Source organism: Lactuca virosa, chromosome 6 (genome assembly GCF_052849685.1).
Source record: "Lactuca virosa cultivar CGN04683 chromosome 6, Lactuca_virosa_CGN04683_v6, whole genome shotgun sequence".
Taxonomy (NCBI): domain Eukaryota; kingdom Viridiplantae; phylum Streptophyta; class Magnoliopsida; order Asterales; family Asteraceae; genus Lactuca; species Lactuca virosa.
The window spans coordinates 39,370,477-39,442,565 of NC_136431.1; the positions used below are offsets into that span (position 1 = coordinate 39,370,477).

The 72,089-nt window shown below is 35.6% G+C and overlaps 1 protein-coding gene, 1 long non-coding RNA gene and 1 pseudogene across 3 annotated transcripts; all 3 read left to right on the top strand.

Moving 5' to 3' along the window:
* The first annotated feature begins 11,001 nt into the window (after positions 1-11,001).
* Positions 11,002-11,806, top strand: LOC145119531 (uncharacterized). The gene is made up of 4 exons (XR_013713885.1): positions 11,002-11,032; positions 11,124-11,173; positions 11,261-11,320; positions 11,448-11,806. It is a non-coding gene; the product is annotated as an uncharacterized LOC145119531 (long non-coding RNA).
* Positions 11,807-32,391: 20,585 nt separating this feature from the next.
* On the top strand, positions 32,392-35,245 carry LOC145119526 (G-type lectin S-receptor-like serine/threonine-protein kinase SD2-5 pseudogene; annotated as a pseudogene).
* Positions 35,246-37,542: 2,297 nt separating this feature from the next.
* On the top strand, positions 37,543-41,316 carry APX6 (ascorbate peroxidase 6). Of its 2 annotated transcripts, none has more exons than XR_013714750.1 (9): positions 37,543-37,750; positions 38,147-38,264; positions 38,340-38,455; positions 38,535-38,605; positions 38,682-38,833; positions 38,924-39,007; positions 39,087-39,252; positions 40,905-40,971; positions 41,055-41,225. XR_013714750.1 is itself a non-coding variant. In XM_079058386.1 (9 exons), exons 1-9 carry the CDS (start codon positions 37,576-37,578, stop codon positions 41,161-41,163), a joined length of 1,014 nt encoding a protein of 337 aa, XP_078914512.1. In that variant the 5' UTR covers positions 37,543-37,575; the 3' UTR covers positions 41,164-41,316. The 2 variants fall into 2 exon arrangements, 1 of the variants encoding a protein (XP_078914512.1); XM_079058386.1 differs by having other exon boundaries at positions 39,087-39,208; positions 41,055-41,316.
* The last annotated feature ends 30,773 nt before the right edge of the window (positions 41,317-72,089 follow it).

A 72,089-nucleotide genomic window follows, 5' to 3' on the forward strand; every position in this document is an offset into this window, starting at 1 on the left:
AAATCTCATATAATATTCTCAAAATCTCATGTATCAATGTCATCACAATAAAACATATCCCAGAATCTCAACACAGAATCTTCTGCTAGTGTGTACAATTCATGTCGGCGCCTTCCCGCGACCCTCGCTGATACCTGAAACACATATCACATAACACGGTAAGCATAAATGCTTAGTGAGTTCCTCAAAATACCACATACAACACATACGCCACTCGAGGCTACAGTACGACCCTCTGGTCGATGTGTCTCAGCGGGAACCTCCAGTCCCGTAGCTCGTTGGACCATCTGGTCCGGTCATAGCTCGTTGGACCCTTCGGTCCGGTCTGTATCGTTGGACCCTCCGGTCCGGTCCATACAACACATTGCATACATATATCACAATGCACATAATCTCATACATACAGATAGCACACAAGACCCTTCGGTCTACACATAGATACCACTCTAGGTAATGTATAGTGAGAAGACTCACCTCGGCTAGCAGGTGAGCAAATAACCTCGCGCTCGGATCTCGAACTAGTCTCCTCCTAACACAAAGGATGAATATCTCTTATTATTACTCTTCTCACAACTCAGATAATCGAAGGCGGGTCTTTCTCTTTCTAACTCATTAAAGTGGGTAAAAGACCATTTTACCCCCTCCAAGGTCTCCATCACATATGTTGACCAAAACCCCATGGTCAACAGAAGTCAAACTCGAGTCAACAGCCCAAGTTTGACCCGACTCGTCGAGTGCACTCCTGCGACTCGTCGAGTCCCCTCGTATCCTCAGAAGTCTCAAAAGTCCAGCTCAACTCGTCGAGTTGACCCCCAACTCGTCGAGTTATCGCACAATCAATCCATCGGGACAAACCCTGTCGACTCGTCGAGTCAGGTCATGGACTCGGCGAGTCCCTTTGATCTGATTTCTCATTCAGACGATTTCAACCAGATCTATCACTCTAAACTATAGATCTATCATCCTAAGGCTCAATAATTACGTAAAGCTTCGATCTTTACGTTCATACATGATGCTATTGCTTCAAAACGCCAATACATGCTCTTCATGAAGGTTTTTGCTCATCAACCCTCATTTGGACCACTAAAGCTGAGACATCTAGACTCTAAGGACCTTAGGAGGTCCAGATCTGAGGTTTCCAACCGCAACCATGTCTCATTCGACTCATAGATTCAAAAGAATGGAAGCAAAGCCCTAAAACTCCCAAAATGAGATCTAGTACAAGGAATGAACAAGATGAGAACTTTGTACCTTCTCTTAGCAGCTGAAACACTCAATACCACAGATCCACTGCCTTCCTTTGTTCCCCATCAAGAAGCTCTTCATCCTTCTCCATAGAAATGCACCAAGAACCACAATATGAGCTTCTCTCTCACTCTCTAGCTACAATAGCAAATAGGGTTTGCTCTCAGGGGAAGGTAGCCGCAATTGAGGCTATAAATGCCTTTAAATAGGTCCCAAACCCGGGAAATTAGGGTTTCTCTGCCCAACACCTACTCGACGAGTCCCTCCTCTGACTCGTCGAGTCCATTCATTAAATCCACGCGACAATCTCGACTCGACTCGGCGAGTTGGACCCTCAACTCGTCGAGTCCCTCCTTAAATCTCAAGATTAACATACACAATAATGTCCCTGAAAATCCGGATGTTACAATTCTCCCCCACTTGAATTAGATTTCGCCCTCGAAATCGCTTCTCAACAACATATAGATCTAATCCAATAATCGAACAGCACCATCCAAAGGATCTCATACCACACAGCTATCTTTCTCTCTGGGCACCTGAATCCAACAGGAACTCCTCCCTGGAAAAGGACAGACTCACTGCCACTACGCTTCCCCTCCTGACTCTCAAGAGTCTGTAAACTCTAGTATCTCGATACACAGCCAGACCGCTCTCTTCAGGTGTCACCTCGTTATTCGCTCCTCGAATAATAAACCCCGATAGCTCACTGCACCTCTGATTCTCTGGTGGGGACCGATAAAAACAAGTCCATGCCCAAAACTGGCTACCGATCACTCGTCCCAGACATGATAAACAACCCAGATCATATACCAAGGAATGGAAGGATCACATCACACCAGGGACTCATCCACTGTACTGCAATCAAATCCATCTGAACAACGAATCCTCAACACCCTGACCTCAAGCACAGATAATGATCATGCTTGTTCTGAAGCGTCCTCCGACATCTAACAAACATAAACCTCAGCTCCCCTCTCAAAACTGAGCACCGGGTCCTCACCCGACCCAGCAGCTGAACCTCTAAAGGTTACCCCTTGCATGTCCCAAAACGTCTCGTCTACTTCCTTTCCACAACAACTATCTCGGCCCAGTGTGACACACACCAGTCATGGAGTTCGCTGTACCTCAAGCGAATACTGAATTCGACTCACTCTCGATCTCTGTCGTCCACTACTCATTAGTTCCATGCGTTTCACGGTTTTCTCATACCAACGAATTGACCCACTCCGGTCCAAGACACCATATGGAACAATACCCCCTTCCAAATGAAATGCATCTCTGAATCTGGAATCTCATTCTGTCTACTCGATACACTACTAGAATCGAACTCAACTCGAGAGTCTGATCCGGCATAGAATTGGAACCACTCGTCCCAACAAACCACTCAACTCATGACTCATGACCCGCAACTCATGCGTTCTTCACTTATCCACTTCCCTTTGGTTGCGACAATCATTACTCAATTCAGAATATAACAACTCCCGACAATTATGGAGATCCCAGTCTCACCCCTGATTCGACCACCAGGCTCCCACAAAACTCAAATATTAGGGCTACCCAAGCCCAAAACTCCTCTGTCTCACGCTCTGATCAGAGAGTACTTCGTCGCAACATTCTCTTGCTGACTAGTGGGTACTACAGCTCCCCGCAGTATCACAACAACCTCTCACTGAATAGTGAGTACTATGGCTCCCCGCAGCATCACAATAACCTCTCACTGAATAGTGAGTACTACGGCTCCCCGCAGCATCACCACAACCTCTCACTGAATAGTGAGTACTACGGCTCCCCGCAGCATCACCACAACCTCTCACTGAATAGTGAGTACTACGGCTCCCCGCAGCATCACCACAACCTCTCACTGAATAGTGAGTACTACGGCTCCCCGCAGCATCACCACAACCTCTCACTGAATAGTGAGTACTACAGCTCCCCGTAGCATCACCACAACCTCTCACTGAATAGTGAGTACTACGGCTCCCCGCAGCATCACCACAACCTCTCACTGAATAGTGAGTACTACAGCTCCCCGTAGCATCACCACAACCTCTCACTGAATAGTGAGTACTACGGCTCCCTGTAGCATTACCACCCTTGCTCTTACCACTTCACAATCTCATCCTCAGGTCGACACCACACTGCGATCATTAACTCATGCCCTGCGGACCAACCATAGGTGTACATACTTACCCAAATTATGCATTACTATTTCTGACGACATCTGCCATAACAAAACACCTTTCCCTGCTGCAATCCACATTCTCGAATAATCCCGTTTGATGTCAATTAGCTGAAAGGGCTCCCACTGGAACCGTAGACACATGATACACCACTCGTCATCCCATAACTCAAGTCTCAAAATAGTCCGAAATTTAGAACATCATACTCGGATACCTCGGTACACCATCACAGAACCTCATGATGTCCTGTCTCAACCACTGATCTCCTACTTACCGCATCATACACAGATACAACAATGCGTTCCTTCAGGATTCACCACTAATCTTCATGCCACACATGGTCTTCGATCGAAAGCCACCTGCCGTGGAGACACTCATCCTTTCCTTAACACATACCACATGCACTATCTCGCTCTGCACTTCGCCTTGACCACCAATAACCCTGGTCTCAGGAATCCGCACCGCAGGTCTCTATATCCAGTTCTCCAACCACTCTTGAACAACCTCTAATCTCCTCAAAGGTACCCGATTCTCCCCCACTCAGGGTTCGAACCATCACCAATTGGTTCACAAATAATCTATCCCACAGACTGTTTTTACCAGTAACATCGCACCTACCCTTGGAAGGTGATACACAATGCTCGATGATCTCCCCGATGGAGATCAAACAACTCCAACTACCCCGAATCTCAGATAAAATCCTCATAAACTTCTCATCATGACTGCCTCTAGTCATTCAGAATCTTGTAGCATCCCACTATCGGACATCTCAACTGTCCAGTAGTAATACTGACCCTCAGTCTGAAAATAATGAACTAACATGATCCTCATCCTCGACTCCTCAACTGACGTCCCATCACGTGAATTATCATAAGAGCAGAGACCTCATTTCCACACTCGATACCCATCATAGACAGTAAGAGCCACCGCTCCGATATACTCCTCTTGACCGTCCGTTGCTGCAGCTAACACATGCCCTACTATGCTCAAATAGGGTGTATCCTGGTCCTTGACCATATCAGTCCCCACTGACAACCTACTCATGCTATATCCTTACCTCGCGTCAGACATACTGCCCAGATACTCTGATGAAAGATCGTAACCAAAACTACCCCACAGGGCTCACCCCCAACCTCGGAAACCGAAAATCTCAATATCTCTCCTGTTTCCCACTGGAACAGAAATAGCAGCGCTCAGGTCACAGAAAATGACATCTCCACTATCGTCCGGTCGCTCAGCCCAGACCGTATTCTCCAATAACGCACCATCCCTACTCATCCCTGAGTCTTGCGACTCCAACTGGCATCTCACCAAAAATCCCTCGGAGCTAACTCGATTCCCCTTTCAAGGGATGCTCTACTAAAACTCGTTCATCATGGCCCTCTGGCCCCATACTCTTTCACATCTGATCTCAGTCTAGACAATCACCACAGAATAACTGGTAAACCAGAAGCACTAATCGCCACAAGTCAGGGTACTCGAACCATGTGGCCACCTCTTGATCTGCTATGAATCATGGTACCCGAACCACGTTGTCTCTTCTCAATCCGTTACGAATCATGGTACTCGAACCATGTTCTCCCTTCTCAATCCGCTACGAATCATGATACTCGAACCATGAAATCACCTCTCGTTCTGCTACAAATCATTGTACTCGAACCACGAAATCACCTCTCGTTCTGCTACAAATCATGGTACTCGAACCATGAATTCACCTCTCGATCTGCTACTTAGATCCTCCGGAATGTTCCCTGCATCGAGTATGGGTCCTCTGCTTTCAGTAGTACGGGTCCATACTACCTGCCACATCTACCCATACTTTCTGCACGGACTATCCCCGAGTTCCTAAGTAGCTGCTCAACCTTCTCGATCACCAATCCTGTCACGTGTGTTCGCTCCTCTGCGAAATGCTCTACTCTTGTCAGCGTACTCATCTGACTAGGGTCACCCTTTCCTAGGCTCTTCCTAGGTTCTCACACTTCTCCGCCATCAGCTGCTGAAGAACTCCTTATGATGCCAGCCATCTACCTCCTGAATATCGTCATATTCACTTAGTAGGTGACTCCCATCATCAAGAGTTCCACAAGGCACGAAGCAAGCAGCATTCAGGCATCGAATAATTTCTACCAACATGTAAAACCACTCTAGGTTATTACCCACTTACTCTCCTCATACTCAAAGGATATCACCGAACTCAAGCAACTTTACCCCACGCGGACATCTGACTACTCTCTCAGTAGACTCCTCAAATGCTCATCTAGGTATCTCTCCTAGATTACTCCTCTACTCAGATCCCTCTCTAAAAGGATTCCTGCTGGATACTCATACTCAGCACATACTCGAAGGCACATCACATATAACAGCAACTCCTAGGCTAAGGCATCACAAATCAGGCCACTCTAGTCCTAAAATATGAATACCTAGCCTATCTCTAGCATGCATAGCATATCACATAATATCTCATAACACATAATGTAAGGGTATTTTGGGAAATCACCGTTCGGGCGCTGGCTGATCGTACACACTGCTCCGTTATAATTTTCTCAAAAATCTTTTACTCTTTTTAGAAAAATTGTTTCTTTTATGAAATTTCCCTTAAATCCTCAGTTTGAGTTCAGATACGCCCGAAGGTGCATCCGAATCCCTCAAACCAAGACTCTAATACCAACTTGTAACGACGTAAATTTTAAAACAATTTTTCATTTTTCAAACATAATAAATCTCATATAATATTCTCAAAATCTCATGTATCAATGTCATCACAATAAAACATATCCCAGAATCTCAACACAGAATCTTCTGCCAGTGTGTACAATTCATGCCGGCGCCTTCCCGCGACCCTCGCTGATACCTGAAACACATATCACATAACACGGTAAGCATAAATGCTTAGTGAGTTCCTCAAAATACCACATACAACACATACGCCACTCGAGGCTACAGTACGACCCTCCGGTCGATGTGTCTCAGCGGGAACCTCCGGTCCCGTAGCTCGTTGGACCCTCTGGTCCGGTCATAGCTCGTTGGACCCTTCGGTCCGGTCTGTATTGTTGGACCCTTCGGTCCGGTCTATATCGTTGGACCCTCCGGTCCGGTCTATACAACACATTGCATACATATATCACAATGCACATAATCTCATACATACACATAGCACACAAGACCCTTCGGTCTACACATAGATACCACTCTAGGTAATGTATAGTGAGAAGACTCACCTCGACTAGCAGGTGAGCAAATAACCTCGCGCTCGGATCTCGAACTAGTCTCCTCCTAACACAAAGGATGAATATCTCTTATTATTACTCTTCTCACAACTCAGATAATCGAAGGCGGGTCTTTCTCTTTCTAACTCATTAAAGTGGGCAAAAGACCATTTTACCCCCTCCAAGGTCTCCATCACATATGTTGACCAAAACCCCATGGTCAACAGAAGTCAAACTCGAGTCAACAGTCCAAGTTTGACCCGACTCGTCGAATGCACTCCTGCGACTCGTCGAGTCCCCTCGTATCCTCAGAAGTCTCAAAAGTCCAGCTCAACTCGTCGAGTTGACCCCCAACTCGCCGAGTTATCGCACAATCAATCCATCGGGACAAACCCTGCCGACTCGTCGAGTCAGGTCATGGACTCGACGAGTCCCTTTGATCTGATTTCTCATTCAGACGATTTCAACAAGATCTATCACTCTAAACTATAGATCTATCATCCCAAGGCTCAATAATTACGTAAAGCTTCGATCTTTACGTTCATACATGATGTTATTGCTTCAAAACGCCAATACATACTCTTCATGAAGGTTTTTGCTCATCAACCCTCATTTGGACCACTAAAGCTGAGACATCTAGACTCTAAGGACCTTAGGAGGTCCAGATTTGAGGTTTCCAACCACAACCAGGTCTCATTCGACTCATAGATTCAAAAGAATGGAAGCAAAGCCCTAAAACTCCCAAAATGAGATCTAGTACAAGGAATGAACAAGATGAGAACTTTGTACCTTCTCTTAGCAGCTGAAACACTCAATACCATAGATCCACTGCCTTCCTTTGTTCCCCGTCAAGAAGCTCTTCATCCTTCTCCATAGAAATGCACCAAGAACCACAATATGAGTTTCTCTCTCACTCTCTAGCTACAATAGCAAATAGGGTTTGCTCTCAGGGGAAGGTAGCCGCAATTGAGGCTATAAATGCCTTTAAATAGGTCCCAAACCCGGGAAATTAGGGTTTCTCTGCCCAGCACCTACTCGACGAGTCCCTCCTCTGACTCGTCGAGTCCATTCATTAAATCCACGCGGCAATCTCTACTCGACTCGGCGAGTTGGTCCCTCAACTCGTCGAGTCCCTCCTTAAATCTCAAGATTAACATACACAATAATGTCCCTGAAAATCCGGATGTTACAATTCCCCAAAAAACACTTAATCGGAATCTGGTATCTACCCTTTAAGGTAAAATGACTATTTTACCCCAGACCAAGTCTAAGTCAAAGTCAAAGTCAAAGTCAACGTCAAAGTCAACTTTCATTTGACCCGACTCGCCGAGTTGGGTCGTCAACTCATCGAGTCCCTATCTCTTCAACTGTCCTCCTCCGTGTCCCTACTCGTCGAGTTTAGCAACGATTCGACGAGTTCTCCTTACAACCTCAGATGAACCTTCGTCCGACTCGCCGAGCGGTATGAACACTCGTCGAGTCCATCTTCATCCTAAGAATACGTCCTGTCCTTGACTCGCCGAGTTGTATGAACAACTCGTCGAATTCATCTTCAAGGGTTGGGAGATTGCCTTGGACTCGCCGAGTCTGTTCTAGCACTCGTCGAGTCCTATGAATTCCAGGTCTAAAACTAAGTCCAACGCGTTGGGTCACCCTCCTTGTCCTGCTACAAACCTTCTAACACCCAACTGAGTTCTTTTGACCCTCAACGGGTATGAGACTCAAAGCCTTGGACTCGTCGAGTCCCAAGAACGGACTCGCCGAGTCGGTAACGTCCATACTCAAAATCCTCGATTTCTGATGTACAACTCATGACCAAAAGATAGATCTAGGCTCCTACAATCGTTCTAGCACGTAAAGTTACAAACTTTACGTGCATGCATGGGACTTTGAGTCCAAAAGGTCCTAAAACAAGCTCTTGGGTTGCATGGAGTCTTCCTTGGGTGGAAAAGCACCCACTTTCTGCCTTGTGACCCCTCAAAGGACCTAGATCCGAAGCCTTGTCCCCAACCATGCTTGCATTCATGGTTGGCTACCTAAAATGGCTTATAAAAGCCCTAAATCTCCACAAAATGGGATCTAGCAAATGAACAAGCAAGTTAGCAACTTTATACCTTCTGAGGACTGAAAATGAAGCACAAACTCGAACCCCTCTGGTCTCCTCTTGTTTCCTCAAGCTCTTCTCCTTCCTTCTTAAGACCACCAACACCAAAATCCACCAAAATGACTTAGATTGCTTCAACAACGGCTAGGGTTTTCTATAGAGGGTTTCTGGGAGCATAAAGGGACGATGGAGGCTGTATAAGGTTGTTTAAATAGGGTGCAAACCCTCAGTTTAGGGTTTTGTCCAGACATAGTCTACTCGTCGAGTCCGGGACTCGACTCGACGAGTCCATCACTTAAATCTCGCGTCTCATCCCGCTTCTACTCGGCGAGTTGGGCCTTCAACTCGCCGAGTCCCAGGCCAAAAATGCAAAATTACTAAAATAAAATACATACCAGGAAGCGGGTGCTACAAATTTGGAGTTTGGTATCTGTGTATGTGGAGGCAGTAAGGTGTGGATAGAAGCTGATAATGTTGAAATACGTATTGTGCAGACTATAGAGCAGCATGGGATTAAGTGGCTTGTCATGGGAGCTGCAGCTGAGAAGCTATATTCAAAGTATATTAATATGTGAATAGTTTTCATAAAGATGAATTGATAATTATGGTATCTATAACTAGTGAAATTGCCTATTAACCTTTCATTTTTATGATCAAATGTAATGATTTGTATGCTTTCAATTTTATCTCTCTACAGGAATACATCTAAAGGCACAGTCAAGTTTGTTTGGATCATGATATGTTGGTTTTGGATTCTTGATTTCCGGTGTGTTTTCTTTTCTTTATCCCTAATTTATTAGTGGTTATTATTGCATGTTAGTGTGTGAATTCAAACTTCATATCTATAGATTGTTGATTGGAAATAAAAACCCATATGCTGCAGTGAAACGGAATGAATATAGGGTGTTAGAATTGGTACATTTTTAGATTATACTTCTACTGTTTTTTTGAGATGGCATGAAATGGAAATGGAAGTAATCATACAAGCTACAAAACATGTAATAAAAATATTTGATACTCCTGACACTTCGATTTTTTGATGAATGTTGCTTATCAGGTGTTCGACGAAATGCCTACCCTGTAAGTTGTACTTTCTCGTTGTTTCATTGTTTTGGTCTCCTCTGTCAATACACAACCAACACAACTTCTGTTGAATTTTTTTTTCTGTCAGCAGGGGAGCATGATTGATGGTAGTAAGAAAGATGTCATTCACAGGTATGCACTACACTTAGCTCTTTTCATCACTTAAGTGCTAACCAATTGTTTATACACTCGATTTTGGCACCTTAAATGGTTCTTCCCAATATTTTAGAACCGGAACCGGAACCGGCACTTCCAATTCCGGTTCCGGGTATCCACTTCAAAAAAAACGGTTCCAAAAACAAATCAATGGTTGGTTCTGGCTGTAGATACCCACTTTGTATTTAATATGATGATTTTAGCCTTGCTTAAGATTTCAATGCTTAATGTCTGGAACCACCGGTTCCGATGTGGTCTAGTTCCGAAAGATTCATGAAAAATGTAGGAGTTGGAGCAAATTGTATGTATTGATTATGCCTATTGCAAAATATATTAATGTTCTACCTGTATCATTTTGTCCCTATTATGTGCAACCATTATTAAATTATTATTTTTTCATTTCTTTTCTATTTTGTAGCTATCCTCTGGATTATGCTGCATAAACCATTAATGACATAGGACCATCTATTCGAAAAGTCATATGGAATCAAAATGATACATGTGGAACAAATGGAATCTACATCTCTCAATTGATTCACAGTTTTTTTTCTTCATTGTTGGAAAGAAATGGTTACTTTGTTTCGGTGATGAATTATAACTTCAATTTACCAACATCTTTATCTTTTATTCTCCATTTCTATCAGGTAATGGGTATGGAGGTTCATGCCAATGAAGGAGGAGTAACACAGACACGTGGTGGTGTATATTGGTCAATCCTACCTGCTGGATGTATTACATTCCTCTTCAAATTCTTTATTAAATTCCATTTATTTGTTAATCTTTAGCAAATAAATCTTTTTTTTTAAAGATCTTGGTTCATCTTTCTGGGGTATGCTTCTAATCTTGGCATCAACTGGCCTTCTTACTTCAAGAATCGCAGCCGGATGTTTAGGAGTTGCTCTTCTTATTGTCCTCTTTGTTGCCAAAAATGTAAGAATACTTTTATTTTTCAACAATTATTTAACTTTTTAAATTTTGTAATTTGAATATATCGAATTTGAAATCATCCATTTGCTTTGTTTTATTGAAACAATGGACGCTTCGAGGACTTTGCATTGGTCTTTATTCTTTAACTTCAAATCTTTTATAACTTTTTAATATTTATTTACCAAAAAATTAAATAATTTTAAAAATTACATTTTTCCACAGGATTTATTATCTTTCTTGCTGTCATTTGGATCCTACAAGAAAAAACCACAGTCCGCATCCTTCGTTATGTCATTTTGTTCATTGGTATGATTTATAAATATGATCTTATATTACTCTTCCCATTTTGTCTTTTTTAGGAAATGACAATTTTGCCGTTTTATTCACAAGTGTCATGAACAGTTTGTTTTCGGTTTATGGTAAGTAGACATTCTTTACTCATCAAAACTGACAATTTAACAAATTATATCATTATCATTATATGTAATTATGTAAGTTTAGTATTATTATTATATATATTGAATAAAATAATTTTTTTATTGGCAGATATTTATGATGATTTAATTTCAAGGAGAGTTAATTCTAGTGATGCTGAGAAGTTTGCAGAAATTTGCCCTAGCCCATGTAATGGTGTTGCATGGGGAGTCTCATATATTATGAATATAATACATTGTATTATGGGAAAAAGCTTACTACTTTGTTTCAAACTTTTTTTCAAGTCCATTTTGTAGAAATGGATCTATTAGGTCATTTTTTTTAATTTTTTATTTATGAAATACGAGTAGATGAAAAATGCATTTTCTTGGTGTACATTTGAAAATTTGTCCTCTCAATTACTTTTCCAGACAAGAATTTCCTACAGTACTGAACTTTGGTCCCATTTCTTGAAAACTTAAATTAATGATTGTTGTCTTATCTGTTGCAATCTTACATATGGTTCAGCTGCCATAGAATTGCTATGAAGGTACTATAAAATGTTTATAATGGTATTTCCATATATACCCTTCTAAGAAAGTGAAATTCATATCCTTATTATGTTATCAGAGTCTACTGTTTTTTTTCGTTTATGCGTACAACAATTACTGTTTGTATACAATTTGATTTTAGTCAATGCTTTCAATGGATCTGATTCATTGTAGGCATGTTCAGGTGCTGTTTATTGTCAGCTAATGAATATCGCTCATCCTGGAACTGTTCTGATGCATAAACTCAATTTCAATGTCAAAATTGAATACCACATGATTCAAAATTACAAGGTTCTTGGAGATGTTTTCAACAAACTGAAGATCAATAAGGTTATCTTACTATCTCCTACTTTCATTATTGCAGTCTGATTACAATCGGAGTTCCTACTCGATACATTATAGTTGTGTGTTTTTTCAATTTGAATACGATCAGATTTCAATTTGTTGTCGATTGTAATTGCTAAATTTCAAAAGCAGTGGTCATCGATTTTCAACTGTTACTATTATTTTCATGATTTTTAGCAAGTGATCGTTGATTTTGAAAGAAAATACACATCTGATTGATACAATTACTCATTCATTTAATCTTATATGTTTAATTACAGCACATCGAGGTAAACAAAGTGGTGAAAGGAAGGCGAATGGATAACCTCAAATTCATGCAGTGGATGAAACGATACTGTGATTCAGTCAGCGGAGGCGCTAATCAAAGGTAACCTCTGTCCTCTCTCCCAACCTCACATATGTAGCTGTAGTAGTGTTTAATTATTTTCTTATTTATAGTAAATATTATAGGTGAATGTAATTTTCAAATTACAATGTTATAATAACTAAAAAAAATAGGATGTTGTAATAAAACAATAAATGAGGTATCTTGCTATTCGTATGAAGACCCCTTCTGTATATGTAATATGTTTTGATTAATATTATACTATTGAAAGAAAATCAGACTTTATATAACATGGATTCGGGTTTACTGCAGGATTAGACATGCATTGCATTTACAACTGACACAAAGAACGTGATTGATTACATTGGAGAAGATAGGTCATTAGTGGTTTTAGATCCTTTAAAACCTCATAAAGATGGAAAAAAGTCGCTTCAATTCAACCGCGTTTTTGGTCCAACTGGTAGTCAAGGTAATAATAAAATTTAAACATTTTTCCACAATTCTAGAACCTTCTGTTGACTAATGTTTTGACTTTTTTCAGAGGAGGTTTTTGCTGACAAGAGAAAAAAACTAACACAGCGCCAACGGCGCGTATGATTCCCCTCTAGTTATTTATAAAAGGAAACAATATACGAAGAAAAAAATGAACTTTATAACAATATAAAATAAGGGATTTAACACTAGAAATACGCCATGTCTTATTTCCGATCGAAAACTTTTATCTAACTACGTAAATAAAAATGATATGGTCTTAACGGTATATCCGAATTTAGATCGAGTATTACATTATACATAAAACAATTAAACTTAATTTAAAATTATATAAATGAAAAATATATATTTTAACAATATAACGAAAAACGAATGCTCACATTCAAAATATGTCATATCTACTGAAGGTCGGACTGAAACAAATTTATATTATTATGCAAATAAAAATAAAACGATATCTAGGGGCAAGAATCGGTAAACAAATTTATATTATTATGCATATAAAAATGAAACGATATCTAGGGCAAGAATCAGTTCGGTTCATGGTTTCTTTAGTTTGAATTTTTTTTGAGCCCTAACCAAAAACCAAATTTCAATCCAATTTAATCCAGTTTGAAAGCCAAGGAAACCAATTTTAAGGTTAAAAATAAAAGCTAAAGTTAAAAATTTTCAAATATAAATATCTGAAGTTTCAAATCTCAAATACAAAAGTTCTAAACTACACGAAATATAAAAATAATGTCTTAAAGGAGGGAACTTTGACGATTTTGGATCGAGAAGTCGATGTGTCCGAAGTTATAAAATACTGTAATATTTTATATTTTTTCTATTTAATTTTTAAACTATAAAGAAATGTAACATTTAATTAATAAAAATTTAACTATTTAAATTTGGTAATCCGTTGATCCGATCTCCACTAGACCATAACTCAAACCATAAACAAATTCATAATTCGGTTTGGTACGAAACCTAACCGAACTGAATTTTAAATTTGGTTTGGTCTGAATTCGATTTCGATTTCGATTTCTTGAGTTCCAAACCAAATAATGCCTACCCTTAATGGTGAGAATTTTATATTCAAATTTTTACCGAGTATTACATAATAAAAGTTATGATAAAAAATCAGACTAAAGAACTAACTATAAATAAAAAATAATAAGAATATATTAAAAATGGATAATGTTACGATCATCAATCCAAAATTGTTAGTAATATACTTTTATAATTGAAGGGTAAAAAACTAAATGAGTTGGCTAAAAAGACATCCCATATTGCAATATGGACACCCTAATTAATTTTTTAAATATTTTTATTGGCTGAAATTGTATTGTTTTCCGAAAAAGCTGATAATACGCAGTTAATTATTGGTTGACTTTTTATAAAAGTGTCAATAGGGTGTCTTATTAGCAACACCTAAACTAAATTGTGTGAGATATTCTTTAAGAAATAATTAGAGCCTAAATTGTTTGGGATCACAAAAGTTGTCGGGGGTAGTCCTGAATTGCTTGGGATCACAAAAGTTGTTATGGATAATCGAGTTAAAGGTGTCTACATGGTAAAATCAGGTGTTTTTTTAGCGAACCCTCAATTGAATAACAACTTAGTTTTGGTGAAATGGGAAGTTCAATTGACTAAATTCGTATAAGGATTCTTTGTCAAAAGTTCGAAAACGTAAGAGAGGCGAAGCCCTTTAACTATATATATATATATATATATATATATATATATATATATATATATATATATATATATATATATATATATATATATAAAAGATGTTTTCCCGCACAAAGCGGCGGCGATAAATAGTTTTTTTGGCCAATTGTTTTTTTTATGAGAAAATAATTATTAGATTTTATTATTAGTTATTATGTAATAAAAAATTTATCCCTTTTTAAAAAAAATATTTATGTTTAGAACTTATATTTATATTGCATGTTTATACATTTTATGTAAAGTAATTATTATCCATGTTTAGTTTAAAAAATTTAAATTAATTTATATAGATTAATTTAATATTTTAAAATTGACATTGCTCAAAATTTTATTTATTAATAACCTTCTTTAATATAAGTCTTCAAATTTTTGGCAAATATTAATGATTTATTTATACATAATTGATTTGTACAAAAAGCTTTGTACCTTATATCTTTTATAATTCAAGATATGACTAATATGTTTTATAATATTGTATTATATATATATATATATATATATATATATATATATATATATATATATATATATATAGACACACACACACGTTCTATCCCAATAGATAAACGCAAATGGTGATTATGCAGTGGTTAATAGAAGTTTTGGATGATGACGGTTAACGTTGGAGAACTGCGTTCGGTAGTAGCCATCTTAAGACCATGGTTTAAGGATTTCGATTTTAGCACCTCCGCATGCAATCGACCAAATCATTTATGTTTTTAGGTGTTGTCGTGAACCCCATAAAGGGTGAGATTTCCAGTAGTTGTGTGTGGGGTTTATCTAGCTTATGCAAGTGTGCACTTAACGGGCGTGTTTGGCACGAAACTTTTGCAAGCGTTTGGGAGCTTCTAGCTTTTAGCTTTTGACAAAACGCTCTAGTTTAAACAAAAAACTTCGTTTGGCAGTACGAACGTTTAGCTTTTTGTTTAAACAAAACGCTCAAATTCTAAAAGCTACTTCATGTAGCGTTTAATAAAATGCTACTGAGCTTTTGAAATCAATTTCCATAATTACCCTTAAAAATATATTTATATATTTATTTATTTTTAATCAATTGTCCTTTTATGTAATTTTATATATTTCAAAAGCTTCCAGCTACTTTTGTCAAACATTCATATAACAAATAAAAGCTACAGCTTCCCGCTACACGCTACACGCTACCAGCTAACAACTACTTTTGTCAAACACGCCCAACACCTTTTCAACATCAGTTACATATATTGTATGATGAAGCTAAATCACCATCATATATTCCTTATTTTAATGTAATCATTTAATTTACAAAATATAGTTAACAAACAAATGAAAACCTGTGCATAAACAAAAAGTGAAAACAATTAAAAGTTTCATGTAAGTATATTACACATTCTAAATTGAGAATTGGTCATTCCTAAAGACTGAATTTTTTAGTTTAGTTAAATACTTGAAGATAATATGCACATATGCTGTAACACTCGATTCAAGGTACTTTTCATTTTGACCCTTGGTGTGTAAATATTTTTTATATTTGGTCCCTAGGGGCAGTTTTGCTAACTTCGGAAGAAGTTGGAGTACGCTGGGCGTACGCATGCAAGGGACAAACCCAAAATGGACCCTACATAAACAACATTATGACCCCTTATTCTTTCATTTCTCAGCCACCATTGCCCTTAGAGTGCTATTTCGAAACCCTAGCCTTCTTTGAAGAGATTTGACCCTCTTATGTGTGTTTTAGTGTGTGTTGGTGAAAGTTGAAGAAGAAGAGCTTGGAAGAAGGAGCTTTGATCAAAGGAGAACTTGTAGATCCAGATTTCTCATATCATTTCCAGCTTCATTGAAGGTATAAAGCTTGGAATTTGCTCACGGTTTGCTTAGATCCAGTCTTTATGAAGTTTTGGTCCCTTTTTCGTCACATGATGAGATCTAGTGGATTCCTTCCACTCTAGAAGCTAGGAGTTGTTTCTCTTGATGTTTCCGGGGTACTTAGTCCATAAAGTTAGCATCTTTATGGTTGTGGATCAACCATGCATGTGTTTAGGTCATTATAGTGAAAGTAGAATGCTAAAAGTGAGGTTTGGGTCCTTTTAAGCCATGCAACGGCTTCAAGTTCATAACTTTATGGATTAAGATGTTTAATAAGACTTGGACCTTAAATTTCGGCTTTTAGGTGCAAGTATTAAGCACTTAATGGGAACGTACTTTAACATCCCAAAATTTTCAACAAATTTAAACTTTTCAAAACATTCCATTTACTAATAAAAGTGTTTACAGAATCAGTATTTCCAAAGCATTAAAATCAGAGTCTCCCAAGATCCATTCATTCGTAAAACCAAGGATGTGTACGGTCACGCCTTCGCCTTGCCACGGTCCTCCGAGGTACCTGAAACCATAAATGTAACACCCGTAGATCCGGGCTAGTCAATTTAGAGGCGATAAACATCAAAAATGACTTTTTGATGGAAGTTTGTTTAGAATGAATAATCTTAACCAAGTTGAAGTATATGTCACAAGGTTTCCGAAAATATAAAGAATGCCGAAATCCGAGTTATAACGAAGAAGTTATGACCTGTCGAAGTTTCGCGACAGAACCGGCACGACACAGCGCGACGTAAATAGTGAATTTACGTTAGAGCGATATTTGGCCTTAGATATTTAAACGAAAGTCGTAGAATACGTTAAACCGAGAGCGTGCATATAAAGAACGTCTAAATCTGACTTCGTATGAGGAAGTTATGATTTTTCGAAATTTCGGCTTAGCAGTGTACAGCCCGAAGTTCGAATATGAGATCGAGTGATATTTAGCCAAAACAATCTAAATGAGAATTGAAGATCTCATCGTTAGTAGTCCAACGGTAAAAAGACAGACGAAAACGGACGTCGGATGAAGAAGTTATGATTTTATAACGGAGTTTTCCTATCCCGGCCTACTAAAAATAATATAATAAAAAATAAAGTCAAAATTAGCCATAGGAGTCTAAATGAAAGTTGTAGAGCATAGTCTCACCTACGCGTGGATATAAAGAACGTCGAAAACGGAGCTCGTATGCGAAAGTTATGAATTTTTGATGATCGTGGCACACATACGAAAGCTTATTCGAAGAGTACGCCCAGCGTACTGCTTACGCCCAGCGTACTCCGAAATTACGCCCAGCGTAAATCGAGTTTCAGCACCCTATAAATAGAATGCGAGGGCAGCCGATTCCTTTGCTCATTTTCTCTTCTCTCTCTCCCATTTTGCATCGATTTTCGTGTAAGAGATACCCCGAAGCCCCGATATCATTCCCGAGCCCCGAAGCAAGTCCCGAAGCCCCGAAGATCCCGAGAAGCAAAGTTTCCGAGCCGAGACCCTGCCCGCGTAAAGCCCGGTTTTGGAGAAAACGTCCCGGTTTTATCGGAAAAGATTATTTTAAGAGACGAGGTGTTGTCCGATCATCGTGTTATCAAGTGAGTGTATAGTCACTTTCACCTTACACATATATATGAAGTATTTTCTTTAAAATACGTGCTATGTGTAATTATATTAATTGTTTAATTAAGGTGACTGTTGAATAGATGTTTTATACAAGTTTTAAACTATATATGTATTCTTATCTACAAATATGTTGGGTAAAACATGGGTAGATGAATTAGATGATGTGTGATGAAATAAAGGTGATGAGAGGTATCGATGTTTAAGTTGATCTAGTCATCTAGCTGAGTATAGACAATGGCCATAGACTATTTTAGATAGTCTAGTGGAACGTTAGCAGACTTGTAATCGGTAGGTATGTTTGAACTATATGTTCATAAGGTGTTCTCGAACTATATGTTCATTAGGTGTTTTTGAACTATGTGTTCATCCGTTAGTTCTTCTTTTTGACACTATTACGTGTCGGGGTACGAAAGCGTATGAGAGTACTTTATTAGTATTTTCCCTATACTTTTATTTTGAAGAGCTTTGGAGTCTTTGTTTCTTTTATGAAGTGATCGGATGAGCTTCATGAGTCAATGTTTCCATTCTCGATGTCAGATAGGGGTGAGTCTGGGGGTTATATACCTCACGAAATTCAGACTACAGCCTAGGCATTAGTCAGTGTTTCCATTTTCGATGCCGGATAGGAGTGAGTCTGGGGGTTATATACCTCACGATATTCATACCACAGCCTAGGCATTAGTCAGTGTTTCCATTTTCGATGCCGGATAGGGGTGAGTCTGGGGGTTATATACCTCACGATATTCAGACCACAGCCTAGGCATTAGTCAGTGTTTCCATTTTCGATGTCGGATAGGGTGAGTCCGGGGGTTCAGACCACAGCCTAGGCATTAGTCAGCGTTTCCATTGCCGGATAGGGTGAGTCTGGGGTTCAGACCACAACCTAGGCATGAGTCAGCGTTTCCATTGCCGGATAGGGTGCATCTGGGGGTTATATACCTCACGATATTCAGACCACAGCCTAGGCATTGATAATTACCCCTGACTTAATTATCTTGTGGTTCTTTCTTTTACGAACAAAGGTTCGTGGTTAAACTTATTCAATTCATTTGATGTCTTCTTCGATCCTCGTTTGCTGCTAGGGAATTTCCGAAGCAGTTTCATTATCGATCCTTTAGGCTAGATATAGTAAGATCACTATATAGGATCAGTATGTGGGGATCGACGTTGGTAGTGCTTGTAGTATAAACCTTGGGCAGCGATGGACTTCGTGCCTATTCCTTAGGATGAATCCTTAGGAATGAGTGATAGTTGATTCTTAGGGTAAATCCTTAAGAAATGAATAAGATAATGGGGTTTGGGTAATTGGGTTGATTGTTTAATGTTTAAGCATAATAAATTTATTTATTGTGGGGTGAAAACCCTATATGCTCACCAGACTCCCAAGCCTGACCCACTCAGTTTTCTTTGCATTACAGGTAATGGCACAAGAGTATAAGTTGGTGGACTTGATGAGAGATTTTGGATTATAGATCAGTAGTTATAAATAACTGTTGTAAGGTCTATTTTATACTGTTTATGCTTTTGGTCTGTATCGGAACATGACATCCCGAGATCTTGTTATTTAATGAAAATACATTTCTTTAAAGAAATGCTTGGATAAAATCTTATCATATTTTGTTTTGGGAACAAATTCCGCAACCGTTTTCTTTAAACGATTACTCTGATTTTAAAACAAAGCATAAACAAATCGGTCTTTTCTGGCCGTAAAATTGGGGATGTTACAATAAACCAAACCGTAAGCATGAAGCTTGGTGAGTTCCCCTAAAATACCACCATACAACAAATAACAACAACTAGCATGCTCAAACACTCATGCCTGGCCCAATCAGCCTTGGGCTGAAATACCAGGCATGTCTACGATAGGCCTACTCATCCTCGGGTTGGAATACCTAACATGTCGGGTCCAATCAACCATCGGGTTGGAATACCCCATGCCTATTATCTGACGCACAAAGCAATACAATCTCACCACATACCATACTATCATATCGGGTCCAATCAACCATCGGGTTGGAATACCAATATACAACGGGTCCAGTCATCCTCAGGATGGAATACCCTTGGGCCTAATCAACCATTGGGTTGGAATGCCCCCGGTCTGGTGGCTCACGCACAAAGCAGTAAAACCTCAACCACCAACGATATGTACACATATATAACAGATAACCACATAAACAGTCTACCATCAGACAGGCAGATCTACAGGTCACTAAGCATAACATCATCATATATACCAGGATACTCATCTAAGAGATCACTACAACATGATTGCATACTATCACATAACAGGATATCTAATCCAATGGATCAGCCTTGGTGTCTTCGAAATTTATTAATTTATCATGACAATAATAGAAAGGATAAATCTATATACGATGGTAATTAATCATGACAATAATAGTTTTTTAAGAGTGTCATGATACATAATTTATTAATTCATCATTTATTTTATGGATTCAAACATATGATTTCTAAGCGCATGGTTTGCATTCTGTTTACATAAAACAAAATTTTATGGCAAATTAAATTTGTGAACTTTAAGGCACTTCAAAATTTGTTAAGTGAAAATCATTATCCAAGTAATTCTATAGTTGTAAAATAACATCACATACATAATACATTTAGTTCATCAATTTTAAAACATAAGACATTCACTTTGTATTACATCGGAATTCAAAAAGTGAATTTGTAAAAGATAATAGAGAATTATATGAAGTTGACTGTGGACTGATTAATTAATCATTCATAAAGCCATCAGAATTTGATGTGTATATATATATATATATATATATATATATATATATATATATATATATATATATATATATATATATATATATATATATATATATATATATATATATATATATATATATAGAGAGAGAGAGAGAGAGAGAGGTAAGTTAAATCGAGAACACTAAAAAAGTTGAAAACGCGAAAACATATCAGAACCGTTTAAATTTTCAGAATGATGGTTGATATAAAAAGGACCATTTATGTCATTCTTAAAACTTTTAGTATCAATATGTAACTTGTAAATGGACGGAAGGTTATATCTGTCATTTGATTTATATGTAATTCCTTAAAATAAGCAAATTTAAATATAGATACCATTTTGAAACTCATTTCCGTTAATCACTATTTAGAGAGATAACTTATGTTTCCTCAATATCCGCATAATTTTGCTCCTATATTTATGATAATATATCCTACAACGCAATAGTCAAAGAAAATTAAAAATGGTTCTGTTTAACGCATTCCAAGCAACCATCGAAACTCTCTTCAAGCCATCATTGGCATCTCCTTCAAGCACCATCGCATAAAATCATAGACATACAAATATAAGCAACCAGAACAAGACGGTCCGGTCCTGATTTCATCACATCAAATCAAGGCTAGTTCTTTTTATTTTTCAATTAGTTTATTCTGAAATTGAGTTGCTAGAACAATCATATTTGAAATTTACGATTTCTATTTTTATAACTAATAGTGTGGACTTGTTTTGAATCGAAAAAGCTGGCTGTTATTAGGGTGTGAGAGAAAACGAAACCAAATAACCAAACCGAACTGTACAATGTTTGGGTGTAATTGTTTTGAGTTATTTGGTCAATTGTGTAGGTATGAATTATGTTCAAATCTTTTACTATAATTGTGATTTATTATTTTTATGATCAAATATATATATTTGATTAATGAGTTAATCATTTAATACAAACAACTATACATAATTGTTTATAATTGTTTGTTTGATTTGTTGTAGATAGAACGAGTTAATATGGAGATTAGAAGGATGAATACGGTGGAGATTATCCAAAAGAAGCATCCACAACACATCCATTTATGATTATAATTATATTGAAGTTTTTTATCCTTGCACACTAATTTATTCACGTACGATTACAAAAGTATTCATTTATGATTAGCAATACATTATATTCAGTTATGATTACAACTATAATTAATTTGATTATCTCTAACTTGTGTTCTTTTCATTTACAATTACAATGTATCCATAAAAAAATGCGAACTTATTTATCAATGATTATAACTTTATTCATTTATGATAAAAAAAACAAGGGCAACGATATCATTATTTTCGTCTAAAGGAGCGAAAAATATGTTTTATTCATTTGTCATTACAATTTTATGAATATGCTTCAAGCAAAATGTATTAGAATAAACAAAAGCAATTATAATCATATATGAATGCAATATCTTGTTTTAGACATGAATAAAATAGTCGTTGAATTAAAAAATCAATAAATAAAAATCCATTATCGTATATCATATTATGTGATGCATATCATTAATTTGTAATAAAACTCAAATTAGATATTCGTTAATAAATTTATAATAAAAGTGTGGAATAAAAATATGTTTTGTTGATATATGAAAGAAATCAAATGATTTTGTTAAAAAAAATTATTCATTTTTTATTTATATTAATAAAAATAAACTTAGTTTTCTTTTTTGGAAAAAAGTGGAAATAAATGATTACAATATTATAGGAAACCATCATTAAATTATATCATTTAATGTAATTATAAAATTCATAGGTTACCCCTAAGAAAATAATTGGTTCACAATTGTTTTTGCATTCTCAACCTTTTTACGTTGTCAATATAACCTCTCTCTCCATCTCTCTCTCTCTCTCTCTCTCTCTATATATATATATATATATATATATATATATATATATATATATAATTTTATTATAACTATTTATTATGTGGATGTAGGATTGATTGTGGACCAATCATTTTAGTTATTTTAAAAAGTGATTAATAAATATTATTGAATTAAAAATAATTGAAAAATATCATCTAATTTCACTATAAATGTATTTTAGTCAATTGAGAAATTTATAAATGGAAAATTCTAGATTTTTTGGGATAATTAATCTCTTGATGTCAAAATTTTGATTTTTTAATTAATTCAGTTTTAATTATAACGTAATTTTTAATTATATCCAATTTTATTTTATCAAAATGATATTTTGTTAGTATGATATTCTATAAGGATGTAATGATACATATTTCTGACATAATATATATTTTGATTAAATGAAGTTTTTGAAAAAAAAACAACAATCTTGAACAATTAGTTGAAAAATAACAAGATTATTGTATATTCATGGACATCTGCATGTAGATTCATATATATTTTTTTTACATAATAATAGTCTTATATATTTTAATACAATTATACATATTTTGACAGAATGTCATAAAAATGAAATAAATTCTTAAAAAACATAGCATGCTTAAATATACAATTCTTGAACAAATGCACTTGATCTTCTTCAATGGTTTAGAGTCGACTTGATTCCAACCATTCTTACGAGAATGACATTCTGTGAGACTAACGTCAGACAATAATTATATTTTGTGAGAATATCCATTCAGTGAGAACAAATTTATCTTCATTATCTAATTTATGCAATGCTCATGTCTCTGCCCAAAAACTTTGTATGAAAACCCAATTCTTTCAAAATTTTATAATGTAATAAAAAATTCAGCTAGTTTATTCTGAAAAAATTATACATTAGGGCCACAATCAATCATGCATCTACACAATAGATAGTTAGAATAAAATAACCCAATCCTATATATATATATATATATATATATATATATATATATATATATATATATATATATATATATATATATATATATATATATATATATATATATATATATTCATTTTAACGTATAAGAAGCCAAATATGATATGGGCAATTTCACACTTTATAGAGTGTTTATTGAGCCTTTACTCGTAAGTCAAGATTTTCTTTTTGTTTTTTTGTAGAAGTCTAATTGAACCACATTAGCTTGATACACGAAACCATATTTAAAGGTATTTTCAATATCTAATAATCCATTATCATATTTCCAAATTTGTAAAAAAATAATTTAACCCTAAATGTATTATTCTTGTTTTATTGGTGACATGAGAATATATAAGTCACAAAGTATTGGACCAGAAGTCTCCAAATTTATTCCTTGTACAAGAGGGCACATATACATCTCCTTGACTTTTGGTCAAGCATGCTATCTAACTACATCTCATTTAGATTCTTTCAATTAAAGTATCTTTATATTTTTTAGGTTATTCTTCAACAATCATTAATTAGTTATATATGAAGGTTCGATTTAAGCTTTTGTAGCGATTCAAGACACCATGTTTATATTACCAGATCACACAATTGAACCAAGTATGTTTTGGTTTATGAATTTTCAAATCATGTTATCTATTATTTGTTTTATATTTTATATGTTTGATAATGAACCAAATCTCACAACATGTCTTTAAATATTGTAATTTTATATTTTATCAAAAAGCTTCAATCATGGACTAAATCCAAGCAAAAATGGTAGGTGTGGTTACAAGATTTTTGTGGTTTGATTCGGTTTCATAAGATTTGAACTAAACTTCTAATAAATATTTTTTTCCCCGTATATTGTTATTCTAAATTAATTTTTTTTCTACATGTTATTTTATGTTTTTTTTCTTTCTATTTTACTAAAGTCCACATGGTACTTAAATGTAATAATAATAGAATATCAATTTCATTAATACAATTTCGCTTCTAATTTTTTCAAAAATAAAACCGAATAATTTATAGGGTAAATTACACCAATCGTCCCTCGTGCATATGTCAGAAAGCGTGTTTAGTCCCTATTTTTAAAAATTAACTCGGACCGTCCCTTGTTTGCTTAAAACTTGCACACTTTGTCCCTGAAAGAGGATTTTGTTGCAAACTTAGTCCATACCAAATTTGAAATGACCAAAATACCCTTCTATTTTTATTTTAAATTAATTTTATGCTTTTATTATGATTATTAATTAAAAACTAAATAATAAAAGGACCCTCCCCTTCATCCTCCCAACTCATCCTCAATCAGAGAGCTAAAAACACACATACAGAATCGACGATCAGAGGGAAAACGGAGACCTTCAACTCATCGTCCAATCATCGATGACCATCCTCTGACGAAACTTCCCCACCCCTTTCATTGTGTTACTGATCGAGAAAACCAGAAACACACTAGTTGTAGATCGATGGTGGTGGTTTAGGATGGGTTTTCTGGGAGGAGATAGGTGGTAGGTTATGAAAATTAGATAAAAGAGCAGGAGAAGGATATAAGTGGTGGGTTCTAGACGATCAGAAATAACAAGCTTCCCCTCCGACCCAAAAAACCATCTTGTATCTTTGATAATATCTGTGAGCAAGTTCTAATGCGACCTCCGTTTTTCTAATTCTAGGTTCGCCATTGATGCACACAATGCTGCTTCCAAAGCTTTTGTATTTCCGATTTTCATTTTCTTGTATTTAGGTCTTCTAAATGAAGTTATCCCGATTACAGGTACCACCCATGCTTCTAAGGTCGGTTCTTTACACTTTCTGACTTCCAAATTTATAAACTTCCAATCGTCTTCACTTTCTTCATCTGCAATGCCTTTTGATGTGTCAGGTGTTCTAACATGTGTGTTGGTTTCGTTTTCATCTGTGCATCTAAAAAAGCATTTTCGATCTCTGTTATCTCCTTTCCACTTCCGACAAAGAATTTGTTCTTAGGTTAAGCCAATTTCAGAAGATTAAGCTGATTTCATTTGGGTTTGATTTTGATGGGTTTTTGCATCAGTTTGATTTCATACGACTTGATGATCTTGTCTATTTGTGTTGGGGTTTTTGACGGCGTTGGTGAAGGGAAGGTGAGAAAGAGGGAGACAAATTTAGGTAGAAGGAGCTGGGATTTGGGGAAGAGTGGGGATTAATTGTTTATTTTTCTTTTAATTTAAAACTAATAAACAAATAAAAGAAAATGGAAAAAGAAATTATTAAGGGCAAAATAGTCATTTCAAGTCAATAGGGATGAAATGTGCAAGTTTAAAACAAACAAGGGACGATTTGAGTTAATTTTTGAAAATAGGGACTAAACACGCTTTCTAGCATATGCACGAGGGACGATTGGTATAATTTACCCTAATTTATATTGTTTATGTATTTAAATTATTTGTTTAAATTTAAAAAAGAAACGGACACTTCAATTTCAATAGTTCAATATTTTTCACTTTCCTTATGAATTGAAATTTCTAAATGTTTATACATTTTTATTTATTTATTTATTTGAATAATTTTGTGTAGTACACAAGTCTCACAACCAGTAGTAGATAATTTAATGAAATAGTTAAACGAGATACAAATTGTTTTCGACATCAAGTTTTTGTTAACTTTTAAGTTTTGATATTTTAGTTTTTATTTTAAACAAAAAAATCATAATTCAAAAACCTACTTGAAGTAGTTTTTGGGAGATTTTACTTTTTGTTTTTATCATATTTACACATTTAAAAGCTATCAGTTACTTTCTCCGAATAGTTATGCACAAATAAAAGTTATAAAATCCAGTTAGTTTTTCCGAACATGCTAAAATGAACATAGGTCTGGCAATTGGGTTGGGTTCGGGTTGGCGGGTCACGGGTTTACGGGTTGGCGGGTCAGAAAACATAAAGTCAACCCAACCCATATAATATATGGGTTGACGGGTTGGCGGGTCACGGGTTGGTGGGTTGGAAACCTCAACCCAGCCCAACCCATATAACCCGTTTAAGTATATGAGTTCGCAGGTTCACAAGTTAATGAGTCAAACCCAACCCATATAACTCGTTTAATAAATAAGCAACACATTTTAAAAAATGAGGTTTTTTCAACATAAATTCATCAAATGATTAAAGTATTTAACATAAAAAAAAGATTTTCAATATAAATTCATAAAGCCAATAACATCCAAATAAAAATGAAAAATGAAAACATTTATAGAAAGTTGATGTGTTCTTCATTCGTGACTCTTGAAAATAACGACGTGTATTTTTTCTTTTTTTGATTAACGAACAGCAAATACAGATTAGTCACATACGAATACGGAAGGAATACAATGATACGGAATATTACGAATATGGATGGAAATCAAATTTCATTAACAATTAAATATATCATTTTTTAAATGTAATATATATATATATATATATATATATATATATATATATATATATATATATATATATATATATATATATATATACGGGTTGGCGGGTTGGCCCAACCCAACTCATGAAATAAGCAAGTTGGTGGGTCGGCGGGTCAAAAATCCCAACCCAAACCCGTCTATTTTCGGGTTGGGCCAGTGTCGGGTTACGGGTTGGGTCGAGAGTTGTCAGCCCTAAATGTACGGTTGTTAGAAATTTTTAATATAAATTTCTTAACAAATAATTTTTTTTTTCATAAAAATATGTTTTATTGAACTTTTAAATAGTTTAATATATTATACGAAAATATAGCAAAACTATATACAAAATTAAATGGTGATGTGGATTTTCAAAAACTTAAAATACTAAGGCTATTTTCTATAGACTAGCTGAAAAACTAGTTGATACCATAACTGATAAACTAACCGATAAAAAATAACATATGATAATAATAACTTATAAGCTAACTGAAAAGTGTAAAATGATACGTAGGAAATATGTTGATTATAATTAATAAATGATATAAGAAAAAAAAAATTATTTTCATGTTTTTCCTTGCATTTAGATCTATAATATCAACTTTAGTTACAAATCATTAAAATAATATTTTGTTTAGTGGCAAAAGAGTAGGAAATTTTAATGCGCATGGACCTTTAGGTAGAACTTACTATTAAAATATTTAATGTTTATTTTGATCTTGAAAGTGATTTCTTTGTGTATTCATTTTCATAATTTATGTTACGTGTAGCAATTATTATGGTTATTTAGATATACATGTGAATTGGTATTTTCAAAAAAGTGGTTTACTGCGTTTTTAGAGTTTTAAATTGGATATAAAAGATATAACATAATTGTGAAATAGTGAAAGCGCACGTATTCAATTTATATAGTTGTTTATATTACGTACTACTTATACTTATTAGTGTTAATAATCAAACCTAAAACTAATTAAAGTTGCCATAATTTAATGATCTGCAAGTACGTTTCCAAAATAAAATGTTGAAAGAATCTTGAAGGCTCCTACTTCTGGTACTTAAAGTTCCAACAAAATTATCCATATTTGGTTTTCTTGAGAACCCTTCATTGATTGTCTTTGTTGATATTAGTTATATATTCTTGTAGTGGTTTTTAATAAATTACTTATCGAATATATGTTGTTATTATTATTATTATTTTAATTTAGGATTTTTCTAACTAAGGTCGTTTATAAGCAAATACTTCAAAGTTGTAAATATCACATTGGTCGTAAAGACTAGGTTGATAATGTTTGAGTATATTTCAACATACAAAGTAAATAGATTTTTTCTTCGATATTTGTGTTTAGCTTATGTAAGGTATAAAGGTTGCAAATGTTGTATTTTCTTGATTTTTTAATCTTTTATATATATATATATATATATATATATATATATATATATATATATATATATATATATATATATATATATATATATATATATGGTAAAACCATTCTAAAATTCAATAAATCATAGGGGACAAAATTGCAAAAATGGTCCCTATGGTTGTCAAAATTTTGTGTTTTTGGTCCAAAACGAAATGTTAGTGCACCACTGGTCCAAAATTGGATATTTTTAGTGATTTTGGTCTCTATCCACTTAAAAAGACAATTATACCCTTTATATTTGTTTTTCTTATTTTTATATAAGTTTTAATGATTTTAAGTAATTAAAAATTAGAGAATGGCCCACACACACACACACTCTCTCTCTCTCTCTCTCTCTCTCTCTCTCTCCGATGGTAGCTTTCATCTTCTTCACCTCTCGTCTCTCTTTCTCTCTTTCAAGAAAACACATTCAAGAACACCCCCATTGCCACCACCATCCTCCAGCACGACCAGACACCACAGATATGTTCGTACATCAAGGAAGGAGCGGTGACGACTTCGTTCTGCACCATAGAGCCGGTGGAAGAAAGGGATAACAGTGATGACGGAGAAGTCGACACAAGTATCACCATTTTCAAGCCATCACCGTTCGCTACAACCATCCGCCACTAACCACCTTTATCTCTATACCTTTACCTCCATATCTCTTGGCCTTAACTCGATGAGACCTCTCCTCAGATCTGAAAAACTTAAATTTGAGAAACCTCTCCTTCACCACTGTTGTTCTTACACAGATGGTTACTGAAAAACAGAGAAGAGAGATGATGGTGGTCGGAGATAGTTATTATTTGAGCATCAAACACACTGGATACTGATTTTAAGATTTTTGTTTTTCCTCCCATCATGTTCTTCATTTTCTAGAATCTGTCATATGCATGTTTGTTTAAATCATTTGGATCTTGATTAATGGCTTTCAATTTGTTGTCGATCTCAGTGGTACGAATTGATGGGTTTTGAGCACTACATCATTCCTATGGTGTACATGCAAACCCTAATAGCTTTTGGATCTAGTTTGTCTAATGAACATGCAATTGAATATCCAAAGCTATAAACCCTAGATCTAACATATTATAATATGAATTAGGGTTTAGAGAATACCTTTGATTGTTATGTAGCAATAACAATCAATTCCTTGGCTTCAGAAAGCTTAGTGCCTTAAGTGTTGCACCTCTAATGGAGTCACAAACACCACTAAGCAACTGGATGAAGAAGAGAAGAAGAAGAGCACCCAAAAGACGTCCAAAAACCCTCTTAAAAGGATGGCCATGTTTTTGGGGCTCAAGGGGTTCTTTATATACTTAGGCTATTAGGGTTTTAAACTTAAGAAACCCTAATCTGACTGCTTAGGCCCTAAGCAGCCCATGGACCCCTTTAGAATATCCCTTGGACGAATTCCTAATGGGCTTTCCATAGAATTCGTCCAACCTATTATTCTTAGGTAATCCATAGCCCAATTGCAATTATCTTATAATTACAATTCCAGTCCCCTTAGTTTAATTAATCTCTTTTAGCCACTAAATTAATTCTTAATTAATTGTTGACTAATATTAATTAAACAATATGATTTCTCCTTTAATATATTATTCTCATAATATATTAATAAATCATACTTAAACCATTCTCTTCTTAATTCATCCTACAAATTGCTATGGTGAAGGCAACCCAAAAGGACCATGCTCACAATCGGGTCAAGTACATACCAAAATAGTTATGAACTTAGACACTAATCCAACACGAATTTCACTGCGTCGATTTGGTGATCAAAATAGTTTCGTTGATGATTAGATTCAGATAGATGAGATGAACTTGGTCTTGATCAAAAGGTTCGTTTCAAATGGAAAGATGGGTTGGATTTCTCGATTCTCAATTGTTGAGCCACCACCTCCTCTAGTCTCATAGATGGTGATCGGAGATAGAGCAGAGAGAAAGAAGGTGGGATTTTTTTGGGGCTTTCCATGGCAGATCCCACAGGTGGTTTTCTGTTGGTTCTGGTGGTATAATGGTCGCTGGTGAGGGTATGGATGGTAAGGGGTGACAGTGTCGGACTCTGTGGCGGTGAAGGGAGGTGACAACGATGAACGCTGGTAGTGGAAGAGGGGTGTTATGATGACACCGATCTCGTTTTGCAGATTTAGAAATGAAAAGATGGTTGTCCGGCAGGTGGAGGTCCAACAGATGGTGGTTCGGTAGGTGGTAGGGTGACCGGTGATGGTGTTGCTGAGAGAGAGAGAGAGAGAGAGAGAGAGTACGAGGGGTGGGGTAGGTGTTATTTCTTTTTCTTTTAATAATAAGAAATTAAAAAGGAAACTAATAAAAGAAATATAAGGGCATATCCGTCTTTTTAAGTTGGGTGTGGACCAAAACCATACAAAAATGTCAATTATAGGGACCAAAATCGCAGGAGGTATACAAAATTGGACTAATGGTGCAACAACAGTTCGTTTTGGACCAAAAGTACATAAATTTGCCAACCACAAGGACCGTTTTTGCAATTTTGTCTCATAGGGCTTACACCTAGTTTGTGAATATAATTCATTTAAAAATAAAGATTCAAATAAAAGAGAAAATTGCAAATTTAGCCAAATACACTAATTATTTTGTGAAAAATAGCCAAAAAAAATTCAAATTACAAAATTAGCCCTTAAAATCGCAGATGGATTAAGCCCATCTGCGATTTCGCATTTCCATCTGCGATTTTGTGTATTCTATCTGCGATTTCGTAGAGATTTAGTATAAAAACGTTTTTTCCCTCTTCATTTTTCACTATCTTTTTTAGAGAAAACTCTCTCTCACTGCGATTTCCTTAGAACCATCATGGGCGATTTCTTCAACAATCCCGAAACAACATTTTAAACAAATTTTCCAAAGAAATAACAACAAAAATGATAATTTCTTGAAAAAGTTTATATATAATAAGGTTGTTTCGTAGTCAAACCCTATCAATTTCGTAGTAAAAAGAAAATTGAAAAATCGCAGGTGAAAACGAGAGAAAATCGCAGATGGACTATGTCCATCTGCGATTTTATGCTGGAAAAGGAGATATATATACAACGAAAAAAAAACCCACCTGCAAACGTACAAGTGGCTAAAGCACAAACGTGTTTTAGCCACTTGTACGTTCGCAGATGGGAAGGCGAAATCGCAGATGGCTTATATCCATCTGCGATTTTAGTGGCTAAAAATACATTTTTGGTTTTTTTAGCTATTTTCCAGAAAATAATTAATGTATTTGACTAAATTTGCAATTTTCTCCGAATAAAATAACTTTGAAAATTTCCGCTCTCTTGTCTTAACGCAGCAAAGAGATGTGAAGTGGCTTCATGTTGAAGTTGAGGTAGAAATACTAGTTGGTTAGACAAAATTTGACTTATTCTCTTGGACTTATTTTTTTTAATAATAATATATGAAATTTTATCAACAAGTTTAAGAATATGATTTCAATGTTATATATATTTAAACTAAACAGAACTTTACAGAACCATGTTTTAGATTTCAATAAAAAACTGATTATGTGATCATTGAGTTTTTAAAATGGAAAACAATGTAATTTTAACCAATAGAAAAACGTTAAAAATTATATAGGGTGTCTAAATGCCAAAATTGGGTGTCTATTTAGCCAACCCTTTTATTAAGTCGATGATTACATAAAATCAAATCATTTAAAGTAACAAGCTAGTAGTACTTTTCCAAAGGCATTTTATGTAATTTTATATAAACGATTCCAAAACTACTAAATTTGGTGCATTAAAATAACAAAACAAGGATTCTTTTTTTGCATGAGGCTTAAAAAAGCATGTTTTATGTTATTTCTCTATATTTCAAAAAGCATATTATTTTAAATGGGTTGAAATTTGAAAGTTGCCACTTGACACCCACCTGAGATGTTCATATTTCTTTGACCTCGGCACCCACAAATTCATCCATCATTCTTCTCAATCTCCGGTTTCAAATCTTGTCTTCTTGTGAAGTTTTTTTCTCAGTAGTGAAGAGAGCTTCCATTGATGACGTTTCATATCTAATTCTCCATTCTCTGTTTCTGTGTGCTTCTCCATTCTTTCTTGATGAAGAAATAGTCAAATATATCTAAATCAGCTAAATTCAATCATGAGGAGTTGGGGATTCTTTTGTTTCTTAGTTATCTTTTGCTTCTTTTCGTTTTCACCTCAAACATGCATATCAAGTGTTCGACAAAATGGCAAAGTGAACCCAGGATTCGAAGCGACTCAAATGAAATACATAGACAACAACGGATTATTCCTGATATCAAATTCATCGATTTTCGGATTCGGTTTCAATCCCAATAGTGACGTCACTTCATTCACTTTAGTCATCATTCATATGACCAGTTCAACGATCATCTGGTCTGCAAATCGAGACTCCCCAGTCGGCAATTCCGATAAGTTTCTGTTCGACGATGACGGAAATGCTTATTTACAGAACAACGGGAGAGTTGTCTGGTCAACAAACACCGCCAACAATGGTGTTTCCGCCATGGAACTGCGTGATTCCGGGAACTTGGTGTTGGTTAAGAACGACGGTGGTGTTGTTTGGGAAAGCTTCAGCCATCCGACAAACACACTTATGTCAAATCAAGATTTTATGAAAGGGATGAAGCTCGTAAGCAATTTGAATAACAATTTGAGTTTTTCTTTGCAAATCGAGAATAAAGATCTGATTTTGTCAGCTGAGTTTAAGAACTCGCAACCGTATTGGTCGATGGGGAAAGATAAAAGGAGAATCATCAACAAAAGCGGTGGAGATGCAAATTCTGCCACCATTGAAGCTAATTCATGGAGGATATATGATGAAAATGGAATCTTTCTTTCGCAATTTGTTTTTGCAGATGATTCTGATGCTAATGACACGTGGATTGCAGTTTTAGAAGATGATGGATTCGTCAAATTCCATAATCTCCAATCACAAATCACTGCTAACCCTAAAATTCCAGGTGATTCATGCAGCAGACCATTAGCTTGTCCGCCATATCTCGTTTGTCATGATGGGAACACTTGTCAATGTCCTTCTGGACTCGCTCAAGTTAACTGCAAACCGGAAATCGATTCTTCATGTAACAAGTCGAGAATTTCATCTACTCTTGTCAACGCAGGGGAGAATCTGAGCTATTTTGCGATAGGGTTTGTTTCGCCGGATTCCAAAACCGATTTAGATGGCTGTAAATCGTCGTGTTTGAACAACTGCACTTGCGTGGCTTTGTTCTTCGATAACAACAATGGAAACTGTTACATGTTTGATCAGATTGGAAGCTTTGAAGACGCTAAAAATGGCGCGAATATCGAATCATACGTTAGGGTTTCAGATACTCAATCGGACACTTCTCAGGGTCAAAATAGTAAGAAACAGTCGACACAGATGGTGATTGTAGTGGTTGCTGTAGTTATTTCAGCAACATTTGTTATTATCGGACTAGTAATCGTCGGAATTCGATACAACAAGAAGATGAATACTCCGATTGAAGATCCTGATGAAATCTCTGAAGAAGATCATTTCTTAGAGAACATATCTGGAATGCCTGTTCGTTTCACCTACAAAGATCTTCAAGAAGCAACGAGTGATTTCACTACAAAGCTAGGTCATGGCGGATTCGGTTCAGTCTACCAGGGTGCGCTAAAAGATGGAACTCAACTCGCGGTCAAGCGGCTAGAAGGGCTCGGGCAGGGGAAGAAGGAGTTCCGGGCAGAAGTGAGCATAATCGGAAGCATCCATCACCACCATTTGGTAAAACTCAAAGGATTCTGTGCAGAATCAAAACATCGACTTCTCGTTTACGAGTATATGGCAAACGGATCATTAGATCGATGGATTTTCGGCGAGTTTTTCCTCGATTTTGAAACGAGATACAGTATCGCAATCGGAACAGCGAAGGGATTAGCGTATCTTCACGAAGATTGCGACGTGAAGATCATTCATTGCGATATAAAGCCAGAAAACGTCTTATTAGACGAGAATTTCCAATCAAAAGTTTCAGATTTCGGTTTAGCGAAGCTTATGACGCGAGAACAAAGCCATGTGTTTACGACATTGAGGGGGACTCGAGGTTACCTTGCTCCCGAATGGATCACGAACTACGCGATTTCAGAAAAGAGCGATGTCTACAGCTACGGAATGGTGTTGCTTGAGATTATCAGTGGCCGGAAAAACTATATCTCGCCGGAGACGTCGCATTTTCCGGCGTACGCTTCGAGGATGATGGAAGAAGGTAAAGTTGAGATCCTGTTGGATGAGAAGATGAAAGTAGATGAGAAGGATGAGCGGGTGGTGGTGGCAATACGGGTGGCGTTGTGGTGTATACAGGATGATATGAATTTAAGGCCGTCGATGACGAAGGTGGTGCGGATGCTTGAAGGGCTGTGTCCGGTTCCGGCGCCGCCGGTTGTTGGTCAGACCGGGTTCTTTTCGAGTTTGTCTAAACCGTTTAGTGAATTTGGTACTTCATCTGGGCCTTCAGATGGGAATAGTGATGCATATTTATCGGATCTTCGGGTTTCTGGGCCTAGGTAGATGAATGTGTATATGAATTTATAATTTTATATTTTTATATAATAATATGGCTGTAAATTCTGAATTATTTTATAGATGTTGTAGTGATTTGTGTTGAAGGTAGTTCAATTACGTTTTTACCTGTTTGTTTAAATAAATGGGATGTTTAAGTTGATTTAGGGATATATTAAAATTTAAGAAAAAAAATTTTTGTTTTTCAGTAGGCAAAAGATATAAAAATACTTTTTGGACTTTTTTTTTTCTGGGAAACAAAAAAATAGCTTCTGATTTTAGAAGACGTTTTCTAAGTTCAAGAGTGTAATTGAAAATAACAAAAATACCCTTGCGTGCAAGGCACACACGAGATGTTTTAAGTTTAAATACTGAAACAAGAAGGAATGTCAAGACAAAGACCAAGACCAAGTGTGTAACATACTGAAAATTTAGAGACAACCGAAGTTAAAAATTTTGTAAAATTTTATGAATATATTAGTTTTGTAGTTAAATGCTTTTTTATTGTAAAATTTTGAGAAGGGATAATGATTAAAAGGGTAATATATTTTTTTTATTTGTATACATTTTGTCACTAAGTTTTTTTTTTGTCCACATTTACCCCTTTAACTTGTTAAACTGTACACATTCAGTCCTTATGACCGGTTATTTCAGGTTAGCTGGGAAAAATGACTTAATAGGGTAATATATTTTTCATTTTGTACACATTTAGTCCTTAATATTTTTGTATATATTTAGTCCTTAACATTTTTTTTTATTTCAAATACGTTATTTTTTTTGTACTCACTCAGTATTTATAAATGATTTCTTTAGGTTTTTCTCACGACATCTTACGTAGAACAATCATTGATGAGTTGTTTGGAGTTGTTGATGTTTATGTCCAACATGATCTCAACTACTTGGTTGCATAGGTCTTGTGGTTTGGCTTAGGTCTTGTATTTTGAACGTCGTAACTTCTTCATATGATATCAGATTTTAACGATCTTTATATCCACGTGTTCATTTTTTCATTAAGATTACTCCCGTTAAAATGTAATATATTTTTACTTACGATTTTTATTAAAAAAGAACATCCATACATGCGTTCATAAAAACGTATGGACAGGGGCAGACGCAGGAATACATAGTAAGTGTTGCCGAGATGAAATATGTGTTGCTGATAAATGAAAAATAGCTATAAACGAAAAAAAAAATCAAAAAATTTTCCACTGCGGACAAAAAAACAGTTGTTGCCGGTGCAACACCGGGACTAGGCTAAATCCGCCCCTGCGTATGGATATAAAAATCGTAAGTAAAAATATATTATTTTTAATGGGAGTAATCTAAATAAAAGTTGTAGTAGACTAAAATACGAACGCATGGATATAAAGATCGTTCAAATCCGAGATCGTATGAAGAATTATGACGTTCAGAACACATGACCTAAGCAACCAAGTAGTCGAGATCGCTATGGACATAAGTATCAAAAGGCCCAAACACTTCATTAATGAATTTCCCACGTAAGATTTTATGAGAAAAAACTAAATAAATCATTCATAAGTATTTAATGAGTACATAAAACAAAACTGACTTATTTTGCAAAAAAATAAATAAATAAAATAAAAAATAAAAAATTAAGGACTAAATGTGTACAAAAATATTAAAGAATAAATGTGTACAAAGTGGGAAATATATTACCCTATTAAGTCATTTTTACCGACTAACCTGAAGTAGCCAGTCATAAGGACTGAATGTGTAAAGTTTAACAAGTTGAAGGGGTAAATGTGGACGAAAAAAAACTCAGTTACTAAATGTGTACAAATCAAAAAATACATTATCCTTTTAAATCATTATCCATTTTGAGAAAATATGTCTAAAAGTGTCTTATATAGGGGTGCAAACGACCCGAGCCGAGCCCAAGCCTGGTCAGGCTCGGCTCGGGCTCGTTTAAGTTATACGAGGCTCGAGCTCGAGCTTGGCTCGATTCGAGCTTTCTTGTACTGAGCTCGGATCGAGCTCGTAAAGAATTATACAAGCTCAGCTCGGGCTTGGGCTCGTTTTTTCGTTTGACGTGCCTAAATAAGCTTAAGCTCGGCTCGAGCTCGTTAAGAAGCTCGTTTACTAATACCCTAAATCCCTAATTTCCAGAATATGTTTTTATTTTAATATATGAAATAATAATAAATTATATTATATAAAGGCTCGTTTAGGCTCGCGAGCCTAATCGAGCTTAGTGACATAGGCTCGAGCTCGAGCTCGTTTAATAAATGAGCTTAAAATTAAGCTCGAGCTCGGCTCGGGCTCGTTTAAAATCGGTTTCGAGTCGAACTTTTAACGAGCCGATCCCGAGTAGCTTGGCTCGTTTTCACCCCTACTCTTATATGATGTATCCGAGATATATGTAAAGAGGGTGAGGAGTAAACCGCAAACGACTTCTCAACCGTCCATTAAAGATGTCCATGACCGGCTTCGACCTGTCGTTCCGGCATCTCTGCTCTCCATACATTACCTTCAGATTCGAATTTCCCACTCAAATTCGCCGGAAAATCCACTATGGCTGCACCTGCACCGCTATTAGGCCCACTATTTGCTCAACATCAGCTCCTTCGACCGCCGTTTCCGATTCAAGTATATTAAATCCCTCTTTTTGGAAATTTTAGCTACAACTTAATTCATCTAATGAACTGATTCTATATCCGATCTGTCTGAATAAATTATATAACTTTTGCATTGTATGATGACATTATATCTATCCTGTTAGTCCTTTGTGTACAAATCGTCTTAAAGAAGCTCTTATAGTCCGGAATTTGATGAATTTCATGCCAATTTTTGTAGTTTTCGTCCCAAGATTATGAGAAATTGTGGTTTTAGTCCGTTACACCAAAGTTTGTGGTTACAACTGTTGGATGTAGTATAGCAATTAGATAAACCCTAAAACCCTAACAACACTATAGATGAACAGTAATATCAATTTCTTGGGTTTTCTTTTTCTTTCTAAATTCCAAAATTTTGTATGAAATACAGATGAGAATCATGCTCGCACTTCATATGGCAGGAGAATGATGATTTCTATGATCACATTTCTTTTGCCTTTTCATGAATCAATGCAACATTCTTCTTCTGCTAACGCTAATGCTGCAGAGTAAGTCAATAAAAATATTTGATTCTTGATTAAAACATTGAAAAAAACAAAAAAGAAATTGATGTTTGTTATCAGTGATCTACTCTTATTACAGGAAGAAATAAGAAAAGTATTGACAAAGGGAAAGGCTGCTGGTGTTCTTCGTTTGGTTTTTCACGATGCAGGAACGTATGAAACGAATGAAAATTCAGGTATTATTATTATTATTAATAAAATTATATCTTTTAAATAATGACTTAATTAATTAATCGTGACTAATATATATTTCAGGTGGTATGAATGGCTCTATATTATATGAACTTGATAGACCTGAAAACAAAGGTCTTAAAAAATCTTTAAAGGTTAATTTCATTTTCTCACAACTTTCTTTATTACAAACACATTTATAATTTTTTTTTTCAAATTTTATTTTCTTAGATTATTCTGGAAGCAAAAAAGATGGTGGAAGAGACACAACCAGTGTCAATGTCAGTGTCAGTGTCTGATGTGATTGCTGTAGCCGGAGCTGAAGCTGTTTCTTTATGTGGAGGTCCAAAAATTCCTGTTAGATTGGGCAGATTAGACTCGATGTAAGTGACATTAACCCTAAAATAATAAACTATTTAAAAACTTTTAACAATTATTATTATTATTTTTTATAAATTTTGAATGCTTTTTAGGGTACCTGATCCTGAGGGAAAGCTTCCGGAAGAAACGTTGGATGCTTTTGGACTTAAACAAAGTTTCAAACGAAAAGGTTTTTCGTAAGTCAACATGACAAATTTTGACTTTATTTTGTATAATCTTTATATGTTTTTTTATTAAATTTATAAATTTTTGTAGGACACAAGAACTTGTAGCATTATCTGGTGCACATACTCTTGGAAGCAAGGGATTTGGGAATCCGATTATTTTTGATAATTCATACTACAAAGTATTGTTGGAGAAACCATGGTTATCTCCAGGTTTATTTTTTATGAAGTGTTATACAAGTTATAATTTTTATCGAGTAAGTTACATTTTTGGTCCCTGGGTATATTGCTGATTTTTGCAATTTTGGGTTCTCTTGCAATTTTGGTCATTGATTGAGGTTTTTGTAATGTTTTTGGCCCCCATTTCAAGAAAATGACTAATTTTGGGACCAAAATTGTAAAATCAGATATACTCGGGGACCAAAAATAGTCATATGACTTGGAACAGGGACCAAAAATGTTATAATAACCTCAAATAAGAACTAAAATTGCAAGAGAACTTTTTTGGGACCAAATTTGCCAACAAACAACCATTCTCAATTTCTCATGGACCAAAAATGTAATTTAATCTTACATTTTTGGTTTCTGATTATATCTGATTTTTGTAATTTTGGTTTTAAAAAGTTTTCTCTTGTAATTTTAGTCATTGTTGGGGGTTCTTGTAATGTTTTTGGTCCTTGTTCCAATTATATGATTATTTTTTGTCCTTGAGTATAATTGATTTTGCAATTTTAGTCCTAAAAGTAGAGTTATTTTCTTGGAACAGGGACAAAAAATGTTACAAAAATCTCAAATAAGGACCAAAAATGGAAGAGAACTTTTTTGGACCAAAATTGTAAAAAAATCATATACACCCAGAGACCAAAACAATAAGAGTAAGGTGTTGTTTGTTTTTTCTGAGGCAAAATGTCTGTAGTCTGCGGACCACATATGTAGACCTCTGCAGTAGAAGATGTGGATCAAACGTCTGCTGTCTGAAAAAAGAAGACTGTTTGTTTTTTTAACATCTGCGGGCTACTAAAATAAACTGAAATCTAAATAAATTGATTTTTTTTTAAACTTCAAAGTGTTTTTTTAATATTATTGACTTTGTTATAAATAATTAACAAATCTATATCAACTTTTATGTATTATTGTATAAAAAATAAAAATAAAAATGGTATGAATTAACGTATATATTTGATAAAAACCAACAACTTTTGTTGCAAAGTTATAACTAAACATTATAATTAAGGATCAAAGAATTTGATACATAAATGGATGAAAATAAACTTCGATTTTTTCAATTAAATCCATTAAAAACGTAGCATAAATATTTTCTCGAGAAATTGACGATAGTGTATTAAATAATGTTTTACAAAATTTAGCAAAAAAATATAAGAATATATATTATAATTTTTTTTCATATTTATATAAACAACTTCAACGACTATTATTGTAATAAGTTTTTATTTATAAATTTGTCAAAAATATCATGTTTGTATCGTCGAACGTTTTTTTTTTAAGTTTTGTAAATTTTTTTTTTGAAATTGTTTATCATTAATAAAGTTGGAAAAAAATATAAATTAAAAAAAAACTTAAAAAAAATGTAGATATATGTGTTTTTTTAGGCTAGAAGATGTCTGAAGATGTTAGAAGACTCTGGTCCACATCTGCGCCAGCGCAAATATTTTTATGTCTGCATTCTTCAAAAAAACAAACAGTCTATGAAGGCTAATGTTTGCGCGTGGTCTGCGCGGCGCAGACAGAAAATGCCACGCAAATCTGCAGACAAAAAACAAACACCACCTAAAACTACAAAAACCTCAAATGCGGACCAAAATTGCAATAGAAATCTTCTTGGACCAAAATTACAAAAATAATCTTTACTCCAGGACCAAAAATGTAATTTACTATTTTTTGTTTTCAGGTGGGATGACAAGTATGGTCGGTCTTCCTTCAGATCGTGGTCTCATTGAGGATGATGAATGCTTAAGGTACGTACACTCTACGATAGTAATAATAATTATAAAATTTAATTTATGTTTTAATTGTAAAAATTTGTATTTATTCTTCACAGATGGATCTCAAAATATGCTGATGATCAAGATTTGTTCTTTAAAGATTTCAAGAACGCTTATATAAAACTTGTCAATTCTGGTGCAAAATGGAGGAGACCAAACTCATAGTTCCAACTTTCAACTTGCTTTAAGCAATAAATAGATCCCAAAATTTACATTGTTTTTATAAATTATTATACACATTTCCATGGAAAATTGGAAATTACAACAATTTTCATCTTATATCTTAAAATTTTCAAAATCTTACTTTTGTGACAACAATTTACGTGTGAACAATAATTTTATTTTTGTTTAAATTCTTTACTTTTAAAATTAATTCAAGCTACTTATTTTGATTTCTATAACTTTTATTACGTAATGCTCGGTAAAAATCTAATATGTCATTGAGATTTTCTCATTTTTATCTAAATAATTATATATATAAATTTGTCTCAATCCGACATATATTAAACATACATATTTTCGGTCTCAATATTCATTTTTCTTTATATCATAATATTGAAATATGAAATTACATAGATGTTGGAATCCATATGTAACCGCCATAATATCACAAAATATCATCAAAATACAAAATTCGGTCAATTTCTTACTTATCTATCTATATAAATGCTAAACGACTTTATATAAACTAATAAAATAATCTCATATACATATTTTCGGTCTCAATATTCATTTTTCTTTATATCCTAATTAGGGGTGTAAACGAGCCTGAGCCTGAGCCTGAGCCTGAGCCTGACCAAGCTCGAGCTCGGCTCGTTTAATTTTGAATAAGCTCGAGCTCGATTCGAGCCTTAAAATGAAGCTCGGGCTCGGCTCGTGAACAATTTGGTAAGCTCGCGAGCCTAAACGAGCATATATATATATATATATATATATATATATATATATATATATATATATATATATATATATATATATATATATATATATATATATATATATATATATATATATGTGTGTGTGTGTGTGTGTCTATATATATATAGGCTCGTTTAGGCTCGCGAGCTCACTAATTGAAGCTCGGCTCGAGCTCGGCTCGGGCTCGTTTAATTCGATCTCGAGTCGAGCTTTTAACGAGTCGATCCCGAGTAGCTTACGAGTAGCTCGGCTCACTTACACCCCTAATCATAATGTTGAAATATGAAATTCCATAGATGTTCGAATCCATATGTAACCACCATAATACCACAAAATATCATCAAAATACAAAATTCGGCCAATTTCTTACTTATCTATCTATATAAATGCTAAACGACTTTATATAAACTAATAAAATAATCTCATACTCACAATTCTACCAACAATTTAATAATAGGTTCCTTATGGAATAGTTCTTTGATCTCATTGGTGGTTTTTTTTTTTTTTTTGAATTTTCCTTTATTGTGTTTACATTTTTGTCTTTCTTTTATATATATATATATATATATATATATATATATATATATATATATATATATATATATATATATATATATTTTCTTTGTTTGGTGGAAAATATGTGTTATCTTCTCAAACAATAACCGATTTCCTCCACCTATTTCCTGCTCCTAACACGGTGTCATCCACCGTTTCTATCCCCTAATAATATTAGTCCACCATGTCTTCTCTAAATTGATTCGTCTCCCCTCTAAATCGATTCGTTTCCTACATCGACTGACGACGATCCTGTTCAATGTCTTCACAAACCCTTCGTCTCCACCTCCGCTAATAATTCCCTCCAGAAGCTATCGATAAAGAACCAAATCTTAGGGGCTGATTGTGTCCATCAGTGAGAAGCACAGAGCCAGAATGAAATCGAGAAGGAGATACTGAGAGGAGAAGAAGGGAAACATGATGAAGGCAGCAGGAAATCGAACTATACCCACGACAATGTTTATGCGCTCCATTATAAACAGCGACTGAGAAATTCTTCGATTCCTTTCTTCCTGGCTTCAATCGATCGCATGTTCCCAGGGCTCTCTAACACACCGTTTCCTTTGACATGTTCTGATTTATCTTTTCTGTTTTTGTGTTCTCTATTGTTGTACCTAATTACAAGGTCAAAACCTATTAGGCTAGCATTTTACTTATTAGATTTATAAATATATATAACTAGATTATGACCCGCGTTAAACGCGGGGAACACATAAATAAAATATAAATGTATATAGATATTGCAAAATAATTAAAAAAAACAGGGTTAGTGGTATTATTGAAATGTATAGAAAATACATTGAAATCGGTAAATATATATAGTTGTTGAAGGACCTCTTTGTAGACAATATTTTTTTTATTAGTTGAACGATCTTCCTCGTCACAAAGTAACTTCAGACCATTTTTACTTGTGACACGGGAAACAACTACATATAGCTTACCATGCGCGAAAACGGGTCTACGTAAGTATAATCCAACATTTGACAACGTACTTTTAAAATACATTGTTATTTTATGGCTATATTGCGAAATATAATTTTTAATTCAAAAAATAGCAGCTTATTTATGTTCATTCGAAATGAACCACATAAACCCCCCACAATATTAAATATAAAGAAACTCTAACCAACAAATATAAAAATAGTTATGTTTGCTCGATTTAGTTATTGCTCGTGACTCATTGAAAATGTCAAAATACATAATTGGCACACAACCTACTTGTTATTATGATACAAATTAAACAATTTAAACACATGAGGATGTCTTTTTTTATTTTATGATAATGATAAAATAATGGAAAAATGAATGCTTACTTCAAGACATATGCAGACGTTTGAGTAAGGTATGTGGTCTTAACTGTTGAGTATTCACATCTTTTAGATATAGCTATTAAATGGTTATCCAGGATGAATTAAAAGTTCATTGCTATTTCTTGTCGGTTTAGAAGTATTTTTCGACCATTTTTGCATCAGATAAAAACATATATGTTCTTTTAGTATTACCGCAATCCCACTTTCATATAAAATTATTTTTTTCGCATCAGACCAAACTCAGTGTTTTTTAGCATTATTATCATCCTATATTATACATTCTTGATAGTTTTGAAAAGTTCGTTGCAATTTCTCATTTCTTTTTGAAAGTTCGTTGTTACTTCTTGTTGCTTTTAGAAATAAGTTTTAGACAATTTTTTGTATCAAACCAAATTTGAATGTTATTTTCGCATTATTACCATCGTATATGTTCCATTTCGTTTTTATTTTTTGAATATAGCTTTTGTAGTTCAAAACCGATACGAATACAAAAATACTGAGTATATATTAACCGACTCTCTATAATGTATAATTAAAAATCAAGACAGTGTAATCATAATTTATTGATGTTAGTTAAAATGTAATTTATTTGGGGAAAATGTTAGTTTTTGGTTATTTATTTGGGAAACATAATATGTATTCTGCATTACAAGTGCTTACCTTTTGAATTTATCATTTGTTACTTTAGAATTTTATTTTGGCTTGACATAGCCATGATCATCCCGTATTTAATACTTTGCTCTTCTTGCACCTTTACTACGTGCTGACGTGCATTCATTAAATCAAGATTTAACATTTTTTTAAAAACAAATATAGACAAGAAACTTTTAAACTCAATGGATACGCTAAAAGAGACATGAGACTTGCCTTTTGTGAGATCAATAATACAAAATTGGACCACTTTCTGCAAAATAATTTAAGAACCGAAGAAAACATGATTGCCCAAATATCTAATATCAATATTTAAGTCATAACCCGTTATATGCCGAAAAATTGAAATTTTCAACAAAAACTCTGTTACATGCCATCAAAGTTGAAAAAATATCCTTTAAAGTTAGATAAAGGTATTAATTTAAAAAATCGTCTTTCACTTTTTGTTGGATGTATTTTTTGATGACAGGAACAATTATCAGGCCATACATAATCCGTAAAACCCATCCTAGCCAAATCATAGATTGCTTAATCAACAAAATAGAAGACCACAATCATAGATGGTAATCCGATTAGAACATCTTTTTCTAAAAGATCAAGAAATGGACAATTTATTAGAATCTTATCACGTTGATAAAAGTCACAACAAAATGCAATAAATCGAATCGATAATTTACAATAAATATAAAAAATGAAGCCCTATCAGAGATATAAAAAACTAAGGACGAGACAAAAAAAGCATGCAACACTACAAAGTTGCAAACAACAAAAACACATGATGCTAAAAATCTAGAAAAAAAATAAAACCAAAATTTATACAAGGTTGTGAGGTGAGCGTAGAGAACTTATGTCAGATTCTTTGAGACATTTCGTCAAACACCTAAGGTGCCTGTTCTAATAACCCATCTTTTGAATGTAACATGACAAATAAAGTCCAATGTTACAGGAAAGTGTAGGAAATGAACTAAATTAACATGTATTCAGATTATGCGAATTATTTTGAAAAATTTTCCTTCAAAAATATATTTATTATTGTTTCATACCTACATATAAAGTTTAATAAAAAAATGTTAATTGTAATTATGCAATTTGATTCTACCATATAAATACGACCACATAGAAAGTTTAAGAATCAAATAAAAAATTTGTCTATAATACCGTAAATCTGATATTCAAGGAAATAAGATAATTCATAATTTAGATTCTAACTTCTTAGTCTACTTTTGATATGGTTCATGTATTAATATTTAGAGAAACCGGTAGGCAATGATGTTGATATTAAGTATTGTATATTGTTGTTACCGTTAAAAAACTAAGTTTTATTTTAAAATTAAAAGTTTTTTTTCATGGTAAGTATGTTGCTATAATTTGTAAAATAAAACCACATAGCTAGTGTAGTTTGTAGAGGTTGTTGAGGATCGAGTCCAAGTTAATAGGTTAAGCATTTAATATGAAAAGTTATACATTGTTGTTTTGTTTGACTTAATCTAGACTGAATGATGTAATGTGTTAAACCAAAAAAACTTATGTAATGTTTTATGAGATTTCAAAAATAGAAACATAATTTTGTTAGTCTTAGAAAGCAATCTTTGAATGGTTGTATATACTGTATAGAAATATATACAAATTAGAATAATTATAGTTTAACCATTTCTCGATTAAATTGTTTATAAAATCCATCCACTTAATAGTGAATAAAAGATAAAGTAAAAGTGACATGTAAAACATGAAAAAATCACAACAAGTTACTGTTAAAAATGGTATAACAATGTACTTTAAAAGTACATTCCTAAAAATGGTATAATATGAAGTTAGTATAGGCGACAATAAGGTTAGAAATAGTAACCAAGTTGAGATAATCAAACAAACAGGAATAGTAGCAACAACCGATTTGATCCATTTTTAAATTAAATTACTGATTTACCCTTCTGATGAACATTGTCCATACTAAATTAATGATTTAGCATTCGGAGAAAAAATGGAAGTATCATGCAAAAAGAATCATTTTAGTACACGTGTCATCTCAATATCTATTGTTGAATTGCTTTTCCAGCCCAATGCTTTTATAGTTTCCTAGGTCGAATTACCCTTTTGTCCTTATATTTCCGTACTTAAAGGTTTCATGCATCTAATTGTAATCAAATTAAAATAAATCACATAAATTTAGGAGTTTATTGATACCTTCAAAAGGTAAATTCGAATCTTCCTTCTTTATTCTATCCCAAATAAAATTACATTTCTGCCCCTAAACTTGAAAATCATACTTAGCATTTAAAAAAAATTCATCCAACAATATCAATAACCTTTAGTTATGATTTCAATTTAAAGTTAGAAATGTTGTAATTCAACCATCATATTAGGATATTAATTTACATTCAAACACTAAAAAAAAATATATATTTATTCCTATTATACCCTTATCCTCCATTTTCCATTTGGTATTACCATATATTTATCTTAACAAATTATTTGAGTTCTATATAAATATTGCAATCCCTGTAATTCAGCCAGCAATTTAAGATATTATATACAATAAAAAATAGTAACCAAGTTGAGATAATCAAACAAACATAAATAGTAGCAACTCATGATTTAATCAATGTTTAAATTAAATTATTGATTTACCATTCTGATGAACATTGTACATACTAAATTAATGATTTACTCTTCAGATAAAAAATGGAAGTATCATGCTAAACGAATACACAAAAAAATTGATTACAATGAACAGGAAAACGGGTAGGGTGCATTTGTCATTCCATCAAAGTACTTTGTTATATTGTGTTTTAACTGGTTTCCATCAAAGTACATTATTATTTTTCTGGATTAAAGGTATGTAATATCTTTTCCTATTTATTTGAAAAGTTTCAGAAAAGAAGTTAACCGATTTCATGTAATTTGTGACAAAGAAAATCGAAATATATGAATACATATATTTGATACACGAACAAAAAAATAATCGAAAAAAATATAAAAAAGTGAAAGAAGATACTGACCTTCTAGTGCATAAAAACGAACGTTTGAAGCAGAGAATGATGATGAAAGTTATAAGAAATAAGAATGATGTTGTAGGAGAAGGTTTAAAGAAAAGAAACGAATTAAAATAAGTGTGAGCCGTGGATTCAGAGATGAATCGTATATCTATGTGATAATTTGAATCTGATTTTTTGGTATTAATGGTTTCTTAATAAAAATGGATTTTATATTAATGGTTGACTAATATAAACGGATTTATATTAATGATTGATATTAAATGCTTTAATTGAAATGTTTTTTAGTAATATGTTTTTAAAGTTGAACATTTTAAAACCTTTATAACCGAAAATTCAAGATTTAAAATTCGGTAAGCTTTTATTAGAATTAAATACATTCCATTTCAACGGATTTAAGATAATTTTGTGGAAAGCTCTTATTGGAATAAAATACACTCCATTTGGGGAAGATGATGTCAGCAATTTGATCTAAGGTTGGAAAACATATGATTGAAATACAATCAAGGGCCTAGATTGTTTAAGATGATGTCATAAGATTTTTGTTTTAATATATACTAAAGATAACATAATTATTAATATGCTTATTTAATGACTTTTTTAAAAAAGAAAAAAATTCGGGTTTGAATTTTGAAGCGAAAAGCTAGAAATAAAGGAGTTAAATTATGAACAATATTAATTAGGGTTAATGATGGCATAGATCGTCAAAAGATGTCTTGAAGGATATGCATGCTTCAGTTTGTAGAGATTCGTGTGAAGCCAAAACAGATGTGTGATAATTAGAGATGCAAGGAAGATGCAATACGCAAATTCTAAGAATAAATGAGCAAAAAGGAACCATCTTATGGTGTTACATTCTGTTATGAACACACAAAGCATCAATTGATTCAATTTCAACATTACTGATTGTGTGATAAATGATAATCTGATTTTTGATAAATGATAAATGATAATCTGATTTTTTATTCAACATTGATTCAATTTCAACATTACTGATTGTGTGATAATCTAAGTCAGAAATCAGAATTCCATATTTATGATAAACATATTAACATAATCTGATAGACATATAAACATATTTCTAAATTCTAGTAAGTAATAAACATAATTTGATAAGTAGAATTTCAAATTTCTGGGACAAAAATGGAAAAACTCAATTTTGATTCAAGGCTTGGTATTAAAAGAAAAGTAATAAATTAGAAATTAATCTTTTACTAGAAAATTGCGCTCAACACGCTGTTGATTCTGATTGTGAATCGCTGAACGTAAATCATAGAGGCGGTCGTTGAATTTTCTTGGTGTGTCCCGTGCATGGTGGACGAGTATTCACTCCTTCAACATTAGTCCATTTCTAATTTCTTGTTGGGATAGCCTATGTAAGTGTATATTACAAAAAAGTAAAAAATTGGGACTCTAAAAATGTTGAGCCCTATCCAACTGCCCAGGTTGATCCTGCTCAAAACCAACCCTATCTATCTGGGTTGGTTCTAGGGTCAGGATCTGTGGGTATCATGTAACGCCCGTGTTTCTGGGCTAAGCATTAGTAGATGATGTAATAGTATAGGTCAACTATTGTAACCCTATTTTGAAGTAATAGAGATGAATTATTTGAGTATTATGTGAATTATGTGCTTATTTATTTGTTTATAAAGATATAATAAAAATAAGCGTCAAAATTAAAGTTTGGAATAAACCCGATATCGATACATGAAGTGGTAGTGGTCGTGACAAGGATTCCGGATATATAAAGAACGCCAAAATCGGAGTTATAACGAAGAAGTTATGGCCTATCGAAGTTTCACGACAAAACCGACACGACGCTGTACGACGTAAAAAGTGAATTTACGATAGAACGCTTTTTAGCCTTAGTGATCTAAACGAAATTCGTAGAGTTCGTTAAACCGAGAGCGTGCATAAAAAAACGCCCAAATCTGACTTCGTATGAGGAAGTTATGATTTTTCTAAGTTTTAGCTTAGTAGTATGCAGCCCAAAACTCGAAATTTAGATCGAGTGATTTTTAGCTGAAACAATCTAAACAAGAATCGAAGATCTCGTCGATATTAGTTCAATGGTAAAAAGACAGACGAAAAAGGACGTCGGATGAAGAAGTTATGAATTTTTAACGGACTTTTCCTGTCTTGGCCTGTTAAAAATATAACTTTAAAAATAAAGTCAAAATTAGCCGACAGAGTCTAAATGAAAGTTGTAGAGCATAGTCTCACCTACGCGTGGATATAAAGAACGTAAAAAACGAAACTTGTATGCGGAAGTTACGATTTTTTGAAGTTTGAAAATGGGAATACACCCAGCGTACTCGTGTTTGGGGTCCGAAATTGACCACGTTGCCCTAGTCCATTGCATGCTCGACACGTGTTCGTAGCTTGGACGCGTCCGGAGTTATCCCCTAGTACGCCCAACATATGAGTGTACGCCCAACAAAGAGGCTCGCGAGACAGTACGCCCCGCGTACCTAAAGATTACGCCCAACGTAATTCGAGCATTCAGCCACTATAAATAGAACTCAAGGCCATCCGATTTTTGTTTACAAATTCACTTCTCTCACCCTTCTACTTTCTTTGTACTGTCCATTTATACCCCCAAGCCTAAAATACTATCCTAGCATCGTAAGCAAGTCCCGACGCCCCGAAGATCCCGAGAAAAAGAGTTTTCGAGCCGAAACTCTGCCCGTGAGAAGCCCGATTTTTGAGAAAATATCCCAGTTTTCATCGAAGAATATTATTTTAAGGGACGAAGCGCTGTCCAATCGTCGTCTTAACAAGTGAGTCTCTTTCATCTAACACATAGATATGAAGTATTTTCTATAAAATACGTGCTATGTGTTTATATATTATTTGTTTATTTGAGATGAATGTTGAATGAATGTTTTATACAGCTTTTAAATTGTATATGTATTTTTATCTACAAATATGTTGGGTAAAACATGGGTAGATAGTTGATGTGTGATGAAATAAAATGATGAGTGGCCTCGATGTTGTTACTGATTCAGTCATCTAGCGGAGTTAAGATGACGACCACAGAGTTTTCTAGACAGTCCAATGGAACGCTGGCAGGCTCGCAACCTATAGGTGTTAATGAACTTGGGTGTTCATTTGCTGTACTCTGTGACAACCCGAAATTTCTATCTTGTACAACCGTTCAATTCAATCAAAGTCAGACTCATTTCTGCTATCATTTAGCATTGTTTAGAGGCTGTTTGAGTGTTATAAGCCTAGTACCTTCAAAGTTAGGGTTTAGAAATGATTTCCTTAAGTTCATCACATTTCAAATGGGCCAAACACTCCTTCAAGAGGAGTGTACGACCGTACACATGGGTGTACGGCCGTACACCCCCTCGTAGCCGTACACTCTCACATATATAAGTGACACTTAGCCTTCATTCAACTCTTTTCACACTCCTAAGCCAAGAAATCGATTCTCTCTCAACTATCTTCAACTTCCATCATCTAGATCTTCAAAAATGTAAGAACTCCTTCCATTTCTTTGTGATTATCCTCCTTGATATTGAATCACCCTTTGATTTCATCCATGAAATTACTCTTTTTGGGTAGATCTTCAAGTGTTCTTCACTTTCACCAAGAACACTTATTAAGTTCTAGGACCTTAAACACCCCTTAAAGGCTTCTAAATCGTAAGTACCTTTTCCTATGCTTGTTACTTACTAGATGTTCACCTTAAAAATCGTCCAAAGCAAGAACTTCAAGGTGTGTACGGCCGTACACACCTCATGTAGCCGTACACCCCTTGTTTAGTGCATATTTGGCCTCAAACTCATGTTATACTCCAAAACAAGATCATGGAAACTTAGAGGATGCTAAATAGAGCCTTAGACCACCTTTTCGGACATGTTCTTCAAGAAGTGTACGGCCGTACACTCCAAGGCCGTATACCCAGGTGGCCGTACACACAAGTGGCCGTACACCTGGTGGCCGTACACACATAGGTCGTACACACCTTGGCCGTACACAGTCATGTGTGGCCTTAAACCCATTTTATGCAATCCTTTGTACTTGTAACACTTCAATCTAAGTGTTTCCTAAGTCCTAAGGTGTTTTCCTTACATTATTAGTTGTATAAACACTAATCATATACATATATGTGTCATTATATGCTAAATAGGATCCGTGTGTGTTCGAATCTTCACTTGACACTTAGCATCCTGCAACTGATCTTTCATTCGTATCACTCACTGCAGGTGAGTTCATACCCCTTAACTTACCTTTTAAATGATTTTAAATGCTTTTATGGGGGGGGGGGGAATACAAGTAGAAACATTATAGTTATTATATCAATCACATGTGATTAATAACTATAAAACAGATAGATTTCTTATACTTCAAACTGTGTTTCCAAACAAATTGCTTCAAATCGTTTTACAAACTCTTTTATATGCAAAACTCTTTATCAAACTCTTTTAAACTTATATTTTGTCAAATCATGTCTATATAGATATAGTTATATAAGTAGGATTGAAAGGACTTAGGACTGATAACTCGCCTTATTTCCTGTTCCTTGTTTGGTTGTGGACTTAGGGTATCGGTTGTTTGTCCGAAGGTCGTTTGAATCTTAGTTATATATTATGTGTATGTATATAGATATAAAAGTTCTTTATTCAGTTCAATACCTTTGGGTAGCAAAGGTGTACAAACATGTTCATTCATACAAACAACATTGCTAGTAAACTATAATAGGTGTAGTTTAGGAAGTCATTACTTACTATTCCTAGAACAATGAAACATACAAGAGTCAGTTCATACATGAGTCAGTACAAACATACTATAACGAGAGACAATACTCACTATAAAGAGAAATAGATAGAACATACTATAATGAGAGACAATACTCACTATAAAGAGAAACAGATAGAACATACTATAACGAGAGACAATACTCACTATAAAGAGAAACAGTACAAACATACTATAACGAGAGACAATACTCACTATAAAGAGAAACAGATAGAACATACTATACACTAGACAGAGAGAACATACACTACACTAGAGCATACTATACAAATACAAGAATACTATAACATTAATGTGAGATACTACTTCATGGAGCGGCAAAATAATGTTGTGTCACGTTTTGTACCCAGAGTCTCCTGGAAGGAGAGCGTGAATTTGTGTATAGATCTATACGGGATTGACCATCCCACACCTTGCTGCTAGCTACAGTGGGAACTACAGGTCTACGGGTGACGAATGTCATATCATTTCGACGTCTCGAACATCGTGCTATACTAGTCGATCAAGTATGGTTACAATGTTATCATATTTTACCTTAATTAAACAAACAAGTTTAAGGTAGTTAGTACGTAGTTACTTAGATAAAACTACAGTACATCTTTATTTTCCCATTTCATTCACATTGTGATCTTCTCACATAAATGGTAATGAAAACTATATTTTGGTAATGATAGTCATACTTTGGGAAAACACACACTTTTACAAAAGAACAAACATAAAGAACAGTTGGGTCTTGGTAGAAGACTACTTTAGTAGAAAATATAGGATTTTCTAGGAAATTTACAAGCATTTACATCAAACATTTACAAACACTTTCTTCAACTTATACAAAAAATGACACTAAAATACTTATGAACTCACCAACTTTAATGCTGATCTACGCTTTCAAAATAACTTGTATTCTCAGGTCACCAGTAGACAGGTACAGATGACCAGGTTCTGAGAAGATGGAGCACGTTTAAGACTCATCTCTTATTTTGATTCTTATTTTTGGTGTCTTATAAACTATATAGAACACACATGTATTAAATTATATTATTAATGCAATAGATGATGTTGTTGCTTGCTTTACTATTATGCATTGTTGTGATACTGTACATGACGTCCTCCGCCCCCGAACGTTTCCGTTGTTCCGGTTTGGGGGTGTGACATATTCCATCCCCCACATGGTTGCCTTATTTGACATAAATTGCTGGGAAACCCCCAAAACAGTGTTGTCGCCCCGATGAAAATCCTTAGGCTAGGTCCATTGTGATAGTTGTTTTAGGGACGTAAAGTGAGGATAACGAGAATGGGTAATCGGGTTATTGTTGATTGATGAAATTAATATAATTATTTATTGTGGGTTGAAAACCCTATATGCTCACCAGGCTCCCAAGCCCGACCCACTAAGTTTTCTTTGTATTACAGGTAGTGGCACAAGAGCATAAGTTGGAGGACTTGACAAGAGATTTTGGATTATAGACCAGTAGTTGTAAATAACTGTTGTAAGGTCTATATTGTACTGTTTATGCTTTTGGTCTGTATCAAACATGACATCCTAAGGTTTTTATATAATGAAATACATTTCTTTGGAAATGCTTTGATAAATCTTTATCAAATTTATCTTTTGGGAACAAATTCCGCAACAGTTTTCTTTAAAAGATTACTCTGATTTTAAAACAAAGCATAAACAAATCGGTCTTTTCTGGCCGTGAAATTAGGGGATGTCACAGTTGGTATCAGAGCATTAGTTTAAGCGAACTAGGAATTTGTAGGATTTCTAGACTTAAACTTAGAATGCTAAGTGATGATCGTGAGATGAGTGTCTACCATATTTTTGACACGAGCACTAGTATATTTTAGGAAAGATGCCTAAAATGCTATTATGTGCTAAATGCTATATGTTTACCATATATGATATTATTTGTTCGGATCTACGGTTTGTTGCCAACCAGATCTGGAAACCTTATGTGTTTAGGATTCTAAGCGTGTGACTACGATATTAGAACTAGCATGTAAATGTTTTGGAGTGATAAGGATGATTTAAATATCTATCGTGAATGAAGATCTAAATTCACCTTATTCGGTGTATAGATCAAAAAATGGAAAGAACCAGAAGTGGAGTTGGAAACGCAAACGGACACAGGAATCAACAGCCTCAACCACCAGTGATTGAGCTAGTACCTGTTGCAGCAGCTGCACCTGAGCCAATGACAATGGCTGGGGTGCAAACGATGATCCAGATGATGTTGGATCGTCAAATGGAGGAAACTAGACGCTTGCTTCAGCAGAACCGAGAGGAACCTACAATGCCTGTTGAACAACCCGAATTGAATGAAGGGCAGTCGGAAGGAGGAAACTTCAGTGGGATTGTTGGTCAAGTCTGTTGGGTTTTGAGCATTCTAACACTCCTATGGTGTACATGCAACCCTATAAACCTTGGATCTATGTTTTCTCTATTATACATGCAAATATTAACTATTCCAAGGTTTCATCCTAACTAGCATATTATGAAGCACCTATACTACAAAGTTCTAGTTAGATGACATACCTTTTGATGTAGCTTGATGTCTTCAAGCTTTAAGAGCTTAGCCCCAATAGTGTGGAAGCCTCAAATGGAATCACAAATCACCAAAACACCTTGGAAGAACTTGAGAGAATATGTATGCACACTAAAATCGGCCCACTTTTATTTTCACACACTTGTTTCAATTTTGTGAGCCAAGGACCCCTTTATATATTATAGAGGATTAGGGTTACATCCATGTAAACCCTAATACCCATGACCTTTCATTTACATAGGATCCATGGGTTAAAAGCTCCATGGACCATCCATGAAAGCTTAGCCTAACCTAAATGAACTTGGCCCATTCCATATATATAAGAGTCCATATTTAATTAGTTCTTTTTGATCACTTAATTAATTCTAAATTAATTCTTGATCAATACTAATTAAATAATATGATTCCATATTAATATATTAGAGCTTATAATATATTAATATAAATCATAAATATACTATTCTCAAAAGACTATCCATATAAATTATGCCGGTGAAGTGCAACCCAAATGGACCATGCCGGGTCGGGTCAAGTACATACCAAATACAGTTATGGACTTAGACATTAATCCAACAGTCTCCCACTTGGATAAGTCTAAAACTATTATTGAGTATGACTTCAAAACCTAACTGGCAACCGTAGCTCTTAAAGCCGCTGTCGAACTCTGACCTTGTCAATGACTTGTCCATTAGATAAGGGATCATATATTCCTCCATTCTAGATATCATATGGACTGAGACATGGATTATAATCATTCTCTCTGTCCATTTGTTGTTTCCTGATTTTCAATTTATGATGACTGACTGATTGAACAAATCAAATCAGTCCTGGCTTGGCCAAGCACTCACATGTGTCATCGCTAAATCATCGAGGGGCCCACAGATATCGCTTTTATCCCGAAGATAAAAGGAATGGATAAACTTCGACTCATATGGCTTGCTCTACTACTTGTTGAATCATATACAAAGGCACGTTTTATAACATCAAGTTACCAATGCGTTTTCGTGCAATCAATGTATAACCAACTCATAGTAACAACTCATATCTCTAGGTTTTAAGAATATAAGATATTATCGTCTCATGATCACTCGTGATAAAATCCATGAAGTGATTCAAATGAGCGTGGGTTGAATCCAATACTCAAAACTTATGAGCACTCATGAGTGTTGTAGCACCACTTTGTTCACCAACTTGGACCTCTACAAACCAACCCATGATAGTCTTGATTTATATCTACTTCCAACATATGACCGACTGTGGATGGTTTGAATAACTTAATCATTCAGGAAGAGCGACTTAGTTATTCTGGAAGTCAAAACATGCAAAGTGAAACACAAGAATAAATGAATCAAATATGGTATCAAACCCTATGAATATAAATAAACACTTTTATTTATCACCATACTGATTACTCATTATTCATTGTTTCGGTTTTATCAACTTTATACTTGAATTAAAAACATTAGTTGTCCCATGCTCCAAGCATGTACACTATGTTTTTCTTAAACAATAGCTTTGCCATACACCAAGTATGCACTCTATGTTTGTCTATGATCCTTTCTTTGTGAAATAAACCAATTGAACATAATTTCAATGATTCTAATTTCACACTCCCAAATCCTTATCGAAAAATGTGAGAATTTCAAATTCCTATCATTTATCGAAATCTGTTTAGATTTTAAACTTATATGCACTGACCCTCCTGTAATGAATATGTACAAAGTCACAAAGACTTGTCAACAGTCATTATAAGGTATTCCAATGGAGATCAACTCCATGGAAACTAAGTCTCAATTCAAAGTACATTGCTTTGGACATGCTTCTTGCATTAAGTTTTCTAATCTTACACAGATAACTTCCACCTATGGAGACAACTCCATATTCTCATTTTGACTATCACTTCTGAATAAGAGATGCCTCTTTTCAGAATATGTCAATATGGTCCTTACAAAATTAGCACTATACTTCCAACTGTCCCTGAGCAACCAATCTTTGGTAAACCTCAGATTGTCCTCGACAATTGCTTAATCATTTTAGTCATATCCAATTCTAGACCTTTTCCCTTCTTAATGCCTCTGGGCATTTGGAAAAATTTAGAAATGACAAATATTATAGCACATGCAATAGATCCTGTACCCAAAGCAAATGGTACACGATTCATGATGTCTCACATAAAGACATGATTCTAGACCAGTCTTTTGCTACAATATTTTTATTTGCCATGTTTTTCAAAATTTGACTATGAAGAGGGATGCCGTAATCATAATCGAATTTTGAGAACGCAATATATAGAATTTCCTTAAGTTGAACCAATCCAACATGAAATTAATATATATATATTCTTGACTAAGGATGATTAAGGTCTCAATCTAAGCCTTTAGAACTGAAATGAAGTATATCCTCTCCCTTAATTATAGCAAAACAACTTTTTCAATCCTTGCAGCCTCACGAATTGAAACTTTTGTTTTCTATAATTAACATTGCTAACTTGCAACACTAACAATAATTATCATGCTCCCACTAACATGATGATTATTAGCATAACACTTATGCTCCCACTAGCTTTGAGATGTACTCAGAAATCAGTTGGACTTCTAGAAATCAATACTTTATTGACTTTCTTACCAAAGTTCAGATTTCTGATACGAGATGCTTTGATAAAACTTTATCAAAATCATACACCTTTCCTTAGATAGCAAGCATGCGTGTCTAAACAATTTCAGAACTACGAAAAGGGATGCCGTAATCATAGTCTCAATTGTTTAGACCTTTTGCCATCTGCTTCAAATCTACTTGGTGGAAGTGTTTCCTCACCATCATTTTCATGAATCGGAGAGAAACCTTATGACCCTTAGATTTTATGGTGTATGTGTTCTTATCCATGTGAATCGTCAAAACCATAGTCACAAGACAAGGATAATGACAAATCCAAACTCATATGGACTGAACTTATGCAATCTTAACTTCTTGCTACCTGGCAGTACAGGGCCTGCCATTGCTTCCAAGTTGTTATGCAACCAATTGAGAACTTTCAGAACTCCTATGCAAAGCCAACTTTAACTGGAATGGGCACAGAATATGTCAACACGATAGGTTATAAACCTCAAGTCATGTGCTAGTGAAGAACCTCAGGTTTTATTCTTGATTAGTTCTTGAAATTCTTTTTAGGATCTTTAAGACTCCCACTATCCTCTTGACATATAAGACTATCTTGCCAAATATTCAAGAGATAGTGCAGATTCTTTATCAAGACAAACACTTCACACAATTGGCCTTAATTGGTCTTTGTTTTATTCAAAACATCACAACTTACCAATTTCAAATGTACAAGAGTAGGACACTTTTACTCTTACATTTGACAAGTGTTTTAAACCTTTCTTTAAGATATGTCACTCAAGTTACAATCTTGGAGTATGACTCTAAGAATTGTTTTGGAACGAAGTATGACTCATCTTCCTGATCTAACCATTTCAACAATTCATGACTCCTCTTCTTAGTCATAACAATGCACTAAGATGACCTTTAGAGGACTAATTGTGATATGATTTCTAAATCATTAAGATGATCACAAACATGATACTAAAGTACTCTCCCATCTTTTCAGATTTGAGAAACTTTTATCTTTCTGCCTAATTTGATTCTTCCCATTCGTTCTGCCATACATTGAGACTTTTCCAATGTTTCAGAATTATACTTAAACTTGTAAGTATAACCATATTTACTAAACTTTAGTAAATCAAATAGTCTTAACGAGCTTTGTGGTGGACATGACCAGTGCACAAGAATGTGTACTCGATCCCTTTAGTCCTTCACTTGACTCACACATCCATGTGAACAAGTAATTAGTCTTGATTTTCCAATGCTTGAAAGTTCTCATTCATCATACTATTCAACTTGCATGATTCCAAGTTTCGGTCCAATTGAAACTTGGGCGATGAGGAACTTTCCTGATTTGGTAAATTTAGACACTACCACAAATGAAAGAATCAAATCCATTTTCCAATTTTGCTGTCAGTGGAATCATATAAGCAACAATTTTCCAGAAATGCCATTGTAAGGATACTTCAAATAAATAAAATTAAACAATTTTCTTTTATTTTAAAGCTTTGCGGAAAAACTTATCCTTACAATCCACATGGAAAATTGTTGTTATCTATTCCTTAGCAATATATCATAACTTCTTAAGCAACTGCTCAAAATTCTGATGCGATCGAAATCCACATTCGCGATCAGAATCAGCATATACTTCCTTTAAGATTTCTCTCTATTATTTGATTCTTAAAACATTAACATGTGACCCAGTCACATCATGTAATGAGGATCTCAGAATAGAACTTAACAGAGTTAGATAATGGGCTCTACCTGATATAGAGTAAAAGTTATTGACTTTAGCATCCTTAGGTAAATTTGGCAGCTTTGCAATCAACGCCCCTTCCTTTGGCAAAATAAACATATGGACCCTTTGGTAATGGGACTATCTCAGACTTAGCCTTTCTCTTTACCATTTGGTCAACCGGGTTGACTATGGCCAATCCTTTTCCATTGGGAAGAGAATGCTTTTTCTGGATTTCCAGTGTCACCATTGTCACTGTCCATAAAGTTTTTGGGAAGTTGATCTTCTAATCAAATTTGCTTTACTATCGTTCCAAATCATTGCTGATTCAGCAGCACCAAGCAAATAGATATGATCATTAAGGTTCATGTCATAGTCTGTTTCATAGTAGTCCCAAAGGAACTCACTATGTGACTTAGAAAGTGATTGAACATCCAACTGTCTCAAGACTTTGACACCCAACTCTCCCGGCTTGTCAATATGTGACTTCATCTCTAAGATGTGATCACACATAGACCTTGCTTGCCATTAGGGCTTGAGTGACCTTGAACTTGTGGGTTAGGGAGAATAATTGGAGGAGGTGGAGGAAGAGAAGTATGACTTCCATGAGCCAAACTCGGGAAGTCATATTCATTAGGAAAGCTTGGTTTGGGAAGATCATTGTTGTCTAAACCAGACATCAACAATGGGAGAAATTCACGTAAAGTTGATTTAAGTCCTTAATATAACACCCAATATGATATATTAAGGCTAGGACCCAATAAACTATTTTATAACTTGGAAGAGGGATGCCGTAATCCAAGCTATAAAATATTTGAAGGTAGGTGAATGACGATTCACCAATTTCCACCAAGATAAACGAAATGTATTATTAGGTTTTAATTGGTTTTGAAACTCCTAGATTCTTTTGAGATTCATTGAACTTTTCAATGGCATGTTTCAATCTCGAGTGTGCCCTTCAGGTTTTGTGACTGGGATGCCGAGGATCACAAAACAAGGTGTGAAGTAACCATTCAAATATACTTGGTACCCTTAATATTTACCCCTCAATCGATGTGTCGGTTAACCACACACGCTCCAACGATACTATGATAAACATTAAGTTACCCTTTGCCTACCTTGTTAAGTCCAGGTTAGTGTGCCGGTTAACCACACACGCTCCACTAACAGCTTAAACAAAGTGCAAAGTGTAATTTCATGGATTAGCACCTTATTCACATTTTCCTAAGTAACTAAGATTGGGAATTTATAAAAAGTTTAGTTACTTAGTATTTATCATTAATACTTTTAATGAAGGGAGAATTATAGTCCTTGTCCTACCTGTTCGGCTAACGACCCTCCACCAGTCAAGGAAGCGGTGGGTGAGAGTGGACACCCATTAAACTGCCATTTTATAGGCAGTAACCTTATACCCCCCTTATAGACCGGCTTCGTGTATGAGGCCTACTAATGGTAAGACGACTTGCTCTTATACATATAATATATTAAACTTTTAATATTATAATAGTATAAGGGTGTATTTTAGACATTTAAAATACTTGGTGGTTTAATCTATTAATTAAACTATACTCTTAATTTAATTAAATTTAAACCATGTCATTATGGAATTATTAATTCTCTTTTAGTTAAACACTTTAATTATCTATTAATAAAGTCCATAAGAGTTAATTGAATTATTCAATAAAACATCATAATTCCAATTATTAAATTCAAAATTAAAACCATTTAATTAATTGTTTAAGTTATGAACCCAAGAGTTTAAGAATCCAATTCTTTTTTTCTTTTTTTATCATAAAAAAACTTTTTCCAAATTCCAAAACTTGAGGGCAAGTTTTGTAACTCTTGAAAACTTTTGGATTCCATAACTTATGGAGTTGAATACTTGTTTTATGATGAAACTTTTCATGTTCCATAACTTAAGAACAAGTTATGGAATTCTTTAAAACATTAAGACCAAGTTTTATAACTCCATAAAAAACTTTGAATCAATTTTTTTAAAAAACCTTTTCATATCCATAACTTATGGAGGTTTCAAAAAACTCTTTAGATCAAACTTTTAAAACTAATAAAATAATCATATCATTTTATCTTTTACTAAATTTGACCTAATTCAACTCATATAGCAAATAATTCAAATTTTACAAATAATTAGTTTTTCACAAAAACAAGTAATTATCTTAAAATTTGACAAACGTCATGTTTTTTTTTCTTTTTTTTCCAACTTTGAAAATAAAACATTTGCATCAATATAACAGAAAACAACCCATGGCTCTGATACCACTGTTGGGTTTTGAGCATTCTAACACTCATATGGTGTACATGCAACCCTATAAACCTTGGATCTATGTTTTCTCTATTATACATGCAAATATTAACTATTCCAAGGTTTCATCCTAACTAGCATATTATGAAGCACCTATACTACAAAGTTCTAGTTAGATGACATACCTTTTGATGTAGCTTGATGTCTTCAAGCTTTAAGAGCTTAGCCCCAATAGTGTGGAAGCCTCAAATGGAATCATAAATCACCAAAACACCTTGGAAGAACTTGAGAGAATATGTATGCACACTAAAATCGGCCCACTCTTATTTTCACACACTTGTTTCAATTTTATGAGCCAAGGAACCCTTTATATATTATGGAGGATTAGGGTTACATCCATGTAAACCCTAATACCCATGACCTTTCATTTACATAGGATCCATGGGTTAAAAGCTCCATGGACCATCCATGAAAGCTTAGCCCAACCTAAATGAACTTGACCCATTCCATATATATAAGAGTCCATATTTAATTAGTTCTTTTTGATCACTTAATTAATTCTAAATTAATTCTTGATCAATACTAATTAAATAATATGATTCCATATTAATATATTAGAACTTGTAATATATTAATATAAATCATAAATATACTATTCTCAAAAGACTATCCATATAAATTGTGTCGGTGAAGTGCAACCGAAATGGACCATGCCGGGTCGGGTCAAGTACATACCAAATATAGTTATGGACTTAGACATTAATCCAACAAAGTCAACCCACCGATAGTTAGACAAAACAACCAAGAGGGAGGAAATGATGGACTTGGATGCAAGTACAAATATTTTTTGACTTGCAAACCATCGACCTTCATTGGAAAGGAAGATCCGATCGGAGTTATGGATTGGATCTCGGAGATGGAGTTGGCCTTCATGACATGCGGTTGCAAGGGAAAACTACAAACCACTTATGCAGTATGTCAGTTCAGAAGTGGCGCAGTTCGCTGGTGGAACAATCTGGGGAAGACCATAAGCCCCAACGAGCCACTACAACTGACGTGGGCAGTGTTTTTAGTATACTTGAAACGCAAGATCTGCTCGGCCCAAAATCTGCTAGAGGTGGAGAACCAATTCCTGACGTTGAAGAAAGACATCATGTCCATTGATGAATACACCAATGCCTTTACAGACAAAATGGAGTTTGCTTTGCGCATCGTTCTAGACGAGTTGACAAAAGTTGACAGGTACGCAAAGGGACTTCCATGGGAGTACGCTGTGCTAGTACGTCAGGTACCTACTCTGGAGGCAACTATTTGGGCTGCCAAGTCTGTTGAGAAGATGATCAAGGGAAGAACCGCCAGCAAGGTTGAAGTTGGCGATAAAAGAATGTTTGATGGATCTTCAGGGTCCAACAAGAAAAGCAAATTTTCGAAGTCTGATTCAAAGAAGTTTGAAGGAAGAGGAGGCAAAGCGAAATGGCGTGAAAAGTGCAAGAAAAAGCACTCTGGGAGATGTAGTGAGGAGGTGACTTGCTACAAATGTGGAAAGACTGGGCATTATGCCAACGAGTGTCCGTCCAACAAGAGAGTGTGCTTTGGTTGTAACGAGGAAGGGCACATTTTGAAAGATTACCCAAAAAAGAAGGAGGCGGCAAGACCCAATGTTCTGCCAAAGCCGAAGGCAAGAGCCTTCCAGATGACACTTGAAGCTGCGAAGGAAGAAGATGATGTCGCTTCAGGTACCTTTCTCGTAAACGAATTTCTTGCCCAAATTTTGTTTGATTCTGGAGCCAACTACTCATTTATTTCGCATGAATTTGGTAGAAAACTAGCTTTGCCTGTTGATAGACTAGTTAATGCTTTAATAGTCGAGGTTGCTAGTGGAAAGTTTATACCTGTTAGCCATCGTATGAAAAACATCTTCATAGACTTGAATGTGAATAAGTTCCACGAGGAATTATTGCCTATTGAATTAAATGGTTTCGACATCGTGTTGGGAATGGATTGGCTTAGCGCCAATGATGCCGAGATATTGTGCAGAAAGAAGATTTTAAGAGTAAATCCGCCAGGGAAAGAGTCGTTTATGGTGTATGGAGACAAACGCAAAGTGAATTCTGGAATCATCTCCACAATAAAAGCCAGAAAGTGTTTGGCCAAGGGATGTACATCATATCTAGCATTCGTGATCGATGCTAAGAAGGAAAAGAAGGAGGTGCAGAATATTCCGGTGGTGTGTGATTATCCGAAAGTCTTTCCCGAAGATCTTCCCGGATTACCCCCAGATTGACAAGTAGAATTCCGTATCGACTTGTCTCCTGGAGCCACACCAATAGCAAAAGCACCTTACCGACTAGCACCAACGGAGATGAAGGAGCTGATGATGTAACTTCATGAATTATTGGACAAAGGCTTCATTAGACCTAGTTCATCACCCTGGGGAGCTCCGGTGTTATTCGTAAAGAAAAAGGACGGGAGCATGAGAATGTGCATCGATTACAGAGAGCTGAATAAGGCAACAATAAAGAATAAGTATATGTTGCCAAGAACTGATGACCGTTCGATCAGCTGCAAGGTTCAAGCTATTTTTCAAAGATCGACTTAAGGTCAGGATATCATCAGCTAAAGGTGAGGGAGCAGGATATTGAGAAAACTGCTTTCAGAACAAGATATGGACACTATGAGTTTTTGGTTATGTCGTTTGGAATAACCAATGCTCCAGCATCATTCATGGATTTAATGAACAGGGATTGTAAACCATTCCTTGATAAATCTGTGATAGTGTTCATAGATGACATTCTGATTTACTCGAAAAGCCAAGAAGAGCATGGCAAACACTTGCGAGAAGTGTTAGAAGTCTTGAAGAAGGAGAAGCTGTATGCCAAGTTCTCTAAATGTGATTTTTGGATTCAAGAAGTCCAATTCTTGGGTCACGTGGTCAACCAAGAAGGGATAATGGTTGATCCAACAAAGATTGAAGCTGTGATGAAATGCGAACAACCAAAAAGTCCCACGGAGATCCGAAGCTTTTTGGGATTAGCTGGATATTACCGAAGGTTTATCCAAGGCTTTTGCTCGATCGCTACTCAATTGACATCTTGGACCCACAAAGGAGCTACTTATACTTGGAGTGATAAGCATGAAGAAGCATTCGAGAAGCTAAAGAAGAAATTATGTAAAGCACCGGTTCTATCTCTACCCGACGGAGTTGAAGACTTCGTTGTTTATAGCGATGCGTCTGGTGTTGGGTTGGGTTGTGTTCTGATCCAAAGAGAAAAGGTGATAGCATATGCGTTTCGACAGCTGAAAGAGCATGAAAAGAACTACCCCACTCATGATCTGGAGTTGGCAGCAGTAGTATTTGCTCTAAAGATATGGAGGCATTACCTCTATGGCACGAAGTGCAAACTTTTCACTGATCATAAGAGTCTCCAATATCTCTTTAATCAGAAAGAATTGAATATGAGGCAACAACGCTGGCTAGAGTTACTCAAGGACTACGACTGCGAGATACTTTACCACCCCAGTAAAGCAAATGTTTTCGCTGATGCTCTCAGTCGGAAAGTCAATCTTGAAAGAAAAAAGCCAAGAGTGTTGAGAATAGAAGTTGTCTCGACAATTGTGGAAAGTATTAATAAAGCTCAAGAAGAAGCTTCAGTGAAGAATGACCGAAAGGAAGAACGTTTGGGCAGAACGTTAGTGTTCGGTATAACAGTCAAGGACTGAAGGTATTCCAAGATCGGATTTGGGTACCTAAGACAGGAGGAGTAAGAAATCTTCTGATGGAAGAAGCTCACAAAACCATGTACTCGATTCATCCCGGTAGCACTAAAATGTATAGGGACCTAAAACCCTACTACTGGTGGCCGACGATGAAGCTTGATCTTGCAAAGTATGTGGCCGAGTATGTGACATGTGCGAGAGTTAAGGCACAACAACCGAAAACATATGGGAGTTTAGAACCTTTACCTGTACCCATGGGTAAATAGGAAGACATCGCTGTAACGCCTGTGTTTCAGGGCTAAGCAGTAGATTATGTAATAGTCTAGGTCAACTATTGTAACTCTTTTTGAAGTAATAAAGATGAATTATTTGAGTATTATGTAAATTATGTGCATTTATGTGCTTATTACTTATTTATAAATGTATAATAAATAAAGGATAAAAATAAGCGTCAAAATTAAAGTGTGAGATAAGCCCGATATCTTTACATAAAGTTGTAGTGGTGGAAACAAGGATTCCGGGGTTATAAAGAACGCCGAAATCCGAGTTATAACGAAGAAGTTATGACCCGTCGAAGTTTCGCGACGGAACCGGCACGGCACCGGGAAGCGTAAATAGTGAATTTACGATAGAAGACGTTTTGGCCTTAGTAATCTAAACGAAAGTCGTAGAATATGTTAAACCGAGAACATCCATAAAAAGAACGCCCAAATCTGACTTCGTATGAGGAAGTTATGAATTTTCTAAGATTTGGCTTAGCAGTGCACGGCCCGAAACTCGAATTTTAGTTTGAGCGGTTTTTGGCTTACGCGACCTAAATGAGAGTTGAAGATCTCATTAATAGGAACTCAACGGTAAAAAAACAGACGAAAACGGAGTCCATATGAAGGAGTTACGAATTTTTCGCGGCTATTTAACAGTCTAATCTCCTACTATTGTTAAATTTAAGATCGGTCGAGAATTAGCCGATGGAGTCTAAATGAAAGTTGTAGATCTTGTTTTTACCTACGCGTGGATATAAAGAACGTCGAAAACGGAGCTCGTATGCGAAAGTTACGGGGTTTAGAAGTCGATAGGGTGCTGTGCAAAATCGGGTGACATGGTTGAATATGGGCCAATGCTTTCTCCCCAAGGCAAGCCACCAGAAGGTGACATGTGGCATGGACTCGACGAGTAGGAGGACCTACTCGACGAGTAGAGCTATTTTCCAGCCTATAAATAGAGGTGTCGGGTTCCCTCACTCTTCACACCATCCCAACTTCACTTTCTCTCTCTATACTCTCTCTCTAGCCTCCCTTAAGCCCCTTAAAGTCTAGGTAAACCCCTTAGCACCCGAAGGAAGCCCTGAGGCTCCTGAAGTCCCGAGAAAAGAGCCTTTCGGCTCGGAAACGCTGCTCCAAGCGAAGCCCGGTTTTCTTTAAAATCCGATGTAAGTGAGCTACGCCTATGAAATTTTTAATACAGCTTTTAAATAATTATAGTAATGTTATTAGGTCCTTCTAATAAGTACTTGAGCTATTATTATGGGTTATATAAGTATCGTTTAACGCTTATATAATAGTAATAATAGCTAGACTATTAATTAGTCGCGGTTAACGTTAGACTAAACCCTAGTGGTATTGATACTAGGTTTTGTCAAAGGAAAATTGTTTTGGGATAACGATGTGCTGTCCGAGTACCGAGTCACCACCTAATCAGGTGAGTGCATAGTCACTTTCATCTTACACATAGATATGAAGTATTTAATATAAACTACGTGCTATGTGTGCATATTGTCTGAATACTTGCTGTCTATGTTGATGAAAGATTTTTATACATGTTTTAAATGATTTAAACTGTATATGTATTTTATATCTACAAAAATGTTGGGGTAAAACATGGGTAGATGTAATAGACGATGTGTGATAAAATGATGAGAGGCCTCGATGTTGTTGTTATTGATTCTGTCATCTAGCGGAGTATGGATGACAACCACAGACTCTTCTAGACAGTCCAGTGGAACGCTAGCAGGCTCGCAACCTGTAGGTGTTTGTGAACGATGTGTTCACCGGTGTACTCCATCCCCCTCATGGTTGCCTTTAGTACATTTATTTCTGAGGAACCCCCTTAGCAGTAGTGTCCATCCCGATGATGATCCTTAGGCTAGGTCCCTTATGATAGGTGTTTAGGGACGTAAAGTGAGGATAACGGGAACGGGTAATCGGGTTATTGTTGGTTGATGAAATTAATAAACTTATTTATTGTGGGTTGAAAACCCTATGTGCTCACCAGGCTCCCAAGCCTGACCCACTCAGCTTCTTGTATTACAGGTAGTGGTGCACGAGCATAGATATGATGTTTGGGATGAGAGATTACGGATATAGGCCTGTAGATATGAATAAATGTAGTAAGGCTTATATTGTACTGTTTATGCTTTTGATCTGTATCGAACATGACATCCCGAGTCGTTTTAGTGAAATACATTTCTACGGAAATGCTTTGATAAATCTTTATCATATTTTATTTTGGGAACAAATTCCGCAACACTTTTATGTAAAATGTTACTCTGATTTTCAAACAAGCATAAACAAAATCGGTCTTTTCTGGCCGTGAAAATGGGGATGTCACAGTTTGTATCAGAGCATTAGTTTAAGCGAACTAGGATTTTGTAGGATTTCTAGACTTAAACTTTGAATGCTAAGCGAGGATTGTGAGATGTGAGCACTAGCTTATTTAGGAAAGTATGCCTAATATGCTTTATGTGCTAAATGATTTATGCCTTATATGCTGTTATTTGTTCGGATCTATGGTCTGTTGCCGACCGGATCTGGAAACCTTATGTGTTTAGGATTCTAAACGTACGACTACGATATTAGAACTAACATGTAAACGTTTCGGAGTGATAAGGATGATTTAAACGTCAATCGTAAATAAAGATCTAAATTCACCTTATTCGGTGTATAGATCAAGATGGCAAGGACCCGTAGCGGAAACGTAAACACAAATGGAAATAGGAACCAACCCCCTCAACCTCCAGTGATACAGCAAATACCTGTTGTCGTAGGAGTGGCACCTGAGCCAATGACGATGGCCGGAGTGAAAGCGATGATCCAGATGATGTTGGATCGCCAAATGGAGGAAACAAGGCGTTTACTTCAACAGAACCGAGAAGAACTTACGGTACCAATTGAACAGCCCGAGTTGAATGATGGGCAGTCAGAAGGAGGAAACTACAGTGGGACTGTTGATCAAGCCAACCCACCGATAGTTAGGCGAAACCACCAGGATGAAGGAAATGATGGACGTGGATGCAAATACAAGGATTTCATGGCATCCAAACCACCGTGTCTATCTGGAAGCCCGACACCGGTGGAAGTCATGAACTGGATCTCCGAGATGGAGACAATGTTTGAGAGTTGCGAGTGCAGCAACAGGCAGAAGACCGCTCTTGCGGTTCCACTGTTGAAATCTGGAGTACTAAGCTGGTGGAAGCTACTAGCTGATTCAATTCCCAAAGGAGAAGCGAGCAAGATGTCGTGGGAGGATTTTCTGGTGCAGTTAAATATGCAATACTGCTCTGAGCAGGATCTTCTGGTGATCAACAATGAATTCCAGAATCTGAAGAAGGGAAGAATGAGCATTACTGAATACGCTGCAAGCTTTACAGAGAAAATGAAGCTTGTTCCTCACCTCGTCCCAACTGAACTCTCCAAGGTTAACAAGTTTGCCCTCGGATTACCAGCGGACTTCGGTCCAATGGTCAAGCAAACAACCACTCTGAAAGCCGCCATCTGGGCTGCTAAGAATGTGGAGACCTAGATACGAGAGAAGGGTCTGGAGAGAGCGGAGGTGGGAAAGAAAAGGAAATTTGATGGGTCGTCGAAATTCAGCAAGAAAAGCAAGTTCTCAAGGTCTGGTACGCAGAAGTCTGGAGGAGGTGAAGCCAAATGGTGCGACAAGTGCAAGAAGAAGCACCAGGGGAAATGTGACGGAGGAGTCACTTGTTTCAAATGTGGAAAACCTGGGCACTATGCCAACGAGTGCACGTTCACTAAGAAGGTCTGTTATGAGTGCAACAAGGAAGGGCACATTTCGAGGGACTGCCCAAAGAAGAAGGAGGCAGGAAGACCCAACATTCCACCGAGCCGAAGGCAAGAGCCTTCCAGATGACACTCGAGGCTGCAAAGGAGGCAACATATGTCGCTTCAGGTACCTTTCTTGTAAATGGTTTGCCTGCCAATATACTATTTGATTCCGGAGCAAACTACTCCTTTGTGTCACATAAGTTTGGTGGGAAACTAGCATTGCCCGTACCTGATTGTAGAAGTTGCCAGTGGCAAATTCATACCTGTTAGTGATCGTATTAGGAACATCGTCATTGACCTAAATGGAAACGAATTCCACGAAGAGCTGTTGCCCATAGAGTTGAACAGTTTTGATATCGTTTTGGGAATGGATTGGCTTAGCGCCAACGACGCCGAGATACAATGCCGAAAGAAGATAGTAAGGGTGAACCCACCTGGAAAAGAGTCATTTATGGTGTACGGGGACAAACACAGAGTGAATTCTGGAATCATCTCCCTGATGAAAGCCAGGAAATGTTTGTCCAAAGGATGCACATCATATTTAGCATTCGTAATTGATGCAAAGAAGGAGAAAAATGAGGTGCAGAGTATACCAGTGGTGTGTGATTATCCGGAAGTCTTTCCCGAAGATCTTCCTGGATTACCGCCTGATAGACAAGTGGAGTTCAGAATAGACTTGTTACCAGGAACAACATCGATAGCGAAAGCACCATACCGATTAGCACCGACGGAGATGAAGGAGCTTATGACGCAAATTCAGGAGTTGTTAGACAACGGTTTCATTCGACCTAGTTCATCACCTTGGGGAGCTCCGGTGCTATTCGTGAAGAAGAAAGACGGAAGCATGAGAATGTGTATAGACTACCGAGAGCTGAACAAGGCAACGGTGAAGAACAAGTATCCATTGCCAAGGATTGATGACCTATTCGATCACCTGCAAGGTTCGAGCTATTTCTTAAAGATTGATCTTAGGTCAGGATATCATCAGCTGAAGGTGAGAGATCAGGATATCGAGAAGACTGCGTTCAGAATGAGATATGGATACTACGAGTTCTTGGTTATGTCGTTCGGACTAACCAATTCTCCAGCAGCATTCATGGATTTGATGAACAGGGTTTGTGAACCATTCCTCGATAAATCCGTGATAGTGTTCATAGATGACATTCTGATCTACTCGAAAAGCCAGGAGGAGCATGACAAGCATCTACGAGAGGTGTTGGAGGTATTGAAGAAGGAGAAGCTGTATGCAAAGTTCTCCAAGTGTGATTTTTGGATCCGAGAAGTCCAATTCTTGGGTCATGTGGTTAACCAGGAGGGAATAATGGTAGACCCAGCAAAAATCGAAGCTGTAATGAAGTGGGAACGTCCAAAGAGTCCCACGGAGATTCGAAGCTTTCTAGGATTAGCCGGATATTACCGAAGATTTATCCAAGGATTTTCTTCGATAGCTGCTCCATTGACATCTTTGACCCACAAAGGAGCTACTTATACATGGAGCGAGAAGCACGAACAAGCATTCGAGAAGCTAAAGAAGAAGTTATGTGAAGCACCGATTCTTTCTCTACCCGATGGAGTTGAATACTTCGCGGTCTATAGTGACGCATCTGGAGTCGGGTTGGGTTATGTTCTGACCCAAAGAGAAAAGGTGATAGCATACGCATCTCGACAATTGAAGGAGCACGAAAAGAACTACCCCACTCACGATTTAGAGTTGGAAGCGGTAGTTTTTGCTCTAAAGATATGGAGGCATTACCTCTATGGAACGAAGTGCAAACTTTTCACTGATCATAAGAGTCTCCAGTATCTCTGTAATCAGAAGGAGTTGAACATGAGGAAACGACGCTGGCTAGAGTTACTCAAGGACTACGACTGTGAGATATTTTACCACCCCGGTAAAGCAAATGTTGTCGCTGATGCTCTCAGTCGAAAAGTCAACCTTGAGAGAAAAAGGCCAAGAGCATTGAGAATAGAAGTTGTCTCGACCATTGTGGAAAGTATAAAGAAAGATCAAGAAGAAGCTACAGAGAAGGATGACCGAAAAGAAGAACGTTTGGGTAAAACGTTGGTGTTCGGTACAAACAGTCAAGGACTGAAGGTATTCCAAGATAGAATTTGGGTACCTAAGACGGGAGGGATACGCGATCTTCTGATGGAAGAAGCTCACAAAACCATGTACTCGATTCATCCCGGTAGCACTAAAATGTATAGGGACCTAAAACCCTACTACTGGTGGCCGACGATGAAGCTCGATGTTGCAAAGTATGTGGCCGAGTGCGTAACTTGTGCAAGAGTTAAGGCACAACATCAGAAACCGTATGGGAGTTTAGAATCTTTACATGTACCCATGGGTAAATGGGAAGACATCACCATGGATTTTGTGACTAAACCGCCCAGGACGAAGAACGGACACGACATGATTTGGGTGGTCGTGGATCGTTTCACCAAGAGTGCACACTTCATAGCAGCCAACGAGAAGTGGTCTATGGATAAGCTTGCAAATGCTTACGTGAAGGAAGTGGTAAGACTTCATGGTGTTTCGCTAACGATTGTATCAGATCGTGATAGTCGTTTCACGTCGAGGTTTTGGAGAGGTCTACAAGAGGAATTGGGTACGAAATTGCGTTTGAGTATAGCTTACCATCCGCAGACTGATGGTCAGAGCGAAAGAACGATTCAAACACCGGAAGATATGCTGATAGCATGTACCCTTGAGTTCCAAGGTAACTGGGATGAGCACTTACCTTTGGTAGAATTTTCCTACAACAACAGTTTCCACTCGAGCATCAAGATGGCACCCTATCAAGCTTTGTACGGACAAAAGTGTCGTACGCCGTCTTGTTGGCTTGAGGCTGGAGAAAAGCAGTTTATGGGCCCCGAGATAGTCCATGAGTCTGCTGAGAAGCTGAAGGTGATTAGGGAAAGAATGTTAGCAGCTCAGGATCGTCAGAAGAGCTATGCTGACAAGAAAAGACGACCGATG

What these genes read in the sequence shown, in the direction of transcription:
- APX6 (XM_079058386.1), top strand. Translation starts at nt 37,576, where the DNA reads ATGTCCATGACCGGCTTCGACCTGTCGTTCCGGCATCTCTGCTCTCCA. An exon ending in GACCGCCGTTTCCGATTCAA is followed by an intron (nt 37,751 to 38,146) that starts GTATATTAAATC and finishes TATGAAATACAG; the next exon opens with ATGAGAATCATGCTCGCACT. An exon ending in TGAAACGAATGAAAATTCAG is followed by an intron (nt 38,456 to 38,534) that starts GTATTATTATTA and finishes TATATATTTCAG; the next exon opens with GTGGTATGAATGGCTCTATA.